Genomic DNA, 65,927 nt, shown 5'->3' with positions numbered 1-65,927 from the left:
ATACTCAGGTGCAGAAATACCTGTGAAAGGAAAATGCATGGTTAAAGTGACACACAAAGACAAGGAGCACACGCTAACATTCATTGTGGTGCCGAAGACTGTGCAGCCTATACTAGGGTTACATGCCTGTGAGAGTCTGAACCTAGTGAAAAGAGTGCTCGTTGTGGAAACTGATGATGACATGGACTATAATGAGTTGATGAAGGAATATGGTGACCTATTTCAGGGACTTGGTTGCCTTGCTGGAGAACACACAATCAGAGTCGATGAAAGTGTAACACCAGTCATTCATCCATGCCGCAAAGTACCATTTGCTCTACAAAAGCCACTGAAAGCCGAGTTGGACAGGATGGAAAACCTGGAAGTGATTGAATAGATCGATGAGCCAACGGAGTGGGTGAGTTCTCTTGTTATTGTGGAGAAAAAGACTGGAAAGCTCAGAGTTTGCATGGATCCTAGAGATCTGAATAGAGCAATAAAGAGAGAACATTTCAAACTACCTACAAGAGAAGAGATAATGTCACAGTTTGCAAAAGCGAAGTACTTTAGCAAGCTAGACGCTTCATCAGGATTTTGGCAACTGAAGCTGGACGAAGCAAATTCAAAACTGTGCACGTTCAACAGCCCATTTGGCAGGTACAGATTCCGGCGACTGCCGTTTGGCATTGCTTCAGCACCTGAGGTGTATCACAAGACAATACACATGATCTATGAACACCTGGAAGGAGTCGACACGTCAATGGATGACATCATTGTGTGGGGTAGCACAAAAGCTGAACATGACATGAGACTGAGAAATGTTCTTGAAGCAACCAGAAAAGCCAATCTGAAGCTGAACAAAGAGAAATGTCAGCTTGGGGCGAAGGAACTGACATTCGTTGGAGATATCCTGAGCAGTGAAGGCATCAGACCAGATCCTCAAAAGGTGTCTGCAATTGAAAACATGCCGAGGCCGCAATGCAAGAAAGATGTGCAGAGATTTAATGGCATGATAAACTACATGGGAAAATTCATACCCAATCTCTCAGAAAAAATGGCGCCACTGAGACAGCTAACTGAAAAGAGAATCGAATGGGAGTGGAATCATGAATATGAGAAAGCATGGCGTGACTTGAAAGATCTGCTTACAAAGGAACCAGTTCTGAAGTTTTATGATCCAATGAGACCTATTAAGATCTCATCAGATGCATCACAGAGTGGGCTTGGAGCTGTTCTTCTGCAGAAGTATGATGAGTGGCAGCCTGTTGCATATGCATCACGATCCATGACAGACGCAGAGACAAGATATGCACAGATTGAAAAAGAACTGCTCAGCATAACGTACGCCTGTGAGAGATTTCACCAGTTTGTGTCTGGGCAGGCCATCAGTGTTGAAACTGACCACAAGCCACTGATAGCGTTGTTCCAAAAACCACTAAATGACTGTCCACTGAGAATCCAAAAAATGATGATCCGGCTGCAACGTTACACGCTTAACGTGATGTACACACCTGGCAAGCTGATGTACACAGCTGACACATTATCCCGAGCTGTTGATCCGAATGAGCCAGCGAACACCAAGATGGATGATGATGTAAGAGCATATGTGAGCATGGTCACAAGTGCACTTCCTGTCGCAGAAGGGAAGATGGAGCTCATCAGAACGGAGACAAGCAAAGATGGAACGTTACAAGCACTGCGCAAAACCATCATAGATGGATGGCCCAGCTGTAAGCAACACTGCTCACCTGTTATTCATGAGTACTGGAACTGCAGAGCAGAACTGTCTGTAGTGGATGATGTGGTGTTCAAGGGAAGTAAAATTGTCATCCCAAAGAGCCTGTGAGGAGAGATGCTCAAAAAGATACACGCAGGGCATCTAGGCATGGAAAAATGTAAAAGGAGAGCACGTGAGGTGATGTACTGGCCACGGATTAATCAGGATGTGACAAATGAAGTGTCAAACTGTTCAACATGTCTGACATATCAAGCAAGCAATCCTGCCGAGCCACTAAAGCCGCACCCAGTGCCAGACCGACCATATCAGAAAGTGGGGGCTGACCTCTTTGTGTCTGGAGGAAAGGACTATATTGCAGTCACAGACTACTACTCTTTGTATCCGGAAGTATGTAGACTGCAAACGACAACAGCAGAGGCTGTAATCACCTCTATGAAAGCTGTATTTGCACGACACGGTGTGCCAAGTGAAGTGTTCACAGACAATGGACCACAATTCTCCAATATTAGGTTTGGACAGTTTGCCAAGGAATGGGACTTTGTTCACACAACATCAAGCCCGCACTACCCACAATCTAATGGACTAGTGGAAAAGTCCGTCCAAACAGTGACGAGGCTGATGAGTAAGGCGAGAGACAGTGGTGCTGACTTCTACCAAAGCCTGCTAGTATACCGCACAACACCACTTGAGTGTGGTATGTCACCAGCACAGCTTCTTATGGGACGACGCCTGAGATCAAACCTGCCCATTCAGGATAATCTGCTTAAAACAAAAGAGGGAAACAGCGTGAAGAAGTTTAAGGAGCAACAAAAAGCAAAGCAGAAGTTCTATTATGACAGAGGAACAAAAAACCTACCTGAACTGCATGCTGGGGATCAAGTGAGATTCAAAGACAAAACCAACACATGGGCACAGAAAGCAACTGTTCTAAGGAAAGATCAACCACGATCATACATCATTCAGAGAGAAGATGGAGCTATGCTGAGAAGAAATCGCCGAGATCTTCTTAAGGGACCAGTAGTAGTGGAGCAGAGGTTGGAGGCTGCTGAACAACTCCAACACACACATGAGACACTATCACCTGAAACACCTACACATACACAAGAACAAACACTGAGAAGATCTGTAAGACAAGTAAAGCCACCTATGAGACTGATTGAACAGATGTAATGTGTTGACATGTTGTTTGGAAGATGATGTCATAGTATCTATGCAAGTTTCACTATGTTTGGTTACTAGTGTTGAATGGACCATAATTGTTGAAAACTAGTTGTGTTGTTAACGTTACTTTGATAAAGCCTGGTTTAACAAGTAAAAAACAAATAGAGACTGTTTATGTTTGTGAAAGTAGGTATGTTATTTTATTGTTGAAAAAAAAGGAAGATGTAATGATAACAGCAAATCCTTATTTGCCTAGTATCATGTTTTATGTTGTTAATACTCCTAGACTGCAGGGGGAGCTAGAGAGCAGAGGGAGTTACCTCTGAGTAGACTGTGATGGCGAAGCTTTGTTTACATGTGAACCACAGTTCGATAAAATACCTTCTCTTCAAGTAATGGTGTCATTCTTAAGAACCCATAACAACATAAAGAAACAAGACAATGATCAACAGACGTGTCTGCGTCTCATTATTTCAGCTGTTTAATCGTTTGGAGTTGAGCGCACCAGGTTGTCTTTTCTCCTTTTTCTCCAATTTCTTTCTTGTGCCTATAATCTCTAACCCATGATCTATAATCTATAATCTGTAATGACAGGGCTCCAGTCCTGCAGGTTTTAGATGTGTCCTTGATCCCACACAGCTGATTTCCTCCTGATTGGAAACCTGAGCCTGCTGGGCCTGAACACCTCCCTCTGCAGCTGGATCCTGGACTTTCTGACGGAGAGGCCTCAGACAGTCTGGCTCGGTAGCAGCACCTCCAACACCACCAAACTGAGCCCTGGAGCCCCACAGGGCTGTGCGCCCACTGCTGTTCACTCTGCTGACCCACGACTGTGCAGCGATGCACAGTTTGAACCACATCATCAAATTCGCCTGTGGCGGGGGCGTGGCCCCGGGCGCAGCTGCCGGGGAGGAGTGGAGCAGAAGGCTCAACAGGGCGGCGCTGCGAGGCCGGTAAGAACAGCTGATGGTGTTTATGTACTGATGATGGTCTCCCTCCGCTGTGTTTATAGGGAGACGGGGAGGAGCGGCGAGGGGAGATCAGCTGGGCTCGTGAGCTGTCAGGCTGTGCGACTGAGTCAGCTGTCAAAACAAACAAACCAATAAATGTGGAAATTGGCAGTACATACCTGCGTGTGCGTGTATTTGTGCCTGGTGTATTCCACATCGCCGATGACGCGACTGTGGTGGATCTCATCAGCAAGAGAGTTCACTGCCCACTGAACATCATGGATCCTCTGTGGAGGTCGTCAAGAGCTCCAGATTCCTTGGTGTCCACCTGGTCCCTCAACACCAGCTCCATAACTAAGAAGACCCAGCAGCGTCTCTACTTCCTATGGAAGCTGAGGAAAGCCCATCTCCCTCCATCCATTCTCACCACCATCTACAGAGAGACTATCGAGAGCATCCTGAGCAGCTGCATCACTGTCTGGATGGTAACGGCACCGTATCGGATCACAATGCTCTACAACTGTTAGTGAGAGCAGCTGAGAGGATCATTGGAGCCTCTCTTCCCTCCATCAGACACCCGTCACACCTGCTGCATCGGCAAAGCCACCAGCATCGTGGGGGACCCCACACACCCCTCACACACTCTCTTCAACCCCCTGAGCTACAGGCGACCGTAGTGCATCTGTAACCGGAAGGTCGCCAGTTCGATCCCCGGGCTCTCCGTCCTGGTCGTTGTGTCCTTGGGCAAGACACTTTACCTACCGCCTACTGGTGTTGGCCAGAGGGGCCGATGGTGCGATATGGCAGCCTCGCTTCTGTCAGTCTGCCCCAGGGCAGCTGTGGCTACAACTGTAGCTGCTCCACCAGTGTGTGGATGTGAGAGTGAATGAACAGTGGCATTGTAAAGCTCTACATAAATGCAATCCATTATTATCATTCTTCACCCTGCTGCCTTCTGGAAAGGTACCAGAGGCCTCACTGCCAGACTGTGGACCAGCCTCTTGGTTGGAAGGACAATAAACCCGATGCACAGTCCAGGCCCGGCGCTGTAATCATCAGGATTGGGTAACGACCTCATTACCTTTGAATTAGCACGGTACTACCGACAACACATGATGGTGGCCTTAACCAAAAACAGTGAAGACTTTGAGTGTTTGACCATCTGCAGTACAAACGATTGAGAGAATCAGGATTGGACGTCTGTGATCTCCCAGCGTTAAAAACAGACACGTCAGTGAACTGTGATCACGCCTGATCAAACACAGAGTACACCTGGAAACAATCAGCTAACTTTTAACACGTCTGTCGCTAACGTAAAGGAAGTTTCCGTCACCGATGATGGCGGTGACTCTTTTAGCGAGACATCAGAGGCTTCGGTAACCGTTTGGTCGGATAACGCTGACACCATCACACAGCGACCAGAGCAGCTAAAGTTAATTAAAGGTTTCAGAAGTTCAGATTTATTTCATAAGGGAGAATTCTGAGGTGCTGTTCAGCATGAACGATGGTCAGCCTGCTGATCGTGTGAGCCATTAAGGCTCGCATGGATTGAGGAGAACTGAGGGTTGAAGTTTCTGGGAAGGAATCTCATCTACAGGTGGTTGAAAGCTGATGTCGTAGGCCTCCACCTCTGTGATAGTCCTTCACCGTGGACGTGGACGGCCTCTCCACGCCTCGCAGACCCTCAGAACGTGAAGTTCCTCAGAGAGTGTCCGTCCTCCGTCAGGTGGAGCGGTGTCGCTGAGTCTGAGCAGTCAGAGCAGTCCTCACGCTGAACGCATGACGCTGTGCCGTGCTGGCTCACGATTAACGGGTCAGTAACTACAGTCCAAGAAGCACAGACAGATCTTGTGGTAGGAGATCAAACTGGTTAATGTGGAAGCATCTGCAGAATCTCCTCCCACAGCGATAAAATGACGTCTGAACTATGAAGCCGTTTAGCATGGAGACATTCCCTTCACTGACTCGCTGTCCATCGCCATCATCAGCTAATGACAGAAAGGACTAGCTGTGAAAACAAGTCCCTACTTTCTCTGCACAGACACACAAATGAAGAACTCTGGATATTTTCTTTATTTGATCTTTGATGAAGGACAGATATGTGGAGACAAATCAAGCAGAGTTACACACAACATATATTAGTGTTAGACCGAGCCAGAGGCTCTTATCCTCCTCTTCCTCCTCTACTCCTTCTTCTGAGGGAATGAGGCGATGAGGAGCCAGTACAGAGAGTAACAGGTTCCTGCGGACAGAACACAAACCAACACTTTACTTCTCACCGTGGCACGCTCGCATCTTTCAGCCCTTCTTCATCTGCACCTCCTCTTTAAACTTTATTACCTTCACACTCTTCACCTTCCTCAGCCAGAGCATTTGACCCACCTGCTCTCATATCAGCTACAACCGTCTTACTATCTTTTAGTATCCTTGTTGGTGATCGTGTGCTGTGATGTGACCCTGAATGCTGTCTGATGCTCATGTTGCACCCTGCTAACACTCACAGACGAAACATCCGTAAAGGTCTGAGCTGTTTCCACACATGCTTTGTTTCTGTCACTAATGCGAGCTTTGTCCTCCTGCACCACAGAAATGCACCTGCTGCAGCGTTCCTCACCTGCGATGGTTAGTGTCATGGTTGCCCGGTAGAGCAGAACATCGCCGGTTCCTCCTTTGATGTGGACCGGCAGCCCGTTGTCCTCCTGTAAGTGCAGGAAACACACGTGCTCGGGTTACACGTATGAAACACCTGAGGCCGGCTGGACGGGTGACGATCGTTCTTACCTGGAAGATTTTCTGGGATTCGGGGACCTTGTTCTTCAGCTGTCTGGCTGAGCTGCTGAAGGCTCGGCTGGCCAGACGTGGAAGTTTCTGGAAACACAGAAAAGCAGCAGAGTGAAGGAAAGATCGCCCGCCTGTCAGGCTGCTGTACTGTGCATGTACAGCAGCCGTCTCATTGGTCCAGTTCATTTAACTGTGAAGCCCAGCGGACAGCTGGCAGCGTCAGCCACCTGTGTCACCGTCCACCTGTCAGTCAAAGAGGCCACGCCCCTAATTTAATCCTTAATGAAGTCAAAGTGGTTATAAAACGCTATAAAAAGTTGTTACCAAGGGGGGCGTTATCCATGGAGGTTTTGTATCACCTGCTTTAAATTTTTAATAACACCTGAGTCCTGAACCTGGAGGCGGGGCTCAGGGCCTAACCCTAACCCTGAGGCCTCTGGCTGACCTGACAGAGCCGTGAAGCACCTGTCTGTGCTTCCTGTGGTCCAGGAAGGAGCCACCTGGAAGCCACTTAGCACAAAGCTGCTGTGCAAGAACAGAGAAAATGAAAGCAAAGCTTTACATGGCAAAGCCAAACCCTGTTTTCTTAATACGTTCTTAAAAATCATTGATTATCCTGGATTTTTCTGTGAGGACTGAAACTGTGCTGAAAATATTCCCACACAAACAGTTATTTTATTCACTGTGAAAGTCGGGGTGTCTCCAGGGTTTTTAAATCCAGAATATTTGGCCTGAAATAAATCCAGCACACATGTGACCCCCTGTCCTCACACAGAGGGACTCCAAGACAAGCAGCTCCACGCTCATTGCTTCACTCAATTTCATTAAAATCCTAATCAAGCAAAAGTCCAGACAGACCTCACCCCGTGTAAAAGTCACGTCCTCAGCTTTTGGGCTCATTTCAGAATCGCTCTGTTTCCCAGGCCGTGAGCACCAGCTGCATCTGAGACAAGCTGGCCACTTATATGACGTGAAGAAACATAATGCAGTTTATTTTGTGTTAGGGAGGATTAGGTTTTGTATACTTTATTACTCCCCTGTAGGGAAATTACTCTCTGCATTTAACGCATGCACTCAGCGAAGCGACAGGCGGACGGTGCCTTGCTCACGGGTACTTTAGGGTAGCCGTTCGGTAGATTTGAACCCCCAAGCCTCTGATCATGGGGGCAAAGGCTCTACCTGCTGAGCTATCTCCTCCCACCAAGGAGGGCAATGTTAAAATAAGTTCTTTAAAGGATTTAATATGAAGGCAAAACTAAACATGCTGTGTTAGTGACACACGTGTCTGCATGTGTGCACAGAGAGGACCCGTGTGTTCATTTGGCAGTTCAATGAAAGGCTTCAGTTAGTTAAGAGAGAGAGAGGGAAAATAGTCTTCTTATACAATATTTGAAATTCAAAAACAAAACAAACACTACATTTTAGGAAATAACTGAGTGTTTTCTTGTTTATATGTTTGTTTTGTAATAACTGAACATTGAAGTTTCTCACTAAAATGTCTCCTTACAGCTTTTGTTTGTCTGGAATTAAAAACGCTCGATCATCCAGGCCAGTAAATCCCAGAAGGTTGATTCTGTTCATCTGGACGTTTCAGAAACGTTTCATCATCATCAGGTGACGTCTTCAGTCTCAGCTGACTGCGGGTTATAAACAGGACAATGTCTGAAACCAGCAGCACAGGATGAGCTGAATGAGGCTCGTTTCTGCGTCTGACTGCAGGTGTTGGCAGGTCGTTCACGCCTCGTTTGTTTTTATATCTTAAATCTGACATTTGAAAGCAATCGCTTCCTTGTTCCTCACGCAGAGACAGACGCGGCCCTCACGGTCGCTCGTCCATCAGCAGCAGCCAGACCCAGTTTGTCTGGGGTCAGGTTAATGGTCTGACGTGGCTAAAACACGCGGCCTCTCGTCCTCGTGTCGCTTGAACGCGTCTTTCAGCTTTAACAACTTTAAAGAAGAAGAAGAAGAAGTTGTCTTTTTGTGTTTCTTGGTGTGTGAGAGGGTGGGGGGGATTTTATTTTGAAAACAACTTCCTGTCTGTCATTTCGTCTGACTGTGCAGCAGCAGCGGTGTCTCTTTAAGAACGCTGCATGACTTTTTAATCGCCCACTAAGGTCACCTCGGGTAGCTGAGGGGCGTGACTGACAGCGCTGAGAGCCAATCACAGAGCCTGGAACTGATGCTTAGACCTATCCAGAGTCAGAGGCAGTGTGTGTGTATGTGTGTGTCTGTGTTTGTGTGTGTGTCTGTGTGTGTGTGTGTGTGTGCGTGTGTGTGTGTGCGTGTGTGTGTGCGTGTGTGTGTGTGTGTGTTTGTGTGTGTTTGTGTGCGTGTGTGTGTGATGAGAGAAAAAAATGTGTGTGCAGTCCTAACACAACATGCAAGAACATCCAGAGGTTCAGAGGTTAAAGGTCAGATACAGCTCATACAGGAGTGGTTAATGTAACTTGAGAGTGAGGTTGTTTTACGCCTCACAGGTAAAGGTGAAGACACGACGGCTTCAGGAACATGGCCGCTCTCCTGAACACGTCCGCAGGGTTAAACTGAGGAAACTTGGATCTTTAAGGGCGATCGTGGCCCAAGAGGTGGGAGTTCACCTTGTACTTGGAAGGTTGCCGGTTCGAGCCCCGGCTCGGACAGCCTTGGTCGTTGTGTCCTTGGGCGAAACCTTGTGTAAAGCGCTATACAAATACAGGCCATTTACCATTTTAAGCTCGAATTAGTTTGTGTTAACGAGCTGCGTCCTACAGAAGCTGACCTCTGCTGAGTCTCATCCTCCAACACAAACGTGCGCAGCTGGATGTGTGAGCGGTTGTTCCTACTTCTACACCTGCGTGACGTAGATGGACGAAGCCGCTCGCTCGGCATCTGACGGTGATGTTGGCGTCGCTGGGACCCGAGCGTACTCGCATATGTGGAAAGTGAAATCTCTGCTTTACAGTTTTCCCGCTTATTTCTTTTTTCGATAAATTAGACGGATGAAGCTCCACGTGAAGAGGAAGATGAATGACAGTGAAACCCTGAGCAGGTCAGCGGCGCCCTGCTGGATGTCGGGGGACGAACACGGGAAAAGATTTCACGAAGACTGCAGTGATTTCACCGAGAGCCGACTTTGTTTGGCTAACCTGAGACTCTGATCAGTGCAGCGGGAGAGTGTTTCAGGCTGAGGATGTTTATCCTGCACTGAGTCCAGCTCACTGAAACCAGCTGCTGTGACATTTAGCATCTGTCACCCATGAGGGAGAGTGTCCCTAACCGACCAATCAGCACGCAGTATCGGCTTCGCTGTGAGAAAATCTGAAGGACGTTTGTGCGGTTTTCTTTCAGGTCATCGATGTGCATCATAGATAGGAATAGTGACAGTTTCTTTCTTTCTGTGTAAACAGTGCTCCAAGGACTCGACTCCTTTCTTGAAGAAGTTATTTTATCCTTTTCACTCCCTCCCTGTGATTCATTGCAGTTTTTGGAAGAAAAGGATTTTGACAGGAAGTGGACGTGCCAGCGGATCAGCTCCAGCAGGATGTTCAGAAAGAAACTGTGTCAGAATATCTGTGGCTGTGATTGGTCCTCGTGGCTTGGAGTGACCCGTCCAGCGTCTCCTTGACTGCTTGGACTCTGCTACAGCAGCTTTGCATGATTCAGAGTTCAAAATAATCCTTCTTTGTCTCACTTTGGATCTCAGCAGCTGCTCAGTCTGAAACAAGCTGTTTTAGCCCCGCCCCTTCTAAGGCCATCATGAGATATCGAAGCTCAACAGCAGGTCTCTTCTGATAGAAACGCTGCTGACTGTCCTGTGAATGTGACCCACTGTGGACCCACTGTATGTAAAGAACTGGTTTCCATAACATCCCTCTGGTGACGTATGGTTGGCGGTTCAGGTCTTTATCAGGAACAAAGCCCCCCTTCACATTTTCCTAAACTCGATCTGTGCTGGGCCAACTGCAGGTCCCGGGCCTTATGTTGGACACCCCTGCTTTGTGCCAGCTGTCTGCTGACGGTCACGCGGCCACATTAAGAGCGTCGTGCAGGTGTTTGGCTCACAGAGGTCACTGCTGCGTAAACTGGTGACCTTCGATCTGATCCTCAGAGCTCTCACCAGCACTTCTCACGAGCCTTTAAAATCATGACACATGTTGTACACACACACACACACACACACACACACACACACAGGTGCTATAACACCAAACAATGCAACAGCTCTAGCCCCTGTGTTAGTGCGGTGGACAGAATATTAGGAACGTTTGAAGCAAACAGCCTCTCTCTCTCTCTGCTGTGTGTGCGTCATTGTGGACGTGCTGCTGCACTGTGTGACTAACAGGTGAGCAACAGGTGTGTGCGAGAGAAACGAGGTGGAAACAGCTGCAGCCCGTCAACAGATCCTCTATTGTTAAAAACTGATAATGCAGACGGAGTAAACCTGAGCTGCTGATCCAAAGGTCAGGCCTGATCGCGGCGCCCTGCGCGCTGTCTGCCCTTCAGCTCGTCTAACTCACATTAGATATGCCGAAGCTTCACACACACACACGCACGCACACACACACACACACACACACACACACAGAAGTGTGAGAAAAAGAAGAAAAAGAAGAGCTGTAGTTACCACGAGGTGATTCATGTCGAGCTGTGCTGCCTCTCTTCAACCTCACAAGGACATGCGCACACACACACACACACAGAGTCTCAGTGTTTCTGACACGCTGCCAAACTACGATCTGCTGCAGAGGCCAAACTGTCTGCGCTCGGCAGGAAGTAAACACGACACTGCAACTTTGCATTGTGTAAAAGTCTTGAGCCACCCAAGCAGTCGGGCTTTGGCGTAATGCTTAAGTGCTCTTGAGCAACATTTCTCCCACTTTGTGGAACTCTGTTTTTCTCTCATGAATCATTCAAACATTAAAGGCTTCAAGGGATGAAGCAGTGTGTCTGTGCGTCACAGCTTCCTTTACGCTCTTTTTTCTGTCAGTAACAAAGAACATTGTTTTAGTTGAAACACAAAAAAGGAAGTGGAGGAGAAAAGAGGAAGTGTCAGACCTACAAAATAAACTATCTACAGCATCTGAAAGTCATGCTCTTATGGTCCAGATATCAAGAGGAATCTATTAACGTGTCCCTTAAGACAAAAACGTTCAGACGTGAACTCACATACAAGGTCTTAAATAATCAGGCCCCATCTTATCTTAATGACCTTGTAGTACCATATCACCCTATTAGAGCACTTCGCTCTCGCTCTGCAGGCCTACTTGTTGTTCCTAGAGTATTTAAAGTAGAATGGGAGGCAGAGCCTTCAGTTTTCAGGCCCCTCTTCTGTGGAACCAGCTTCCAGTTTGGATTCAGGAGACAGACACTATCTCTACTTTCAAGATTAGGCTTCAAACTTTCCTTTTTGCTAAAGCATATAGTTAGGGCTGGACCAGGTGACCCTGAATCCTCCCTTAGTTATGCTGCAATAGACGTAGGCTGCTGGGGATTCCCATGATGCACTGGGTGTTTCTTCTTCACTCACTATGTGTTAACAGACCTCTCTGCATTTAATCATTACTTATTATTATCTCTGTCTCTCTTCCACAGCATGTCTTTATCCTGTCTTCCTTCTCTCACCCCAACCAATCACAGCTGATGGCCCCGCCCCTCCCTGAGCCTGGTTCTGCCGGAGGTTTCTTCCTGTTAAAAGGGAGTTTTTCCTTCCCAGGTGATCATCTGGCTGCTGGGTTTCTCTGTATGTATTATTGTAGGGTCTATCTTCCAATATAAAGCACTTTGAGGTGACTGTTGTAATTTGGCGCCGTGTAAATAAAACTAAATTGAATTACCAGGACAAACAGAGGGAACGACTCTGGGCTAAAAGGCACTCAGTAAGAAGAGTCTGATGAGGCCGAGCACACAGAAGGGAGCCTTCCTCTCAGGCCGCCGTGCCGAGTCCTGCAGCCGGCTCGGCTGACCTGCTTCCATCACTCATGGGATCTCATGGCAGAGGGATCTGTACTTCTACTTAATTACAGATACTTGTGTTAAAAATACTCCAGTATAACCTGAAGTACTCATTCAACTTCTTTACTCAAGTAGAGGTGAAAAAGTACCGAGTGTGAAATGTACTCAGAGTAAGGAAGTAAGAAGCAGCACCACGTTGCTAGCACCTATTTTAATGCACAGCTAAATATAATATGAGTGCATGAGAATACAAATGATCCTTAATCTAAATTCTGATTGTCATGAATGTACTCGAGTACATTAGAAGAGAATAGAAACATCTGTGTTGCATGATGGAGGGTGACCTGGCCTCCACAGCTAAACAGAAACATGAGGCGAGTCGAGGGTTACAGTGAGAGGCAGCAGGAACATGAAGACCTGCTGAGTGAAAGCAGAAGTCCTCGGAGGCTGTACAGCCACCCAGGGTTTAAACTGCTCCACCTCTGTCAGGTGGAGGGAAGTGAAGCACAGCCCGTGCTTCCCCTGAGCACTCAGAGCTTGTTTAATCTCAGAAACACTGAGCTGAGTTTCACTTCTTGCTTTTTGAGAAATATCTGAGTGAAACTGTCAGAGCTGCTCAGTGCAGCAGCTGCAGCCGCCCAGCTCCACCTCAGAGCCTCCATCACCACACACAGGTAAGGAGACAGCGCCGTGATGTTTGGTAAAGTGCTGCAGGAGGGAGAGCGATCGCCTCCGGTCTGGTCTGATCCTGAAGTCTTGTGTTTTCTTCAGCAGCTTTGCAAACTTAAGCCGTGCTGCAAACCTCCCAAACAGCCTCACTAATCACACTGCTGTGAACTTTAACCTTTCACCTGCTAACTCACAGTCTGAGAAGGAGCTTGTGGTTTTGATGCTTTGACTTCGAGGTGAGTTTCCTGCTTGTGAATAATCTCTCGCTGCAGAAACGGTTCCCAGACTGATGGAGCAACAGTCTCGCCTCCTAAAGCTGCCAAATCCTCTGCTTTTGCCGCTCACACGGATGATGATCAGCACCACCTGATTCCAGTGCAGCGGTGTAGGGCGTAGTTGGTCTCAGGAGAGTAATTGGAAAATACATTTCTACTTCAGCTCTGTTTTGTGTTGCAGTCTGGAGGAGATGCACCGCTCACTGCTGCCCCTGCTGGTCAGCCTGAGTCCTGCTATTCTGTTCCTGTTGCCTGGCATCATTGTGACACAGGAAGGACTCTGGGAGGACTACAAATATGGCCACGGTGACCTGGACAACCACAATTTCTGCACCTGGAAGTGCCTCATGTTCACGCTGCAATGGCCGGGCACGTTTTGTCAGGTGAGCATTGGGCTGTGCATCAGGAAATGGTGGTGTTCCCCTTCACAGTAAAAGCTGCGACTTCTGAAACATCTGCAGCGGTCAAATTTAAGAAGAGCTAAAGACATAAATACACACACTGAAAATATCCTTTAAACAATGACGTGTTTGTGTCCTTTAAGAAGGGAAACCAGGAAGAGGCAAAGTAAAAGAAATGAGGCTGAAAAGGAAACGAGCCATAAGAGAGTAGGAATGGAGAGGGTAGGGAAAAAGAAGGCAGGAAGGTGGCGAGTTCTTCTTCTGTGGTGTCTAACATGCTGTCTGTCCCTCAGTCTCTGAACAACGTGAGTCTCTGCAGGATTCCTCCAACCGTCAACAACTGGACCATCCACGGCCTTTGGTAACCCCACCCTGCTGCAGCAGCTGAGATTACTCCCAGTGTTCAGACTGATCAGTGTTATTGATCCTGGGTTGTCCTGTTGATTTCATTGGCTGTTTGCGTTTGTGCCTGCAGGCCCCTCCACGCTAAGAACCGCTGCGACTGCTGGCCGATGTTCCCCTCTGACGTCCAGGTGAGTCCTGGTTATGCAGCACTGTGCAAAGGTCTTCAGGAAGCCCTCATTTCTTTCCAAACAAACGTGGAAATAACTTAAATGGGAAAACATGCACAGAGGCCGACAGTGATCACTGACTGTTTTTAGGGCCTGGTTCAGATTAAACGGAACAAGATACAAAGCATTAAAACATGTGAAAAACCCAGAGGCAGGATTCATCACTTAGAGACCGGATAGACTCTGCCTCTATAAATGCAAATGCATCAGGAGGCTCCTGTTGCAGTGATCATCAAACACTGACGTTCTTGTTTTTCAGGAGCTGAAGGCGGAGCTGACTGAACTCTGGCCGTCATTTGTGAGATTCAAGTCCAACTTCCACTTCTGGTACTCACCTTCATCGACACACAATGTCCAGCAGGGGGCGACGCCTCTAACATCTCATTATATGACAGTCTATCAGAAATACGAGCCTACTTTTAACTCAATCTATGACCTCTGCAAACACATCCATTGTCAGTTTGAGCTTTTAGTTGTTAGTCTCAAGACTTCAGGAAGGAAAGGAAACAATCATTCATGTGAGGAAATAAGATGAGAAATGAAAGCAGGCAGTTCAAGGAAAAGAGGAGGTCACAAACAAAAAGACCTGAACTCTTTCATGGCATGCATTTTTAATTTCTCTTTGTGAAATGTTTTCAATATTGTGATCGATCCAATCATGGGCAGGACCTGCAACGGCCGCTGTGGAGTCCAGTATGCTGATGACCAATCTGCAACCGACTTGCTGTTAGCAGATGACAGCGCCATCTTTGCGGAAAATGATGCAGAGGCTACACATATTCTACACGACATCACCCAATTTGCTCAACCACATGGTCTCAACACCAAAGTCCTTACTACTGCCGGGTCGCCAGCCACCGTGCATCTCAAAGGTGTGCAAATCGAACAAGTGCGGGAATTCAAATACCTCGGCTCTCTGGTCCAAGAAAAGAAAGTGGCATCAAGAGCGGAAATAGATTCAAGAATTGGTCAAACGGCGGCGGCTTTCGCCTCCCTCCGATGGTGCGTCTGGAAGAAGACAAACGTCACCCTCACCACCAAAATCTGCCTGTACCGTACACTGGTGTTGCCCATTCTTCTCTATGGGTCGGAGACCTGGGTCATCCTCAAACACGACCTCTTCCAGATGCGCTGTTTGAGTCAGATTCTCCGAGCGTCCGTGATCGTCTCAGCAACAGCGTGATACGTAGTCAACGTCACCAGCAGCCGTCAGTGGAAGAGCTGATTAGGAAGCGACGTCTGCAATGGTTTGGCCACATGTGCCGCATGAGCAACCGTCGCCTGTCATATCGCCTTTTGATGCAGCAGACTCTCCGCCGTCTGGAGAGTCAAGCGTGATGCGCCCAAGAAGACGTCATCAAGCAAATTGAAGATGACCTTAAACAACGACATCTAACCCTCGAGCAAGCAAAGGTGAAAGCAAGAGACCACAAGGCCTGGAAGGCACCCACAGCGACGTAGTGGCTTTGTGGACAACCTCCCCGCTGAGCACCAGCGAGGGACAAAAGAAGAAGAAAGAATGTAAAAACAAACGTGACTTTGTTTCTGGGAAAATGAGATCCACTTCGCTTTAAATTTCGATAGAACAGCGGCAGTATAACGTCCCCGTAAGTGGACATCAGGCCCATGCAAAATTTAGTATTTTGGTCTAGACAACCCAAAATGTGATGTCCACATATGTGGACGCCAGGTCCTAGGAGGTTAAGGAAGGAAACAAGGGGGGTGGCAAGGAAAGGTTTGTTAAAGGCAGGAAAAATGTTCCTAGAGAGAGAGTGAGAGTGAAGGAAGTAAAGAGTAAGTGTGAGGAAGGAAATTAGGGGAGAACCAAAGAAATAAAGGAAGGAATTAAGGTTATAGAAAAGGAAGAAAAATTATGGTGTACAAAGGTTAGAGGAGGAAATGAGGAAATAAGGGGACAAGAGAGAGGAAAAGAAAGGAAGGATAAAGAAGGAAAGGAAGCAAATGACATCTTGAGGAAATGAAGGTACAGGGAGGTGAGTAAAAGGGTTTAGGAAATGAGGGGAAGCAGAACGTGACCCTGTAAACTCACTCGGGTTGTGATTCTCTTCCTAAAGCGTGTTTCTGTGCGTCAGGAGGGACGAGTGGAGGAAACACGGAGCGAGCGCGGCGTGCGTGGAAGGAATGAACTCTCCGCTCAGATACTTCCAGGTCTGCGTCAAACTGCGAGCACGGTTCGACATCCACAGGTGAGTTCAGCTCTTCTTCAAACTGAGACCCCGAGGTCGATCCTCACGTTCCCATCTGTGCGCCGTGGAAACGCCAGTTACGCCACACAGCTGCTCAGGTGAGCTCTGAAACGAACAGTGATGTTTTATTTGTGTCTGCAGCCTGCTGGAGGACGCCGGCATCACTCCGTCCTGTGAGCGACCCTACAAGGTAACAGTCGACAAATCCAACTCTGACCTGGGGAAGGGTTTTTCAAGCCTCTCATGAGCCAAACTCAACTTCCGACTTTTTCTAAAAGGTTAAAAAACCGGAACCTTTTATTAACTCTGCTGATCATTTGTCAGAAACACCTTAAAGCTGTTCTCGGGTCTTACAGCTCCTGTTCCACGGTTAGAGGTTCAGATTAAACCAAAGTTTCTGATAATGAGCTCATCAGTTAAAGCTCAGGCTGCAGACTGTGTCACCCACCTGCTGTCCAAATATGTTGCTTACGAGGAGCAGCCAATCAGAATAACAGCTGACTTTAAGGGGGAGGAGCCGACATATCTCGTTTCATATGAAGTGAAGCCCAGTATGAGCTAAAGTAGGATTATTCTGAACACAGAATCATGCAAAGCCATCAATAAAACCACAGAACTGGAAATTAGCAGGTCGGCTTTGAAATATTATCCATGTGTTATTTAAACTAGAAGTCTAAAATTATCACGTGGAGGCTCATCATGGTGATCGTTTTAAGCCAGCTCACCTCCTGCAACCACTTTTCCGAGAATACGTGCTTCTTTTGCAGTTCGGGCTCCTCCTGACATTTCTTTGGAGGTGGAGGAACACCAGAGTAATTGCTAAAAGGAGCTTCTTCACCATTTGTTCTAAACAAATGTCTGTCCTCCTCCAGAAAATCTTATGTACGCAAACGCACATTGCAACTTCATCGTGTTGGGTCTTTTATTTTGACAGCGAATGCGCACCTGCGAACCACTTATGTGCACCCCTGATTATATCAATGAGATGTCCCCACAAGGATATAAATGTGTGTGTGTGTGTGTGTGTGTGTGTGTGTGTGTGTGTGTGTGTGTGTGTGTGTGTGTGTGTGTGTGTGTGTGTGTGTTTTTAGGTGGAGGAGGTGCAAAGCGTCCTGGCTCCACACGTGGGGGACAAACTGGAGATCCAGTGCATCACGGATGAGCAGGTCCGATGGCGCCGGTTTCTTCCTTCAGAGTAAATGTGCTGCACTGTCTCCGCTTCAGCTTCTCATGTTAGCACGTTTCTTCTTCTTTGCTGTTGACTGAAACATTCAAACACTCCTGGTCCGATATTTTCCAGTTTCTGCAGCACAAACTAACAGTCCAGGTCTCGCGGTTGATCTGATATCCTCGTGTTGGTGTTGTTCCCAGATCATCATACTAAATGTTGTTCCAGGATCAACATTGCAAGTGACCAATCAGAATGTTGTGACGTCATACTTTTGCGACTTCGGGAAAAACCGGCGTAAAACAAAAAACTGTACTTAAGCTGCATGAAACCGCCTCTGTCCGCCGATCAACGGACCCTGACCCTAACCCTAACCCTAACCGTAACCCTTTAATAAACAGTAAGCAGAATTGATATTGTCCTTGCAACATTGGAATTTCATAAATGCACGAATGGCTTGGTGCGCAGAAGAATAACGTCACAACAATGTGATTGGTCACTTGCAATGTTGAACCTGGAACAACATTTTCATGATGGTCTGGGAACAACACCAACACGAGGATATCAGCTCATCCCAGGTCTCGCATCCTAACTAGTGATGGTAAATTTGATTCTTTTTACTGAATCGAGTTTTAATGAGTCACTCACCAAAGTGAATCGGGTTTTTTGAGTCATTTGATTCACTGAGTCAGTCGACCAGAGAGTGCAAAAAATGTACATTTTCACTCAAACTTAATTTGTTTCTCTTTTCATGTAAATCCTACTGCTAAGATGAATGATTCTATTTTATAGAGCAAAAAAGAGCAAAAACATTTCTAAAATTAAGCAATTTTCTATCAAAATTGCTTAATAAACATTTATTTATTTTTATTTTATTTTAATATATTTTTATTTTATTAGTATTTTCCTTAAATGTGTTAAATATATATTTTCTCATCTAAATGTCCACTGAGCTGTGAGCCAGGGGGCGGGGGTGAGTGAGTGATTCGTTCGCTCCATGATTCAGCACAGGAGGGAGGGGGTGAGTAGCTCAAATGTGCTGTTAGCATGTTAGCAGAGCGATGCTACTGTGAACTGAGGAGCTATTTTCTTGATGTGAGCTTCTACTCAGGATTTTGTCTTCCAGTTCAGAGCAGAAATTTTTTTGTTACGATACTGGATGTTGTGTTTTTCTCCAAAATTTTAATTATAAGCAAGATACATTGCTGCTAACAGCAACAGGGATGAGTCAGTGAGTCAGTTGGGCTTGTGAATCATGATTCATGAGTCAGTAAAGTGATTCTCGAGTATTGAACGATTCGTTCATGATTCGCACATCACTAATCCTAGCACCCTGACAGCACTAACACTGATCAGAGCTTTGATCAATTCAGTCTGTGTGGAATTAAAATCACCAATGACTCCGACAGACCGCAGATTTAAAGCAGAGCTTGAACAACAGATTTGTGGTAATTTACGAGCAAAGACTGGATTATAAAATTAATGAACAGCAGTAAAACCAAAGCAGTACCACAAACACTTGTGAGCTATGATCATAAAGACCTCGAGGAAACAAAGCAAACACAGTGATTCTGTTTATCAGCCTTTATTGCTGCTGCGGCTGCAAACTCCTGACATGGATCACAGCAGACGTGTCTGTGACAGTCATCCAGGTCATCGACGTCTAAGGAACTTGGAAAGAAACACGTCTGGACTTCTTCAAGGTTCTTCAGTTCTAAAACCAAACGGTGCAGAGTCCCAGGAAAGCCCTAGTGGTGGCTGACCCTCTATTGATCATCTGCCTCATACATGAGCTCCAAACACGGCCCAGAGGTCCAGTTCAGGGACTCCAGTTAGCTGCAGCTAGCAGCTACAGCTGCCTTAATAATGCAAACTTTAAGCCTTAATACAATTTAAACAGGTGAATTATAGAAAGCTCCTCCCCCTGTGCAGGTGGATTTATTTTCACCTGATTAGAGAAAACGTTTGATGCAGACAGGCCGGTTGGGCAGCTGTGCTTTTATGCTAAGCTATGCTGAGCACATTGTGGCTCCATCTCTGGCTCCTGAGAGGTTCCCATCATTTCTCCTGAACATGTCGTTCTGCTGCTGAACTTCACTTCACTTTAGCTAGCACTGTTTTCTTCTGTGGTCACATGATGACATCAAAAAGCTCCAAACACAAAGAGGCTCTGTGGTCGATCTGAGCGTGGGAGAAGAATTCACTCTGTAAGCTCTCCCCGGTGTTAGATGGTTACCAACAATCACAACTCTCACAAACACAGCTACCACCAATCAGACGGCTCGTGAGGTTGGTCGTGTCCTCAGAGTTCCTCCAGCCGCTGACCGCGGAGTTCTCTTAGTTTGCGCTCTGGCTGACACCACAAGGCCTCCATCCATTAAAGTTTGAGTGAAACTGGTCAGATCTGGATCATGCTGCTCAGTTCAGATCTTTCCTTCCAACAAATATCATTTGCAGCCTGCCCTCCACCAAGGAGAGCTTGTGTTTTATACACAGTGTGCAGCCAGGATCACAGCTGAGATGGTGCCAGTTATTTTGAAAGCCTTTCATATTTCATACAGTCACCTCATAAAGGACTCATCCAGGCTGGAGAAACTGATCAGGAGGGCTAGCTCTGTGGTCGGCATGAAGCTGGACACTCTGGTGACAGTGGCAGAGAAAAGGACATTAAAGAAACTGATGGACATTATGGACAATGCTGGGCATCCTCTGCACACGGCCATTAACAACCAGAAGAGTCTGTTCAGTGACAGGTTGCTTCTCCCCAAGACAAGAACTAACAGACTTAAAAACTCCTTTGTCCCACACGCCATCAGACTGTTTAACTCCTCTCTGGAGGGGAGAGGGAGGGGAAACAGGAGGACAAAGGAGGGAACAACTAAGCTGTAGTGCCTCTGCACCTCACTGTACAATACCTTGTGCAATACTTTTTGTAAATAGTCAACGGTGCAATAGACTCAATACTTGAAATGTGCAATTCACTTGTATTTTTATTCCTATTTATTCTATTTATCCCCTTTGTATATTTTATTTATATTGTCTCTGTATTTATATATGTGTGTGTGTGTGTGTGTGTGTGTGTGTGTGTGTGTGTGTGTGTGTGTGTGTGTATTTTAAAAAAAACACCCAGCACGCCCCTGCGGGCGGTTTATCCTTCAAGCTCGGGTCCTCTACCAGAGGCCTGGGAGCTTGAGGGTCCTGCGCAGTATCTTAGCTGTTCCCAGGACTGCGCTCTTCTGGACAGAGATCTCCGATGTTATTCCCGGGATCTGCTGGAGCCACTCGCCTAGCTTGGGAGTCACCGCACCTAGTGCTCCGATTACCACGGGGACCACCGTTACCTTCACCCTCCACATCCTCTCGAGCTCTTCTCTGAGCCCTTGGTATTTCTCCAGCTTCTCGTGTTCCTTCTTCCTGATATTGCTGTCATTCGGAACTGCTACATCGATCACTACGGCCGTCTTCTTCTGTTTGTCTACCACCACTATGTCCGGTTGGTTAGCCACCACCATTTTGTCCGTCTGTATCTGGAAGTCCCACAGGATCTTAGCTCGGTCATTCTCCACCACCCTTGGGGGCATCTCCCATTTTGACCTCGGGACTTCTAGGTTATACTCGGCACAGATGTTCCTGTACACTATGCCGGCCACTTGGTTATGGCGTTCCATGTATGCCTTGCCTGCTAGCATCTTGCACCCTGCTGTTATGTGCTGGATTGTCTCTGGGGCATCTTTACATAGCCTGCACCTGGGGTCTTGCCTGGTGTGATAGACCCCAGCCTCTATGGATCTTGTACTCAGAGCTTGTTCTTGTGCTGCCATGATTAGTGCCTCTGTGCTGTCTTTCAGTCCAGCTTTGTCCAGCCACTGGTAGGATTTCTGGATATCAGCCACCTCCTCTATCTGCCGGTGGTACATACCGTGCAGGGGCCTGTCCTTCCATGATGGTTCCTCGTCTCCCTCCTCTTTCTTGGGTTTCTGCTGCCTGAGGTATTCACTGAGCACTCGGTCAGTTGGGGCCATCTTCCCAATGTATTCTTGGATGTTCCTTGTCTCATCCTGGACTGTGGTGCTGACACTCACCAGTCCCCGGCCCCCTTCCTTCCGCTTAGCGTACAGCCTCAGGGTGCTGGACTTGGGGTGAAACCCTCCATGCATGGTCAGGAGCTTTCTTGTCTTTATGTCAGTGGCTTCTATCTCCTCCTTTGGCCAGCTTATAACCCCAGCAGGGTACCTGATCACGGGCAGGGCGTATGTGTTGATGGCCCGGATCTTGTTCTTACCATTCAGCTGACTCCTCAGGACTTGCCTGACCCTCTGCAGGTACTTGGTGGTTGCAGCCTTTCTAGCGGCCTCTTCATGGTTCCCATTTGCCTGCGGGATCCCCAGGTACTTGTAACTGTCCTCTATGTCTGCAATGTTGCCTTCTGGTAGTTCAATCCCCTCAGTTCTGACTACCTTCCCTCTCTTTGTTACCATCCGACTACACTTCTCCAGTCCGAACGACATTCCAATGTCATTGCTGTATAGCCTGGTAGTGTGGATCAGTGAATCGATGTCTCGTTCACTCTTGGCATACAGCTTGATGTCATCCATGTACAGGAGGTGGCTGACAACTGCTCCGTTCCGTAGTCGGTATCCGTAGCCAGTCTTGTTAATGATCTCACTGAGGGGGTTCAGGCCTATGCAGAACAGCAGTGGGGACAGAGCATCTCCTTGGTAGATCCCGCACTTGATGGTAACTTGTGCTATGGGCTTGGAGTTGGCCTCTAGTGTTGTACGCCACATCCCCATTGAGTTCCTGATGAAGGCTCTTAGGGTCCCATTGATCTTGTACAATTCTAGGCATTCCAGTATCCAGCTGTGGGGCATTGAGTCATAGGCCTTCTTGTAATCAATCCAGGCAGTGCACAGGTTGGTCAGTCTGGTCTTGCAGTCTCGGCTGATTGTTCTGTCTACCAGTAGCTGGTGTTTTGCACCTCTGGTATTCTTGCCAATTCCTTTCTGTGTCCCGCTCATGTATTGACCCATGTGCCTGTTCATCTTAGCCGATATGATGCCTGACAGGAGCTTCCATGTGGTACTGAGGCAGGTTATTGGTCGGTAGTTGGAGGGGACCGGTCCCTTCTTGGGGTCCTTGGGGATCAGGACCGTCCGGCCTTCAGTTAGCCATTCCGGGTGTCTTTCGTTAACTAGCAGCTGGTTCATTTGTGCTGCCAGACGCTCGTGGAGTGCAGTCAGCTTCTTCAGCCAGTAGGCGTGAACCATGTCGGGCCCTGGTGCTGTCCAACTCTTCATACTGGAGACCCTTTCTTGGATATCTGCCACTGTGATGGTTACTGGACCCTGTTCAGGGAGGTCGCTGTGGTCTGCCCTCAGATCCTCTAGCCACTGAGCATTGCCGTTATGGGTTGCATCCTTCTCCCATATGCTCTTCCAGTATTGCTCCGTCTCCAGCCTTGGTGGTGCTGTTCTCTTATTGTTCCCTTGCCACTGAGAGTACACCTTTGCTGGTTCTGTGGAGAACAGCTGGTTTATTCTCCTGCCTTCTATCTCTCTGGTGTACCTCCTCAAGCGGCTGGCCAAGGCTGTGAGTCTTTGCTTGGCAGTTTCCAAGGCCTCAGGTATGGACAACTTGCTGTATTTCTTAGGCACCTTCTTTGTCGCACCTTTCTGCAACTCCGTTAGTTGGCTAACCTCCCTCCGTGCTACTTTGATCTTGCCCTCTAGCCTCCTTCTCCATGGAGGGTACTGCCCCTTGTGGCTGTTCAACTTGTAGCCAAGCATCTCACTGATCACTGTTGCCGTATTGTAGATCAGCTTGTTAGTGTCGGTAATCGTGGTTGTAGGTATTGCCCGTAGTGCTGCATTAACATCATCTAGCAGACCTTCTGAGGGTACTTCACGTAATCTTGGTAACCAGCTACGGGGGATCCAGGTTTCAAGCTTGGCCATGATCCTATTTTTCAGGTCAGTTCCTCTCGCACTCAACGATCCTTCTCCTATCGCACTTGGGGCACTCGCTATGTACCCAATCTCGGGTGGGGGTGATGATATCTCCCCCCTGACCTGGCGTCCTGACTCCTCCTTGCCGTAGCATTTGTGTTGTACCTCGTCAATCTCTAGCTGTGAGAGCAGTCCCTTCTTTCGAATGTTGGAACACTGAGCTACTAGTTGTTTCGCCGTCATTGTGGATGTTGGGTATCGAAGAATCCATAGGTCCCTCATCCTATTCATGTAGCCCCTTCCGCCGGGGTTACTTGCGTAGTAGCATTCCAACAACCCCCTGTTTTCGTCCCTTGCCCACCGATGCCTTCTTGTTCCAGTAGCCCACTTATATATATATATATATATATATATATATATATATATATATAATATTCTGTAACTCTGTAACTTCTGTCGGTGCTGTGCTTTTTTGGAAATCGAATTTCCCAGAGGAACCCACCCGAGGGATTAATAAAGTTCTATCTAATCTAATCTAATCTAAACACGTTAGACCCAATCACATGTTCAAGCAGGAGTGTTTACAGATGCAGAACAGACAAATAATTTATTGCGTTCTTGACTGCACGACTGTCTTTGCTGGAATTTCGAGTTTAGAGTTGCTGCTGTGTTTGATGTAAGATTTCACCGCATCTGGTTTTCTCTATGTGAGACTGCAGGAGTTTCTGAAGAACTTTGGGGAAATCAGAGGCACTTAGACCAAAATCTGAAAGATGAGGGCATAAAGCATGTGATGTCACCCATTTGATTTGCATTTTAAAGCCTCAGTGTTAATGCTTTCACAGTCACTGAAACACTAACAGTCTTTCAGATAATCGTGGAAAATGGTCATTTTACAGATTTTGGTCGGTAAACCAGCCAGAAGCTGATGTAACTTTTATTACATTTACAGTCCAATCAGCAAACGTCCAGCGCTAACGCTGGGCCGAGTGTCTGCTGTGCATAAAACAGTTTACTGCGGACTCTGATTAAAACAAAACCTTCATCCAACTTTGGGGCCTGTTTCAGTCCGTTCTTATTAACTAGCTGGGCGAGAAACCCCTTTACCCTGATGACACACGTTGTTTACACTCATGTCCACTCTTTGGCTCACTGTTAGCTCCTGCACTGCACCTTTGCTAATTGCAAACTGCTTTCATGCTTCTCAAATGCTCGCTTCAGCATTTTTCCATCTGCTGCTCGTCCTGTGCTGCAGTCAGGAGCTGAAATGTGGAGATTACTGTTGTTGTTTCAGGACAAACTGCCATGTTTGACAAAATGCCTTGTTGAAACACACCGATCATCAGTCTCCATTACAGCATACACTATTATATACTGTACATATATTTATTAGTTTCAGATGTAGCCATTCTTGTATTTTGCTTGTTTACATTATTGTATTTTGCACAACTCTGTTGCTTGTGAAGCTCGCACACAAGAATTTCACTCATGTGCTGTACCAATGTACCTGCACATGTGATGTGACAAGAAAAGTGATTTGATTTGCACGAGGCTGTAACCATCAATAACCACCGATAACCACCAATAACCTGGCATCTGTCCGTACAAACGTGTCCAACTCTTCCACTTCTTCTTTCATCTCTGTGTTTGAGCTGAAAGAAATCATTGTACCTGAAACTGATTTTGCAGTATGACAAATGTAATCTGCACATTTCCACATTAATCTCCAAATTTTTAATTTGTTCTCAAAATGATGAATATGTTCTTAACGTGGCCCATCGTAGTTTCTTTTAGAAAACTCAGGACCAGCTGCGTCGACGTCGGTCACATGTTTTTTTTCAAGCGCGATGCTTCTGTGTGTGAACTTCATGACTTCACGTCCCAAAATGTGTAATTTCATGTTGTCTTTTTGCAATGCGAGCCGCTGCCTCGATCCACAGAGACGAGTGTAACTTTGAGTGCTGAGGTGAGGAGCAGCTGTCAGTAGCTCAGTGTGCCGTCTCTCCTCCAGGACAGAGAGCTGTGGTTTCAGCTGAAGATCCGCCTGAATCGGAACCTCACCGTAGGCTGCGATCTTTGCACCGATGCTGAAGACGCCGACTCACGGCCGGTACCCTCCCCAGGGCACCCCTGTCCTGACCGGGTGCCCTTCTACTATTTCCCCATAAACCACGAGCGGCCACAGCGGCCCTGCGGCTAACGCCACCGCCATCACAGGTGGAGCCTGAGTAGCAGCAGGTTTACCCCAGATACTGCAAGAAGTGTCTGAAGAGCTTAAATGTGAAAAATAAAAACCATCAATAAAGTGATTTTTACAGATTCTCTTGTCATTTCTTTAGTGCTGGTCACTTCCTGTCAATCATGTCATCCAGAAAACAGCAGAAACATGTCTGCTGGGATTCTCCTCTATTTGTGCTTAAAAAGATCAAAAGGTTTTCACGCTCGGGGAGGTGGAACACGTAGAAAGTGACCACTCGTCTTAAAACCTGGATATCGCTGTCACACAGGTACCTGCTAATAAGCTCCGCCTTCATGGACGGTCTGTTACTACAGTAACCTCAGCAACCACGTTATTGGTCACATGATGTCATCAGAAAAAATAAAAAAATAAAAAAGCTCCAACAGCACAAACAGACCAGCTCAGGTGAAGCCTAGCAACACGTAGCAGCTACAGCCACCTGTCAGTCAAAGAGGCCACGCCCCTAATAAGGCAAACTTTAAGCCTTAATATGATTTAAACAGCAGAGTTATAAAAGTGTTCTTGTTAAAGAGGAAATCATCCAGAGACCAAACAGTGTGTCTGTGGGGACTCACTGCTGCCTCTGCTGGATGTTGCAGGAACTGCAGCGTTTGGTAGCTGCACAATGGCGGAGGCCCAAGGTCAGAGCCGCTAAAATAACTGTCCTGTCAGAATCTGATCAGCTGACTGCATTGATTATCCGGTGCTATGACAACCCAGCCAGTGACAGCGGCTGGTGGCTTTGACACAACATACAGAAATGTCACTGAATCAGTTTATTGACATGTTACACATTATTTTCATCCTGCTGCATCAAGAAAACCAAAGTCACAGACAGAACATGAAGGAAAAGCACTAAAAGCAGATTCAGACCACTAATAAGAAAAGAAGAAAATAAAAATGCCAAAAACAGAGAGACCCGCTGAACTGCACACACAGAGCCACATGTGGTTTTTGGATCTTTAGGTAATAAAAACCAGACGTTTGTGTGGGAGCTCTGCGAGGCTCAGTGCTCGAGGCGGCCCAGGAACCGCAGGTTGAGAATCTTGAGCTGGTCGTCCAGCTCCATGCGCACGATGCCGTCGTCTCCGTCGATGCTCAGAAGGATCCCCGTGGCCTCGCGGTCCTCTCCGAGAATCACCTTCACCTGAAACGGGGCACAGCGAACGCAGCGTTGAGCCTCACACGCGCTCTAAACGAACGATCTGCAGACAGCTGGACGCCAGAAACCGCGACTGTGGTTCTTACCTTGTTGTTTTTGGTGGGCGTGACCGGCTCCAGGTGATCGCTGCTGACGCTCACCACCTTCTCAGACTCCTGCATGAACACCGAGCACATCCCTCCCTGCACGTGCACACGCGCACACGCGCACACACACACACACACACACACACACAAATGAAAAATATTCAAAGGAGCTGCTTTAAAATCAATTTCAGACCTAAACAAAGACACTGAATCCGTTTCATCTCCACCGCCACTCACGAAGCTGCGCTCGGCTGTAATGGTTACTGCACGCCGGCCAATCAGAAGCCTCAGACGGCCTGACATCACAAAGGAGCTAAAGGTGCACATGTCTGTGCTCCTGTCCACACGTAAGCAGAGTTTGAGGCCAAAGCTGTCTGTGCGCTAAACGGTGAAATCCGTCAAACGCTTGAATGTTTCTGACTTTCGACAGTAACGGAGGCGTGTTCCTAAACACCGTGGGCGGGAGGCCAGAGGAACATCGCTGTCAGAGTTACTCAGAAATGATTCAGCTCCGCCTGTTGTGACAAACACGACTTCCTGAGTCAGGACTCGATATGGAACAGATTAACGCCTCCTGTGAAGAAACGCTTTCTTTTGTGTTTATAAAGGAGCATTTATGTTGATCCAGCGAGCCGCCATCCAACAGCAGCAGGAAGCAGGAAGCAGAACCAGATGGCTCTGAAGCTCTCGGCGAATTTGGAGACATTTCACAACTGTGATGCGGTTCTAAGCAGCAACATCTGCACGTCCCTAATAACACCTCAGATCGTTGTGTGCGAGAGCTGCGTCTCCGACTCCCAGAATAACATTTTTCACACATTTCACAACATTTTATGCTCGAGCGCAGCCAGATCTCCCAAAAAACATTTCTCAGTAATATCAGAGACTCGCAGGGAGCGAGGACGCCATCAGCGCTGCTGCGCGCCAAGTGTTCAGACTCACCGTGACGCTGCGGATGACCCCGGTCTGCCCCATCAGGTCCATGAACGAGTCCTTCACTCGGACCAGGATGTCTGTGGTCACCCAGTCGCTGCCGCCCTGCTCTATGTTGGAGCCTGGGGTGTGAGGGTTGTAGCCTCCAGGAGAGGGCGCTCCGGGCGTCATGGGACTGTAGCCCACGGGACTCGGACTGGGACTCGCCTGTGCAGATGACATGACGCAGACTGAGAACAAATTTCAGAAATATCTAGACCTCCACAAACAGAAAGGTCCTAAAGCAGGAGTGGGCAACTCCAGGCCTCGAGGGCCGGTGTCCTGCAGGTTTTAGGTCTCACCCTGAGTCAACACACCTGAATCACATGATTAGTTCATTACCAGGCCTCTGGAGAACGTTTAAAATCAGCTGTGTTGGATCGAGGACACATCTAAAACCTGTAGGACACCAGCCCTGAGGCCTGGAGTTGCCCGCCCTTCATCCAAACTCTGATTAACAAAAGAAATCTTAAAAAACATACAAAAAAAACCCAGAACACAAATATTCAGGGAAAGCCCGAGCAGCTCAGCGTCGTTGTCTACCTGGTAAGCCATGGGGGACGGCGTGGGGTGGTAGCTGGCTGGTGAGTGCGTATTCTGGTAGCCGACAGGTGAGGGCGCCACCTGGTGGTAGCTCTGAGGGCTGGGGCTGGGCTGGTAGGAGCCCTGAGGGGACGGGGCCGCATATGGAGAATACTGCTCTGTGTTATACCTGCACACAGAAACACAAATATACAAATCGAGAATCGAGGACCCAGATCAGCTATGTCGCTACGTCAGCTATGGAGGGGAGGGCGAGGGTGTGTTTCTGTGCCTTATACTCACATCGCGGGCGTGCCAGGTGTCTGAGGGTTGTACTGAGGGTTGACTTGTGGCGAGGGGACCTCGGGGTAACCCGGGGTCTGAGGGTTGGGGGTCGTCCCGTAGGCCTGAGGGGATGGAGAGGGTTCGTCATCGTAGCCGAAGTCGTAGTCTTCCTCATTTCTGAGAAGAAATAAATCACGTGTTAGACAGAAAGAAGAAAAAAAGAAGGGAACGCTGTGTTTACCGGTCACTGCGTCACCTGGACGGTGTGTTGGGGTTGCTGGGATCCCACGCTCCGCTCTGACCTGGAGTCCTGCTCCCATCATGCAGTGGGGTCTGAGATCCATAGTGGGGCGTACGGCTTCCTGTTAGGAGGCAAAAGATGCTGTGAGTTAGAGGCGAGAGCACTGTGCTGCTCACAGGTGAGGACAGTCACCTCTATGCTGATGACACAGTCATGACGCACGCCCACTCTACGGTCCAGTGTCAGCACCAGCTCCCCTTGTTTTAACGGGCACGTCGCATTTGGACGTAAGACGTACAAGTCGAAGCAACTTTATACGAGCACCAACAGTCAGCTGCGTTTAGCTTCAGACCCTCAGGTGACGAGTTAAAGGACCACCACCACCAGTTCAAACTAGAGGAGGTTACTGGTTAAACTTCAACTAAAGGCGGACCTCAGTTTAATCAGAGCCAGGCTCAGAGAAAAGTGAGGCGCTACTTTACAAACAATGAACTCATCCATTAATCATCAATATATTCACTGATGAACCAACAGCTCCGCCCACTGCTGTTCTTGCTCCCACCTGGTAACACAAACTGAATACTGATAACTAGGGATGGGTCCCGGTTCTGACATAAACAGTAGTAACCAGATCGAAAAGCAGCGCACATTTCGGTGCTTTTTTTCCTGAGCTGTGATACACTTCTAGCCAATCATTTTACGTTTCCGAGGATAGTAGGCGGGGCCAGGTACGTACGTTCTTTTAGAGCAGAGCTACAGATTAAAAATGTCCAAGGTGAAGCGGTCAAAAGTCTGGCTGTACTTCACAGCAAAAGATGCAAACTCAGCAGCAACAAGTGCTTTAAGCTGATACTGTGATACTGTCAAAGGAGGCAACACCTCGAATCTGATGAAACACCTGGCGACGCATAGTGTTTTTTTTAAAAGCCCAGATATGCGCCGTATTTGAGAGCTTGCTGCGAGACCTCACACCGAGCACATCTACTGCGGGTGTGGTGCCTGTTATTGGACCCGGAGTTAGCAACATCCCCCAAGAACCAGAAGAGGAGAGTCCTGGCCCCTAGCCCTGCCAGTGTAGCAGAAATGATGAGGATGATGATGCAGCAGCAGCCGTTCTTCTCTGCGTGAGTAGCTTAATGTTGTTCATGTGTAATTTACGTTGAGTAGGCTAACCACGTTATTACATTAATGCATGTAAGGTGAACTAGCAAACATCATCATAGCTACATGCGGCTGTCTTCTTGTTTGATGGCAGATACTCCCTGCACCCTGGCCAAAAAGGCTAAAATGACCAAAGAAAAAGTGGAAAACAGTTAAACATGAGAGGTTTTGGACAAAGTTTGTGTTTTTTCCATTGTTTAAGCACTGCTTCCAGCCAAGAGTGATGCCATATATGCCCCATAGCTGCAGAAAAGGCTAACATTGTTATCTTTTTACAAAAAACAGCTGAACATGAGAGGTTTTTGGACAAAGTTTGTGTTCTCCATTCTTTAAGCACCGGCACCGTTTCAAAAGTACCAGTTTGGCACCGGTATCAGATAAAACCTAAACGATACCCATCCCTAACGATAACACTGTAACACATCTGTTACAAAGAGAAGCAGAAATTCAATCAGAGGAACACAAACCCAAAAAACAAACACGTGCTTTTAGCCGATAGAGGACGACCAAACCGTGGCCTACCGTCGTGCAGCGGAGTCTGAGATCCATACATTGGTGTCCTGGAGCCGACGCCATACATGGGAGTCTGGGAGCCGTAAATGGGAGTACGTACATGGGTGGAGGTGAACCCACTGGGCCTCTTCGCTCCACCGCTGCAGAGAAGAAGGATCGGGGAGGGAATCATGAGCGTAAACAAACACAGCTGCTGTCAGCACGGAGAAAATGATTTCCTGTGTGTGTTAAGGACTCAGTGAAGATACGTACACGGTGGTTAATCGCTGTCGGTCCACAGAGATGGTCTGACAGGTGGAGTGCAGCTCCACTCTGGCCGTGGACTCGGTTGCATCCTTCACGACACCAATGTATCCTGGGGAAGGGAGGCAAAGCCATCAGCACCGACCCCCCCACCGGTCCCATCCTTCACACCGGTCCCCTCGGTCTTACCTTTGTAAGGACCCTGGGAGATACGGACCGTCTGACCAATCAGCTCGTTGTCTCTGCGTCCTCGGCCCCGCCCCATTCCTCCTCCGCCGCCTCCTCTCTGCTGAGCACCTGAAAGGCCACACCAGCACCTCCATCAGTCAGCGAATCATTTTGTTTCTTTCGCACCAGAGAAAGAAAAGCGCGCCGACTCGTCAGCATCAGTAACCTAATCACAGACAGTCGAACAGGTCGGTCTCTGCTTCCCTCAACATTTCTTCTAATCAGAGACAGAAAAAACAAAACGAACGGTCTCTGTTTTTGCACGTTCATCACAAAGACAAGTTTTAATTGCTTGTTTTCCTTCCATGACACTGATTGTACAGGAAGAATGAATCTGGCTAAGCTGAACTAAGAACCTCCAATCAATCGCTCGATCGATCGAAATCAGGGAATCTGGATGTCAGTGCGGCTGCGGTCGCAAACAAAGCCAGATATACGCTTTGTTCTCTCGAGTGAAAAACCTTTGGCTGACTTATTTTCATCCCCTCATCGTGTTTTCCAAAGAGCGGCACCCCCGTCGTTAAGCTGCTGTGTGTTTCCAGCACTCACCTCCTCCGCCGTGGTGCACGGGGCTGCTGATGCGAGGGCTCATCGGTGCGAATCCTCCCACTGTGAAGTTGGTCACGTCTCTGGGCTAAAACACACAAACAGTCAAATTGTTCAAGCTCGACATGCTACAAGAAATCTGACGAATCCTTTTCTCTGCTGCGCATGAAACGCTGGGCGAGTCGGTCCAGTGAAAGTGCGGCTCGCTCTGCAGAGGTCCAGGATGGCTCTGCTTTACACATTTGGAAGAGAACTGGCACCTCGAAGCCGTGTCGGCAGGCGCGCTCGGGGGATTGAATCGGTTTCATGAGGTGGGGAGACGGGTGCAGCGTCTCCGAGTGGCGTGAGGAAGCAAACCCGTCCACTACGACCCGACCCTCATCGTCAGAAAGAGGCCTGCTGCCACTGCTCTCATGCTGACAGACTCATTAAAGACAGGCTGAGCTTCCCAGCACATGGCAGTAATTCTTCCACATATTCACACGGAAAGCTTTTCCTGGGTTTGATATTGTTGATGAAGCCCCTCCACGTTTCACCCCCACAGCCCAAACACTTTTATACAACCCTGGACGCGCCTCAGAGCTGCTTCACACTCAAAACACATTTTTATTCAAGTTGCCAAGGACGACGCTGAGAAATGCTCTCAGTCCGGTTGCCCTGCAGCCACCGAGAGATCTCACACGGTTATGTGAGATATTAGAGGGCCTGGAAAAGCAGACGGTTTAATTTTCAGGCACAACAAAGAAGAAGCGAGCATGAGGTGCTGACCTTGGACCCGCCCGCCAGCACCAGGTGTCTGGTCTTGCAGACGAACATTCCTCCGTTCTCAACCAGCTTCTTACAGTGGAGGAAAGCGAAGCCTCGGAACAGGTGACGGATCTCGCCTTCCCGGCCCTGCAGGAGGAAACACGCGAGCGTTAAAGGCTTCTGCCCGCAGAGGAGTTCAGCTCTGACCCTCGAGCGGACAGCGACGCCGACAGCAGCCTCGCGTGAGTTCAAGTCTGCCATTAAACGTCACGTCGACAGAAATATTTAGCTGTGGGTGAAGTCGCGCTTACAGAATGCGGCCCGTCGATGACTTTGACGATGTCCTTCACGTGGATGCTGTTCTGCTCCGAGTCCAGCGCCACGGCGAAGCGGTTGTCCTTCCTGCGGTTCACCGCCTGGTGGCGCACGGTCATCACCTTCCCGTGCATGTTCAGCACCTGAAAGACAAAGAAGGCGTTTGTTAATCGTCGATCAACCGCCGCGCTTTCTGCGCTTCCCGGAGCGGACTATTACCTGGAATGTCTCCCTCTCCAGCCGAACAATAACGCCGACCGTCTGCGGGTCCAGCTGCACCAGCTCGCCCCATTCGTGCTGCCCGCCTACATCGACGCCGGACGCGGTCTCAGAGCAGAGCTGCAGGTCTCTGGGCAGCACTTTCAGCTGCAGACAGGAAGAGCGGATTTGTGATCACAGTCATGTTAGCATTTTATTAAAACGGTTTCATTCCCCACAGCGATAAGCCAGTGCTGGGCTGTCACCACACCACACCGTTATGACTACAGAGTCATTAAACGCCGTGTCATGACATCCAGCTTCAACTCGGCTCAACGCGCTTTTCCTTAGAAATCAGAGGACCGTGGGATCCAGGAGCTGGAGCCGGACTCCCAGCTGAAGGCTCTGCCTCCCATTCTCAGGAAGAACAAAGACGGGGTTGGATGGTTTAGTCTCTCCTTCGATTCAATGAGGAGACCAAAGAGATTTGGTACCAACTCAGCAGCACATAAAGCATTCAGGGACCAGCGTTAGTCTGAACCCCGAAAACGAGAATCTGAGGTTCGTCCTCCAGCGGGTGAGCAGCCTCTCAGACTCCTGTGCCGGCGAGCAGTTTAAGGACTTCATGAGACACGACACACATGAAGAGTTCAAAGACAAAACTGTCAAAGCATCAGAACAAAATGAATCTCAGGAGGCGAGAGAGAAAACAAACAGAGTTATGATATCAAGTATTCACTGAGATCTCTCCAAATCCTCCCCACAGGGACTTTCCATGTGTTCAAGCTGTCAGTCGCAGGCTTGTTGCTTCCATAAAGAGACGCCTCTTCCAGTAAATCAGTGGGAGCTGCCAAACTGTTCTGTAGCAGCACGGAGCTGTCCCACTCTGCGCCTCAACTTTTCAAATCAAGCCCGAACCCTCATTTAACAACATCTGATTTTCCACTAGAGGACTCGAATGACCCGAGGCTTGGCAGAGGGGGACGGTGGAGGGTGAGGAACGGTGGGTGGAGACACTGCAAACCTCTTACCTCGTGCATGGTGAGGTCGGAGAACAGGATGACAAAGTTCTCCTCCACTCTGACGATGAGGCCGGTGTCGCCCTCGTATCGCCCGGCGATCACCTTCACGTGGTCGCCCATCCGGAAATATTTTCTCACCTCGTGAGCCGGGAACTCCAGAGGGTCCTGCACGGAGCACACACAGGACAGAGGGCAGGGCAACGGGAATATGTACAGTTACACCAGATAATGCTGCGTTACAGTAAGTCCCGCCCCCTCTACTCCTGTGCAATGAGGAGGCGTGGCTCTGGACGAATAACCAATCAAAAGGTTAAAGTTATGACTCCTGTGTCCTGTGTGCAGGATTGTGTGCGTACCTTCAGGTCCTCGTGCTTGGGCATGATGGTGATCTTGTTGCCGTCCACGCTGAGGATCTTTCCCTGCAGGTTGATCAGCTCGCCCTCACACACCTCCACGTTGTCGCCGGCCTGCAGGTTGTGCTCACGCTCCTTACCTGAGCGCACACACAGATTCAAACTGAAGCTTCGTCGTAAACACGAGTTCATGTTCTCCACGTAGCGGGTTATAAACCAACTGTTTAAGTTGAAAGAACAGGTGTCACCAACAGTAACAGTTCTGTTTAAATCCATGAAAACTGAACAACTGCAAGTAAAACTGGGACCCAGACATGAATTAATGACAGAGCTGATTAAAAACATCACGATTCGTTGTGCTGTAAAAACTGAGCTGCTGCTGGCTCAGCGGGCAGGAGAACGTCGTTTAGCAGCAGCGATTGTTTCTGTAACTTTATCCGTCTCGCTGTGCTTACGACAGGATCGGCCGACTGCGGTGAATTCGCCACAGCGGCTCCTTTTCAGCTGTGCTGCCGCGCTCAGGATCATCGTCCCGCTTTGGGACGTCCCACGCTGTAACCGTGGGCCCGACGGCCTCGCAGACAGCAGGTTTCACAGGACTGCAGATTTACAGAAAGACTCGTACCCGACTCTGTGACCACCTCCAGGTCGATTCCTTCCGGCTGGTCTTCAAACTTCTCCAGCTCTGACAGCGTGGGCTTCACTCCGTCTGTGATCTACAACAAACACGCCAAAATGACGTCACGATCGTTTTAACTTTGGATCAAAATCGGGGCATAAACTGTGGTAAAGAGCGAACATTAGCTTCTCCTCAGTTTAATTTTCATTTATTATCTTGGCCAAAAATAAACCTCTCTAAGAAACGGCAGCTGTTTGTGTGAGGTTCAAAGAGCTCAGCTGTGCAGTGGTTAGGGGTTTGGCGGTCTTAAACAAACATGCTGCTGCCTCACACTGAGCTTCACAGAGGGAAAAATCACACATAACAGAGTGCTTCATGTAGACTTTGTGAGGACGAGGAGTGAGATCTGCAGTGAGCATGTTTCAAGCTGTTTGCATATAAAGTTTGGACTGTGCATCACTGCAGCAGGCGGACTGGCCCGTTTCCTCTGCAACTCTCACTCTCTCATTTAAACGAGCTCCAGGTTCACAGTAACAGTGAGTCTGTGAAGAGTCTTCCTCACCACAGCGGACATGGCGAAGCTCTTGAAGAGGAATCCTTTGCGGCTGTAACGGTTTCCCTCAAAGATCATGAAGTCTCCGTCATGGCTGACCTCTCCTCCCAGAGACCTGAGGAGTGAAAACCACAGAGTGTCATCACGCTGCTGCCTCAGCGAGGAACCCCAGCATGCTCGAGGCCGGACAGGCCGTTACCTGATCTTCTCAGCATCAAACAGCCTCTGTGGAGGCCTCTTGAACTTCTTCCTCTTGGCAAACCAGTCTTTCTGTAACACACACACACACACACACACACAGTTACGCATCAGAGCAGCGACTCGAGTGGAGAAAAGACCTTCGAGTTTGACCTACCAGGCTCATCTTGGCCTTTATGCGGTCCAGGTCTATCCGAGGGATCATCTTCAGGGAGATGGTGTTCTGGCTCGGCTCCACGTAGTCCACCTGGAGAACAGAGACGTGACGTTTACGCTCACGGAGCAGCTTACGTTCCTCCGCTCTCGAGCTTAAACTTTAGCTTTTGTTTCTCAGGAAGTGGGGAAGAGGTGCTGGTTAGCCACGTGACCGTAAGCAGCTGTTTACCAGCTTCAGCCACACATGGCTCCGAGTTCACACAGCGATCATTTTACGGCTGAACGAAGTGGAATTTTATCAGAGGACGTGTTTGTGAGAGGAATCGGGAGGTGAAGGGAAGCAGACTGGAAAACGGCTGGAGGGTAAAGCCTTGTTTGCTTGGCACAGCGGAGCAGCTGTAACTGTGGTGATGGGGAACAGTAAACAGCTCCGCCCTTTCTCAATTCTCAAGTACGGACTCGTGATTTGTACACATCCGGGAATTTTTCGCGTTCTCGGCTTGATGCGTACTTTGAATTGGAACAGTACTTTGTCTCCGACTGATGACGTATCACGAGTACACGAGAATGCACAAGTATGCGTATTGAGACAGGCCCCTCCTCTTGCTGGGCTGAAGCTGGCACCCTGGAACATGTGACCTTTAACCCCCAGGAGAGCGCTCGGACTACGTAAACATCGGTAAACATGATTTGAAATCTGACGAGTGAAAACGCCCCCCCCCCTCTGAGCACCTGAGCGATGTCGTCCTTGTACAGGCCCCGCTTCAGCCTGACCCACGACTTGGGCTTCAGGTTGGTGACCTCCTTGACGACCTTCAGCACGTCCGTCATCTCCTTGATGGGGACCATCTGCTGGTTCCAGAAGCCCATCCTCAGGTTGCCGATGCCCTCGATGGCGGCCTTGACGTGCGTCTGCTTGTACGACTCCACGTAGATGTAGCCCTTCACGTGATCCGGGGCCACCACGGACTTGATCTGCAGAGGCTGCGGGTGGAGGAGAGGAAGATCAGCAGGTCAAAACCCAAACTAGGAAAATCAGCTGCGACCTTTGACCTCAGAAACTTTGTGTCATTGGTTATTTCTCTCTAAGCGAGGATCCATTCAGGTCACCGGTTCTTTTTGTTGTAGATGTAATAAAAACTTGGGCCTGTATCAGGTTAAAACCCTTCGTCCTGCTGTCCTGCATCAGCAGCGCAGAGAAAACTTCCAGCCAATCAGAGGCGAGTTCTTACCGTGTCAGTGAACTGGTAGGCGATGAACTTCCTCATCAGTGCGATGGCGGTCGCCCTCTCCTCTCCGATCTGCAGGGACAGGAAGCATCATAAAGGTGTGCATCCTCCCGGTGTGTGTGTGTGTGTGTGTGTGTGTGTGTGTGTGTGTGTGTGTGTGTGTGTGTGTGTGTGTGTGTGTGTACCTTGCACTTGACTGTCCACAGGTTGGGGTCCCTGATGGGGACAAACACACATTAAACCACTGTAATAATGTCAGCGAAGTCTGGAAGCTGATTGGTGGATCAGTGTTTACATACTTGACTCCAGGAAGAAGCTGCTGCTGGGTGATGTCATCGGAAAGCTCCTCGGACCCTCCAGAGTAACTGCGCACCATAGAAGAAGAAAAAGCAACAGTTTTGGTGGTCTGTCACAGTCTGTGTGGGAAACAGTTCGTCCAGCTCGCCATCGCGCGACTAAGAATCATGTGACGTCATTAAAGTAACCGACGCTGGCAGCTCAGCGTGTCGTGGTGTCTGAGGCAGAGGAGCCCAACCTGCAGGAGGAAGGACAAAGGTACTCACTGCTCCCCTCCGGACGACTTGGCGTACTTCCTCATGTAGTACTCGCCCAGCGCCTCCTCCCTGGAGTCTCTGCAACACAAAGACAAACTCAATGTTCACGTGTGAGCTGTGAAGTGTGCCGTCAAACTGAAGCTGAGAATCTCAGTGACACGTTATTCTGTTTAAAAACGCAGGCCGGGAAAAATTCCTCTTTTGTGTTTTCAGCTGGTCTGGTTGGACGGCGCTTTTAAATAATAGCTAGCTTTTATTTTACTTGAAAGGATAAAGGTTTCAGCTGAATGGAGCTGTGCAGGGTAAATCATTCCCTGTATGAAGACGGGGCTCAGTACAAAGTAAACCACAGAGTCTGCGTGTTACCTGCAGTGAATGGCGGACGGCCACGCCCCCAATCAGACCGAACAGGGGAGTGACCTCTCCCACAGGCTGAGAGTTTCCCATCAGCAGATGGTAAATGGTAAATGGCCTGTATTTCTATAGCGCTTTACTAGTCCCTAAGGACCCCAAAGCGCTTTACACAACCAGTCCTCCACCCATTCACACACACATTCACACACTGGTGATGGCAAGCTACATTGTAGCCACAGCCACCCTGGGGCGCACTGACAGAGGCGAGGCTGCCGTACACTGGCGCCACCGGGCCCTCTGACCACCACCAGTAGGCAACGGGTGAAGTGTCTTGCCCAAGGACACAACGACCGAGACTGTCCAAGCCGGGGTTCGAACCGGCAACCTTCCGATTACAAGGCGAACTCCCAACTCTTGAGCCACAATCGCCCCAGATCAAACTGTGGCTTTCAGTCCATTCCTAATAAAAACCCTCCGACTTTTATTTTGGCGGTCAAAAACAAAAGCTTTACCTCCAGAGGTTCTGCAGCCGCCGGGATCCAGAGTGATCCTCATCCAGAACCACGTGGTCGATGTTTGACACTGAAGGCGAGAAGAGACGGTTTGTTTCCAGTCCAGTGAACTGAAGCGTATTCGACAGTTATGACATGAAAAACTTACCTTCAGCCTCCTCTGCTCAGGACCGCCCGGAGAGGAAGAGGAGTGAAAAAGGAGACGGAGGGGGAGGAAGGACAGGAGACAAACCCAAAAGGAAGGGAGAAAGTGTAAGGAGCCAAAAGACAGTGAGTCAGGCAACAGCAACACAAAGCATGATGGGAAAAATACACAAACAACAACACTGTGATTATCGGTGACGTGCAGCACGGGGGAGCATGGAGACGTGATGTGGTTCAGGGGGAAGTACAGCAGAAACACAGCGCTGCTGTCAGCCAATCACATCAGGCGCGAAGGTACCCGCTCACCCAGTCTCGTTTAAATAAAGTTAGAAACAAGCAGCGGGGTCGACTCGAGCATCGGCGGTGAAGTGACGTCACCTCGCTCAGATCAGAGAGGCGAGCGCACGGTACGACCCGTTTAAGCTAGCCGTGGTGCTCACTGCCGCTAACCGCAGGGTTGGGCCCAAAACACGGGTTTACGGCCGACTCTGAGACGTCAGCGTCACCGAAGGAGCTCACAGATCAGAGTCGTTGGTTGTGATGATGTCACAGCTGGGTCACGTGTCAGCCAATGCAGTGGCGCTAAGCTAAGGTCAACACGACGGCGTAAACATCCTGCATCTACATATCGGTTACCCGGGCAACCGGCACAACGGCTTTGCTTTAGACGCAGCTTTTTGCTTCGATTCTGTTTCTACTGTACATCCACCTTCAGCAAAGCTACACCACCATTATCATCATCAGCATCATCACAAAAGCTCCACCCACATTGGTTAGTGTGTAAACTGAAATCATGGCAGCTCCGTCAGGTAGCAGGTTCAGGCAAATGGTCACACTTGGTTCTCTGAGAGCCGTCTTAGGTTCAAACATCAATTTAAAGAGTTTCTACTTTCTTTAATCTGCTGTTTGGCGTTTTTTGCTCAACGAGCCAGTCATGGATTTGCCCTCGGTGCTTCCTCGCGTTACGCCACACACTCACGAATGCAGCAATGCTGAGATGAGGTGTGGGGGTGGGGTTAATACACTCAGGGACGTGGATTTAATCAAATGGATGGGGCTGGAATCCTATTTACAGCATGGGCATCGATGGAAAACATCAGAGCGTCGGGAGCAGATTTACCGTTAACTGGAGGCCGCATGCACGACAGAGGAGCCGGCAAGACAGAGAGAGCAGAGTCAGAAAACAGCCTGCACACATGGACATCACACTGTAAGAGCGCCACTTCCTACTGACACATGTGAGGGTCCTGCCCGTGGTTCGGTTCGTGTTGACGCGAGTACTGACAAAGTTCTGGACGGATCTGCGCCCCGAATAAGAAGCGGCTCAATGTTTCCCACCGCATCCTCACAGACACAGTAATCAGGAAACGTTTTGATGTCATCGGCGTTCTTCCAGGTTCTACACATCCAGGGCCCTTCATCAACACTGGATCAATCTGACTTTCCTTCTCCTTCACTCAGCACACGGCTGCTGTGACGACGGACGTCTGACGTGAAACAGCGAGTGTGAGGAAAAAGCTGCTCGTTAGCGACGAGCCATTTCGGCAGCCGATAGCTGGAAAAAAACGATTAACGACCTCGGCGGCCAGCAGCCGACCGGCACGACTGGTCCGCCTCAGCTTTGGTGATTCGAACTCTGGTATAAAAAGTCATGCGGATTGGACCACACGTGGCGGGTCGAGTGCGGCCCGCAGCGCTCTGTAAGCCCTGAAAAATCTGATCAAACATCCAGCTGCTCCTGGGTCTGTTCCTCTGCATCGCACACATTAAACTGAAATGATGACACGTCACATGATCCGAGGCTGACAGCTGATTGGAGAACAAACACAGATTTGGTCTTTGGGCGTACATTTGGTTTGGTTGCTGTTTTTAAACAAGCTTAAAGGACTTTTCCAGTAAAACAGTGATGGTCGAGAAATATGGAGCCAATTTTCAGCGAGCGTCTCTCTGGTGAACAGACCAGGATAAATATTTAAGGAGTTGATTGTGGTGTTTCTGCACATTTCAGCTCATTAACTGCAGATCACACGCTCGCTGTTTTCCTGCTGAGTGTTGCCACATGTTTGGCTTTCTTCATCCAGCTAATGTGCAACTTTGTTTCTCTCCTGCTGGTTACTGCAAACTGCCCAGGAGTCACACTGTGGGCCTGACGTGACTGTTGTCACTAGAAGCCTTAATTTGTGTTGAACTGGGGGGGGGCCTGGGGCTGCAGGCCCGAGCGTTCGCAGCTCCTCGGTTAAAACTTCGGTCGACGGGGAAGAAGGACTCACACTAACTTAACCCAGAGCTTCACGGGAGAGCGGACAATCACCGCAAACAACCGCTGCCAGCAGCTTGCAATGATCCGAGTCGGCGACACGAATGTTGGCAGTGGGCACTGCTTCTATTCTGCTTCTACTCCTGGATCGGGTGAGGGCTGCTCAGCACCTCCGTCTTGGTGCAGCTAAACTGTCGTCCTGCACCGACCACGCTGTGGAGCAATTTCTGAATCTGCTCCACGTCTCGGAGGCTCGGGCTGGAGTTAATTTGATGTTCTGTGTAGACGGCAACAGATTTGTGATTTTCAGCTATTTGCTCGTGGAGGTTCACGTAACTGCCAACCTGTTCCGCTCAGTCACAAACACACCGCAGCTCACTGCCATTTTAGCGCCGCCCTGATGCACTGAAGTCGCTTTGAAGACGGGCTACGACTAACGCGGGCCTCGTCCCGCTCCTCAAAGCAGCGACATCACAATAGTTTTGGTTGTGAACACCGATCGGACTCTTTGAACGTCAGTGTGCGAAACACGGACTTTAATAAGACCCGGCAGAAAAACAAAAGCGATGCGTCCGGAGGCGGGATGGCGACGGCTCCCCGGCTCAATCACAAACGTGAAATGAGCTGAGGTTACACCTCAGCAGGTGTGCTGTCAGCAGACTGGGATCGTGTAGCACGTTCAGTAATCTGTTCACTAGTTTAATGGATGAAACCAGTTTGTGCAACGTGATTAAACAGACACGATCCGTCAGTCGGAGCCTCGGGATCGAGTCTGGAGTTTAGAATCAATCTCATGCTGCAGGATTCCTAACAGCTCTCATCTTCACTTTCTTACCTTTCTCCAAAATATCCATATCCTCGGCTCCGTCCTCCCACTGATCCTCGTCCTCGTACTCATCGTCCACATCTGGACAGACAAACACAGGGTCAGACGTGCATCATCATCACGAGGAGTCTGAGAGATCGTCGTCTGTTCACACCAGCTTCATCCAGGATGAACCCTCCGTGTCTCGGCTTCTTCCTCGGACGGTCGTCGTCGTCATCCTCCTCCTCTTCCTCGTCGTACTCCTCCTCATCCTCCAGGTCCTCCCCCTCCTCATCCGCTACCTTGTCACTGCCCACTGGGCTGCCCGTCTCCTCCTGGTGACACAACAACAAAAGCAGATGAAAATTAATCTCCTGCATCCCCTCTGGTCCCGCTGCGAGAGTCCGCTGCTTCTCCGCTTCTTCTGTTTTTCCAGGGATGGTTTATAAACACAGCCTCAGAGATCTGAGCCTCATCTGAGAACAGACCCTGCAAATTATTTTTTCACTCAGAAATTTGGTGCCATAAAGGCTGTTGGCCTATCGTCAGTCAAACGCATCTCTGATGAATAAATAAGTCAAATTTCCCGTCAGAGGGAGAAACTGCAATGACATTTGTATAGTAACATTTGCACATCCTTTACTTATCTGGGTAAAAAGTCTCATGAACGCTCAAGAGTTATATTCTAGAGTTTTGTCGAAGACGGCAGCTTTTACAGGAACATCACACACAAACGGGACATTTAATTTTACATTAAAATAAAAAGTCTTCGGTCATCAGTCTGACAGCATTTGCTTTTAAAGCAGTTGTACCGAAGTGTTCGAGCCCAAAGGCACAAACAGCAGGTAAGTATTTTAAAAAGCAGAATCAAAACACGGCGGTGGTGATGTCACTCAACTCCCTTTCCTGATGCTCTATAAAAACATTGCTTGTGGTAAGTCCAGTGTCTCCTTTATTTATCAGAAATGTTCTCTTTTAGTTCGAGTGGGTGTAAAGTACCTGTGGTCTGGTGCCACGCAGGGATTTTTCAAACCGTCACAGGTGTTACTTTCATTTTGAGTAAGAGCAGAGCCGTTACTGTGGGTGACACCACAGATGCCCGAGGGCAGAAAAACTTTATCAACAGTTATTTTACATTAAATATGAACATTTAATCCAAAGAATTCTACGTTTTTGGTCATTATTAACCCTCCTTTGGTCCGGTAGGAGGATCGTGACTCTTTGTGTCACTGGTGTTTTTGTGTGTTTCATATTTAACACCCTATTGTAGCAAAAACAGCTTCAAAAACATCACACGATCACACTTAACACACCAGCGTGAAAACAATAAAAGATCAGCTCCTGATTTGCTGCATTACATGTATTATTTTGCTGTGACTCAGGAAATAATAGTTCATAAAAGCCTTTAAAAATGCCACAGGAGTAACACCGGTGCCAAAAACACCAAAGCTCTTTAAGTCAATGTACAAAAAAGACTTTTTAAAAACATTAACCTCTGATTTATGTGAAGCCAACAAGTGACCACGTTATTAATACTCCATCTGTAGAATGAGCCCCAACATCTGAAGAGGACTGCGTGGATTATAACGTGGGCACAGAGGAGGTACAATAACTCACAGTCATAAAGTTACTTATAAAACTGGTTATTTACTCTATTTTATAGATAGTCCCGCCATAAATCCAGTCGACTGCAGCAAATTTACCGGATCAAATAAGACCAGTAGACAGAAGACACACATACACACACGACCGGGTTTGTTCCCATAAAGTTTCTTAGCTTTTTATTATAAATTGTGCCGTTTTTATGCAGGTCTGACTGCGTTCTTCCTCGGTATCCTGCCGCACATGTCGCAGCTGCGCTCTCCTCTCTGTTTACCTCCTGTTAGCACACGTAGCTTGCCGGCTAGCTCACCTCATTCTCCTCCACTTCCTCGGCCTCTCCATCGCTGCTGCGCTCGCTCTGGTTGTCGGAGAAGTCGCTGTCCTCGCTGTCGGACATCTCGTCTCTGCGGACAGAAGCACTTTCAGCAACGGAAAAATTCACAAAGCAGCTCGGTGAAGCTTGAATCGAAGTCCGGCTGCGCGGCCACAACAACCAGAAGGGCCCAGCAGGAGAGGCTAATGCATAGCACAGAGGCAGGGTCCAATAACCCCGTCAGCAGCTGCAGTCAGAGCTTAAATAACGAGCTCTGCGGGTCTTCCTTACCTGCTTCAACCAGAGGGAGCCGGTTTAATCCAGATCTTTGATGAATAAATATGAATATAAGCTTATTTCTGCCTCTCTGGTGATTCTTTGCGTATTCTCGGGGAACAGCGAGATTTCGGAAAGCTGCTCAAAAACTCTCGCGGGGTTTTGCACAATGGGTAGGTAAACGATGACGAGGTGCCACTCCGCCATGTTTTGAGAACACGTTTGTTTCTTCAATTTATCAAACGTCTAAAGTAAAAAACACACAGATAAATCATAAATATCAAAAAGTATACGTATATGTACATAAAAGTAAATTAACCAACACATATATCTTTAAGTTTTTCAGTTTAGAGACTAAGCTGTTTTATTAGAGAAAAGGCATAAAAAATATTTATTAAAAATAATTAAATAAATAAAAACTACAAAAAAGCAACACAAATTGTTAGAAATCATTTTGACAAATGAAGAGGACATGAATTTAAACTTGCTACAAAGAAAAACGGAAGAGGAAAAATACAACTACATACTATATATGATTGTTATTTGCCACAAATGATTATGGCAGCCTTAAAGGTACATTTTAGTAAATAGATCAACATTTAAAATATTTCCATTATTTAACTATGTATTTTTTAAAAACACTTCGGGTTCGTAATTTCTCCTCAGAGTGAATACCTCTTTTGTACAAATCTTTGTTACGTCCTCACGCAGGTACGCCGTTTTCTCCAAACCAGCCAATCACATGGCGCACTCCAAGGAGAGCCACAGTGCGCATGTCGTTGTCGCTGACCGGGTTGGAACGGCAGGTAGGTCCTCCAGGTTTCGCTCCTCTGTCGTTTCTGAGCCGAGCGGTGTTTTTTCCCGGAGATGAACAGCGTGGGGGAGGCCTGTACCGAGCTGAAGCGGGAGTACGACACCTGCTTCAACCGCTGGTTTGCCGAGAAGTTCCTGAAGGGCGACCGGAGCGGCGACCCGTGCACGGAGAGCTTCCGGAAGTACCAGCGCTGCGTGCAGGCGGCCATCAAGGAGAAGGAGATCCCCATCGACGGCGTGGACTTCATGGGGCCCAACAAGGACAAGCCTGAGAGCTGATGGAGGGCTGCTGGGGAAATCCTACAAATGTACGCCACACTGAGCGGGGTCCACGAGGCCCACCGAGCATGCGCAGGAGCGGACAAGCTGCTGTCTCTGGGGTTAGAGGGTGAAGCGGCCCCTGAAAGAGCCGTCTCGTTAATTTTAAGCTTTTCTCTTTTACTGCACAGCTCTGTTCGGACTTCGTTTCTCAGCAGAGACACTTACCGCCCAGTTTTCCTCCAGAGGGCCCAGAGAGCTGCTGTCAGCCCTGAAACTGAGCTAAAACTGTCTGAATCCAATTACTAACCAGCTAAAGCTCCTCCATGACGGCCTGTGTGCGCGTTATGAAGCGGTGGCAGCCTGTAGCTATAAATAGCTCTAAATAAGATGTGATGCTGAAAACTCTTCCGACTGATGTCATGTGTGCAAAACTCAATCTTGCATTGTACGAATGAATTAAAGGGAGCTCGGTGTTGGAGCAGGACACGTGCACATGGTGTGTTTTTACTCTCTCACGGGTCGACGTCTCTCTTTATGTTTCTGCAGGTTTTTCTTGATCATTCGGAGTATTTTCAGTGTTGAGAGCAGTTCTGTCTCATATTCTTGCATTTCAGCGACAGACGTTCAGGTTAAACACGACCAGAGTTCTGAATCGGCTCCTGCTTTGCACTGAAAGCGCTTCGTTCGCTCACATCCCGGTGGAGCTTAGACGTATCAAACCCCTGCCTGGTCCTGGGCTCGGTTTGTGAGGGGTGTACGACGGAGGGAGCTTAATGAGCTCATGAGGCAGAGTCAATGTTTTCAGTGCCCTGAAGGTGGCGCTATTTTCACCATGACAAATGCTTAGAGTTTGAGCTTAAAGTCAGCTGGGAGCACCACACCGACTGCATGCATCCAGCCAGTAACACCAGTAAATGAATGCAGCTGTCCAAACAGGTCATCTGCTGCCAAGATTCAGACTGATGCTACTAGAACACAAGAAAATGAATCAGTTTCATCTGCAGGCTGTTAATCAAGAAGAAGACTCGCTCATTAATTTCACTTTGGCTCGTCGGGCAACAAACTAGAATAGTTTACGTTGAGGCCGCGGGACAGAGAGCGTTAATGTTTAAATGTTTCCCAGCTGGAATGTTAGAGATAAACAGCAGCACTGAGTGCGCTCAGAGGTTCCATAAATGTAGTTATTGTAGTTCCTGCAGTGTGTCTGGTTATTACACCAGGATTTTCTGCACTATTACTCTGTGTGTGGTATTTCACTATAATGTTTGAGCATCTTTATACAACCCAAGTACAAAATAGTTAGCTGTTGTGTAAAATGGACATAAAAGCAGTGCAGTGACTTCAAGTCTCAAACTGTATTTCATTCACAGTAGAACACAGAAACATATCAAACTGTGAACATGAACCATGGTGATAAAAATAGGAGCTCCTTGGGAACATGATGCAGCGACACGTCCGTAAAAGTAGGACAGGTCCATGTTTGCTCTCTAACACCAGTCTGATGGAGGATTCCAGCTGCTCAGCAGTCCTGGCTCTGCTTCGTCCTCTTGTTGCTTTCGTGATGCTCCAGATGTTGTCAGCTGGTCAGAGGTCTGGACTGCAGGCTCCTCTGCTCCGAAGCCGTGAGGCTGGAATAGAAGCAGTCTGCGGTTCAGCATCGTCCTGCTCAAACACAAAGGCCTTCCTGAGAAACATCAGCATGGAGCAGATGTTGCTCTTAAACCTGTTTATACCTTTCAGCACTGATTTTTTCACAACCTTTCCAGATGTGCCGGCTCTGAAAGTGTTCCACAGTTAACACAGTTTGTGTAGATTGGCGATTTTTCTGCTCATGAGTTGCAATATGATGCTTCCAGCTGTTTCTTCTTAACTGTCAGGTTCAGTCTGTCCAAGTGACACAGCATGTCGACCAAAAAGGCCAGATCCATAATCCACTTGAGGTCTGAGAGCTCGGGATAGTCCTTCTCTTCCATAAACAGTTTCACGGCATCCAAAAGCTCAAAGAAGCGAGAGAGTACCCGGCCTTTTGACAGCCACCTCACAGTGCAGCGGCAGGTCACCTGGAAGCCCTTGGTCCAGCTCAGCGATGAGATTCTTGAATTGCCTGTGGTTAAGCGCATGTGTGCGGATATAGTTGACGATTTCCATCACAGGCTTCGTGACGTTATCTAAATTCAATGATTTAGACACGAGTTGCTCCATGTGGATGATGCAGTGGAAATTCCAAAAGTCAGGAATAGTTCGGTCAGCTTTGCACAGCCCCACAAGCCCGTTCACAGATCCCATCGTGGCTGGTGCTCCATCCGTGGCGGTGCAGTTAATTTCGTTATGGGCAGATTTGCTTTTTCAAATGCAGCCATCATGGTTTCTTTCACATCTATGCCACGGGTTCTGTCTTTTAATGGCACAATATCCAGGAGCTCTTCTTTGATCACACAATCGTTTGACACAGACCCTAAAATATTGCCAACTGAGGCTTGTCTTCTATATCACAACTCTCATCCAATGCGACACTAAAATACTCACATGCTTGAAGGTCAGAGTGCAACTGTGATTTAATAGCCGTGTTAATGTCCGATATTCTGTGTTCAACAGTGTGGCGGGACAGTTGGACGTCTGATACCACGCGTTTTAATTTGTTGTTTTCAGGAGACAAGATTTCAACAAGGTCACTGAGGCATTTTTTAACGAACTCCCCTTCATTGTGTGGCTTTTTAGCCCGTGCAATGTTCCAAGCCAGCTGATAGGATGCGAGCGTTATGGTCTCTAACCCCACCTCCGAAGTGGCCCGAGCGAGCCCCAGGCTCCAGGCCCCGATAAGCGGCCGCCAAGGAGTGAGCCGGTGTGTACCTGGACGCCCACCCCCGGACACAAAGAACCACCAACGCACCGATGTCTGAGGGAGTCCGCCACTGGCAGGGGAAGTGGTGGTAGGGGGAGATAGGCCTCCAAACCTTGGAGGGCCTGAGATGTCCCCAGAGAGGTGGCGTCTGACACCCAACCTGACATATAGACACAGACATACAGGCACAGACACAAACATCCATTCCCACCCTCATGCTCTCATATGCACTCACTCCACACTCAACCGACGTGGAGACAGACATAAAGAGACGCTGTACACACGATCACACTCCCCAAGCGTACTCTACGAACCGGGTCTAGGTACTGCCCCCTGGGGGGGGAAACTGCACCCAGACCCAGGTGGTGTTACCCTTTTCCCTGCGGTGGGGAGAGGCAGACCACCCCGACTCCACAGCAGCAGGGAGGCGCCACACTCCAGACCGCAGTCGGACGGCCAACTCCTCCTCCCAGCACCCCCGCCCCAACAGGCAACAGAGAACGGGGGGTGTGAAGACTGCAAACCTCCCTCCACCCGCTCATATGTAGCGTTGATTCATGTGTGTTCATGTGTGTTGGACAGCATTTTTAGCCCCCCAGACACCCACCATACCCTCACCTCGGTGTCACACTCTGAAACGATGTCTAACACTTTGATTAGCTCTTTAAAGGAGTTTAGAGGAGCCAGCTGAGTTTGGCTGCAAAAGGACGCTCACCCACCGGAACCTGAACACGAGTAGAAGGTATCCACGAAAACAGACTTGAAAACAGGCCGTATCTTCTCTCAAACATTTAGTTTGTTAGCATCTGGTTTAAATAAGACTGAAGATAAAAACAAACCCGACGGTCTGTCAGTCTCAGGGGGTAGATGGTTTCCAGCTGTTCATACTAAAGTGCCTAAACTCCCAAATAGTGGAGTCGATCCAGTTAATGTACAATGGGATTATACTGACATCTGTCAGTGCGCCCCAGGGCGGCTGTGGCTACAACGTAGCTGCCATCACCAGTGTATGAATGGGTGGATGACTGGATGTGTGAAGCGCTTTGGGGTCCTAGTAAAGCGCTATACAAATACAGGCCATTTACCATTAATGGGAAGTGAACGGTTCTTCTAGACTAGCTCACAGCAGGCTCCCAAAAGTTCTCCAATTAGGAGAGAGTGGGCCATTAGAGTCAATGCTGATTGAGGATGAACTGAGGGGCTTCGTAGATATGATGCCAAGCTACACTAGAACACTCCAAGCTCTAAAAATATGACGGTGGGACTTTCTCATTTGAAGCTCACTTACCTGGAAATAATTCATTTTTACCATCTAACTTTACATGAACGTTTATCTAACCAAGCTGTACAAAAAGACAGAAGGGGGTCATTTTATTCTGAAGGTGCAAGAAATAAGAGTGAACAGCGTGTATCAGTTTACATTCAAAATGAAGTTCATTGTACTGAACTAAATACAGGAGCATCAGATCAAAGCAGGGAGAGAATGAGCTTATTAGACAAGTGGAAAAAGCTTTATATGTTTCTGAGGTTTACATCAGAGCTGTATAGGAGCATATTTTGGCCACAGTAGGCGTAAGCAGTGCTGTCCTTGCAGCTGTCCATTGCCTTATAATGTCTGATGCATGAATAATGTGGCAGTGGCTTTCGACCGATCCTCAGGAAGTCCCACGTCCTCAGAAACCGTCGCACATTTCTGTGATGGTGTCTATGGTTGTGAAATATGTAGGCAGTAGGGGTGCAACGATATTCGTATCGATATTGAACCGTTCGATACAGTGCTTTCGGTTCGGTACGCATATGTATCGAACAATACAAAATTTGTAATTTATTTTATCAACTTTCCTTCTGACGATGCTGTCTGTGTTGAGCGCTCAGTGAATCTGCGTTCGACTACTCCGCCTAGGGTCGACAGTGCAACCTAGGCGGAGTAGTCGAACGCAGATTCACTGAGCGCTCAACACAGACAGCATCGTCAGAAGGAAGAGCGCAGGGCAAGCTAGCGAGACAGAAGTTAAGCTCTCCTTACAACATGGACCTCCCCCACTCTCATTCAGATCTGGCGTTTGGAATTATTTTGGTTTTCATGTGACGTATGACCCTGAAGGTAAGCAGTCATGGACTAAAGTAAAACAGTATGTTGGATGTGCCATGCAATGCTCGATTACATTGGTGTGAACTAGTGTGTTAGCGCAGTTAGCTCGTTAACGTGTTGGCCGTCTAGCCCCATGCACGGGGCGATCGGCGGTAGCTCGTTAACGGAGATTTGCCGTGTTGTGGCGTTAAGGTCATTTCAACGAGATTAACCTGAAAGCACTAGTGGGAACACAACGAATATGACTGCACATTTACTCCGACATCATCCTAGTGCAAAGACAAGTGGAAGCAGACAAAAACAACAAGCATGCTACTAACTTTAGCCGAGTCATTTAGACAGCTGTTTAATATGCTGCTGAGAATATAGCCCAGAAGAAGCGGATAGTATAGCTTTTATTTTGGAAAGAGACATTTCTCTGTAATAAACTCTCTTTTCCAAAGATGAGTGATTCCTCAATCAGATACAGGGCTCGCAATATCGCTAGCCCGACGTCCCGGAGCTAGCGATTTTTTTTCAGTCGGGCTACCAAAATCTATCTCTGCCCTGCCCGTCGGGCTATTGTAGGAAAAATATATGTCAATGCTTTTGCATTCTTTCAGAAATGTAGCTGGGTAATTATGTCATTGGCATCGGTGAGCCACTGTCAATATGTGACATATTGAAGTCGCGTTTGAATTTGCGCTTGTTTTTTTGCTTTCACTTTGCAATCGTGCGAACTGTGTATAGAGAGCGACAGCACTGATCTGTGAGTGATGAAAATTTGTGCACCAATTCCTCTGACATCGTCTTATTAATCGTTAGCTTACTATGCAAACATGACAAGTGAAATCTCCCGCAGCTTAAACATGTGAGAGGTTGATCGCGCAGAGAATCGCTGAGCTTATGTGAGTACGTGTGTAAAAGCAGCAGGATTTATATTTGACTACGATGACCTGGATGACTGAGAACCTTCACAGACAGATATATATTTTAGTTCTGCTGAGCCAAATAAGACAGGTCAGGGTGAAGAAGTGACAGCCAAAGAAAAGCTTACCACAAAACGGAGAAGTTATGACAAATCAGACTATAAGGCAAAAAGAAAGTGCAGCTTTATGGTTTCATGGACAAAATAATTTCTGTGGCTGCAATATGACGAGCTAAATAACCAGGGCTGCACATAAGTGGTCCGCAGGTGTGCATTCGCTGTCAAAATAAAAAACACGCACAAGGGTTAGGGTTAAATTTAAAAACTGTACTTTTGAGTTAAAATATATATTTATAATTTTAATAAATGACAAATTAAAAAGGCATGAACATTTTTTTGTATCGAAAAAATATCGAACCGTGACACCAAAGTATCGAACCGAACCGAACCGTGAATTTTGTGTATCGTTGCACCCCTAGTAGGCAGGTCTGTTTCCTGCCATCCTTGGTGTTCTTCCATCAGTTTACCAAGGCCAATAAACACACTGACCCAACACCCCCTTTTCACCCACTGTCCAACTGCTTGGTAGAAGCCTTATTAATATAATAATACTCATTATTAGCAGATACAAATACACAGATATTTAAAGCACATTAAAGTGACCAGTGTGCTCTCAGCAATTGACTGCAGCTTAGTTGGGACCTGACTGTGTCTTCTTTATGACGTCATCAGTGAGACGTTTATGTTAGCTGATATGAGACTACAAGCAAGCTTTTTCCACCCAGAACTCTGCGTTAGCCTCTAGCTGCACCTCAAATACCACCGAGCTGCATCATGCATTCTGCACTTTATTTGTGTGCAGGTGGTTTAATAGAAAGTTAACGAAAAGAAAGTCATGCCATGTAGTCTCTTCTGAAAGTCCTAACAGTAGTCACTGTTAGATTTCTCAACAGTCCACAGAAGATTTTCAAGAAAGGTCGTTGCATTTTCCTCCTTCATGACCTCACAACGACGACACTTTGACGCTGTCTGCGGAGAAGAAACAGAAATACCTGTTATTGTCTGGAAGAAGATTGGAACACAACCAAGACTTGAAGGGCAGTTGGAGCATTCAAGGTTTTCACCAGAAACTTCCTACAACCCATAAGTCTTTGGGACATGGTGTAACCAGCCTTTAATGTAATGTTGGAGTACCCCAGGGCTCTATGCTAGGTCCTCTTCAGCTTCTACTCGAATGTTCTGCCTTGATGTTCAAATCAGTGCAGATGGTACAGTAATAGATTGTACAGTGCTGTTAACCAGTAACTGAAACAAAACTTACATCACAGTGTTGAAGTAAATATAGTTGGGACAAAAAGCAACACTGATATCTCTCCACGTGACACAGAAGTCAAAGCTGGATTCCCACCAGAAAACAAAAATTGTTGGGAGGGTAACGTAATCTACCAGCAATGCTCCTCACTGTGGGCTTTAATCCTGTAATGGTTACATTATCATTACAATTCTCACTTCTAAGTACCAAATGTGAACTTGTGCTTAAATAAACGAGCAGTTCCTCCTCTGAAGGAGTCAGTGAGGTGCCTTAAAAATCCCAGACACTAACTTTAAAATTGCATAATCCAATACAGGTGCAGGGGGGCTGAAGCCTATCCCAGCTACCACAGGGCATGAGGCTGGGTACATCCCAGACTGGTCACCAGTCTGTCGCAACCCTACCAGCGGCATGGGTTTGGACTGTGGGAGGAAGCCGGAGGGAACCACGCAGACACACAGAGAACAGAAAAGTCAGAGGGTGGAGTCAAACTCACGACCTCGTTGCTGTTAGGAAACAGCGCTAACAACTGCCAACGTGTTGGCGTACATGTCATCGTCATCAAATTAAAATAAATCTTCCCGGTCCATCACATAAATGTTTCAGAGGAAAGACAAACTTCTTGTTGTTAAGCGTTTAAGTTTTTATTAGTTGTTGTTTTTATTCGTACAGTGACTGAAAAACAACAGAGCGCTTTACATCAAGGCAAATATGTTATAATCCAAGTAGAAAGAAAATGAACACACAACTAAAAGAGAAACAACGTAACTGAAAATGACAGACATGCTAAAAACGTGATAAATATTAAAATAATAAGTCAAATAAAAATAAATATTTGGAGGAAATTGGACTCCATCAGGTTTCTGTGTGGAGTTTGCATGTTCTCTTCGTGTCTGTGTGGGTTCTATGTGTGGGTTCTATGTGCGAGTTCTATGCGTGGGTTCTGTGTCCGGGTTCTATGTGTGGGTTCTATGTGTGGGTTCTGTGTGTGGGTTCTATGTGTGGGTTCTGTGTGTGGGTTCTATGCGTGGGTTCTATGTGCGAGTTCTATGCGTGGGTTCTATGTGTGAGTTCTATGTGTGGGTTCTGTGCGTGGGTTCTGTGTCCGGGTTCTATGCGTGGGTTCTATGTGTGGGTTCTATGTGTCGGTTCTATGTGTGAGTTCTATGTGTGAGTTCTATGTGTGGGTTCTCTGTGTGGGTTCTGTGTGTGGGTTCTGTGTCCGGGTTCTATGCGTGGGTTCTATGCGTGAGTTCTATGTGTGGGTTCTATGTGTGAGTTCTATGCGTGGGTTCTATGTGTGGGTTCTATGCGTGGGTTCTATGTGTGGGTTCTATGTGTGAGTTCTATGTGTGGGTTCTACGCGTGGGTTCTATGCGTGGGTTCTATGTGTGGGTTCTATGTGTGGGTTCTATGTGTGAGTTCTCATCAGGTCCTTTTTTTTGGGAAAGAGCAGCAGCTGTGGCATATCAGCTGATCCAGGCTGTTCCCAATCTTTCTTTGAAAGCAGGGGCAGAAGGTCATCTGTGGGAATATGTTCCAGGTTTGTGATTCTCAGTTTTGCTCTCACAGAATCACACGTGCAGGAAACCCAGTCACAGCAGCTAAACCCTCCTAAAGTCCAGACAAGCTCTGAGCTCGCCGTGACATTCATGAGTGACGTGAGAAGGTCAAAAGCACACGCAAAGAAAATATCTCATCTGTTCCACTGAGCTTCATAAAGTTTTCCGTTTCCAAATAGGAGCTCATTTTAACAAATGGCTTTAATCATAGTTGGTCTACTTAATAAACGACCACAGTATTACTTCATCAGTCCTTCCTTCAGTGGTTACTGTGCTTTACACAGGAAACAACTCTGTATGGCCACAACCTGAGCAGCTCCTGATCTTATAACAGTCATCTCATTAATTAGATATTTTTAACTCCTCACCCGTCCATCCATTCTCTGCCACATGCCTCTCCTCAGCCACCCCCTACATCTTCCGGGGCGACCCTGAGATATTTCCAAGCCAACTGTGAGAGCTCATCACTCTGGGGTATCCTGGCTCTCCTCTGGGCCTGTCGTGTTGGGGTCATGGATTCTCCAGTGCAGCAGATGTTGATTGTAACACCAACCTGTCTAATTGTTTTTAGTCTTTCCAGACCACAACTTTGTCGCGCCTCTCTTTGTTGCACTATGGGACTCCACCACAGCCTCCTTATCATAGGCCACTGACACACAGCTCAGATAGAAAGGAGTACTGGCTCTCTCTCTCCCTCCTAAATGACCCCAGAGGTACTTAAACGTGGCTCTGACCTGGAGTTGGCACTTCACTCTTGTCCAGCTAACAACTGCGGTCTCAGACTTGGACGTGCTACTTCTCGTCTCATACGTAATGCAAACCTCCACAATCGGAGCTGGAGGTCATTGTTCGATGAAGCCATCAGACCACCAAAGCCAACACCCTACATCTCAAGTCTTTCCATGAAATTTCCTTCAAAGTCAGCAGGATGATCAGGGCCTCAGTTTTGAATGCACAGTTTAAAAGAACTCTTACATTAGAAGTAATGTGAATTCCTCTTTTAGCTGTTTCTCATACCTGGTTTATCCTGGACGCCAGTCTACTCAGCAATCTATTCAATTTCTTCCACTTGGGCTCGAGCTCCCACTCATGCGTGAGGACAATAATTTCAGAAGCAAAACATTGCATCGTGGTCCTGGGACAAATCTGCTGGAGGGAGAGAAAGGAGAGAGAGCAAAGGAATGATGCCATGAAGGAAAAAATCACAGCAGTCACAGTCATGCGCAGCTTCAGAAAGCAGCTTTGCATGATTGGCGGTTCAAAATAATCCTTCTTTATCGGACACGTGGCCGCGGTGAACCCCCTCAGTTCATTCTCTGTCTAAAACATGCTGTTTTAGCTCCTCCCTCTTAAAGACCACTGTCCTCTGATTGGCTGCTCCTGACAAAAAGAGGGTTTAAACATCAAGTGGGTGGAGCTTCTGTGCACGAGATGACCATATTAGGGATAAACAGCAGCCTGTAGCCCGAGCTATACTGAACGCACACTGAGCTCATTTATCTGTCAGGGGTGGCTGGAGCTCAGGTGGCAGAGCAGACCAGCCGCTAACGAGAAGGTCGGTGGTTCGATCCCATGCAGCCTGCATGCCAAATATCCTCGGGCAAGATACGAACCCAATGTTGCTCTGAGTGTGAATGTGTATGAGTGTTAGATACTCAGTCAGTACCTGTGTGAATGGGTGAATGAATTAGTTGTATATAAGAACCAGTCCATTTACCATTCATGTGGCAGGAAATGTCATACAACTGAGATGATGGGAAAATACCAAAGACTGAGGAGACCTGTTATTGTGTCGGACCCTGTGGGTCTCTGCAGCTTTCATCATCTGAAGAATTCCCAAAACGAGTTGGGCGACAAGCTCGAAGAAACCAAACGTGTCCATTTTATGTTGAAAAAGCTTTAAAAATGAAAATGTAATTTTGTCACGGTCGTAAAAATGACATCAATATTATATTTTAACTTTTATTTCCTTTTTTAATGATACGAGGATAAAAACGTCCACAAGCCGCGGTGCACAGCGCTGAGGGTGACTGCGTGCACGTGGAGGCCACAGGAAGCCGCTGCAGCAGAGCCACCAACACGGAGCTGCTGCAGACATGACATTTGCTCTGCCTCATGTAGAAAACGTTCTCCTCACCCTGAAGGACTGGACACTGATATTTATGCCAGAGTCTTGAAGGAACCCTGCAGTGTTCCCGACACAGCCAATGTCCCTGTTAATGAAGCTATTCTGTAACTTGACCCCTGACCCCGGCGTCACAGCTGTGCTTGTCTGCTTCCTGAAGCTGCGTTCACTCTCACTCACTGCATCCATCTGTTGCACTGTTACACATGAAATGTTTAAACAGCGGCTCCAGCAGAACATTAAGATCACTGAACACGGAGCACAAAGTGCTTGACCTTTAACCTGAATGTGCACAAGCTGAAGCGATTAGTCAGCGGAGGATCTTTGCCTCTGTGTGTTGTAGTTATTAGTCTCAGGCATTTTTAGCTGCGGGCTGAAACGTGAGTCAGTGCTTTGTGCAGGCACATACCTCGTAGTCTTCCATGATGGGTGTGTACAGGCTGCAGTTCAGCGACAACTGAAGGGAAAGAGAAAGTTAGCTGCACATGTGCGTAACCACCGAGAAGCGGAACATTTTCCAGGTACAAGAGCTCACTGTGTGCTGCAGACTGTGTGCACGATGAAACCCTCTGAGACCAGAAGCCCCCGAAGCCAAGAGCTCTTCAAGTGCGCTTGCAGGCTCAGCTTTCAGCTGCATGCTTAGTGCTAATTAGCAAACAACACTACGGAGCTACAACCACATCCACCCAGCTCGCAGCGCAAATACTTTTAGAGCGGACTCATTTTTCCCGGGACACTGACATCTGCTTACGTCATGTAAAAGAGAGGGTTTTTTTTCCAGGGAAAAAAACTCCTGTGGATTAATTTTGCATGAGTCACAACTGAAAACGATCTGCATGTCTGGGACTCAGAGACGATGCTCATTCTGCCGAAGCAGCTTTCCACAACTCTCAGTGAAAACAACCCTTCCTCCCCTCAGCTCGTCCTCTGTGTGACAAACTTGTTCTTTCTACGCAGAAGTCACTCTGCAGCTTAGGTGTGCGTTAGGTGTGTGCTGTACTTATTTTACATGACTCATCCTCCTCAACAATAAACGCATGCTTACATATCTTCAAGATAAGGCACCGAAGATACTGTTGCAGTTCACAGTTCACACACCTGAGTTCTGTGAAGTGCAGCAGTATGGATTGTAAAGCTGAGCAGGGTGAGGTACGAATCTCAAAGCCTAAAGCTGCTTTTGACCTTCGAGCATTAAAAAGCGTTCACGTCGCGTGATGTTGCGTGATGAAGTGCGTGTGTTTCTAAGTGAGCCATAAAGGCTTGCAGTCATACCTTTTTGGAGATGTTGGAGACTTTCTCCTTCAGGCTCTCGACCTGCACGTAGAGGTCCCTGCTGCATGGTCTTTGGGTGATGGCGATGATGTTGACAGAACACAGAAACACAAACACACTCACGAGAGCTGGCCTCTCCCTCTGCATGGCACAGGCGGCAAAACCATCATCTGCGTCACATTATCCTCTGCTGTCTGCTGCCCCGGCTATCCAAGGAAAAGAGAAATTAATTAAAAGAGGAATGAACATCCAGAAGGACAAGTGTGGTGGAGTTTTGGCAGGTGATGGTTCACTTCGGGGGGAAAAGGTGCGTTATCTGGAGCTGCTGGTCTACACGTGGTTGGAGAGCATGGACTCCCTCTCTTCTGTCCCTTCTCACCCTCCAGTTTTCACTTTCTCACTCCTCCCCCTCTTCCTCCTCCTCTGGATTATTTGCATTTTACTTTCAAGATCCCACCTCTTTTCTCCAGCTGTTTCCTTTGCTCCCAGCGATCCCGAGTGCAGTGTTTCTTCCTCTAAACCCTGCAGGGAACAAAATCTACTCAACACACATCCTGGAGCTTCTCTGTGTTTGCCAACAGTCTGACTGACTAATCATCAAAACCTGCGAGGGCTGCAATTACCTGAGATAAAACATTTTCACTGAAAGTAAAGAGATGGAACCAGTGCCAAAGAACATGTTATATGGAAACAACAATGGAGCGAACGCAGTGAAAGTCATGGCAGGACTTGTGAGGGCGTCAGAGTTTGGTACTGGGACTTGAGCGGTTGGTCGTACTTTGGACCAAGACATGCTTACATCACGAGCTAGAAGTGAGATTATCAGTGTTATGACAACTTCAACACTGACTTCAAATCAAAGCAGCACAGTGCTGAAAGTTAATGAGGTAAATACATGTAAAGGCATTGTGAAATTTATCAAATATTTCCAAACTCTGCTGCAGGCAGCACACGTGGTAATATCAGCAGAAGATCAGCAGCCTTCTCACAGCGTGAAGGAAAAGGTTCAAACGTGCGATACTGTGAACTTAATCTGTGTGTGATTAGGAGCTCCGACCCCCTGATATCAGTGAGCAACAGTTTGATTTTTGTTTGATTTGGATCAGAGCTGGTATGCACATCGAGGAGGCAGTGCGGCGCTGCTGCCAAAAAACTACATAAAGTACACAAACGAATACTCTGTTGGACTTAACAGTAATGGGAGCAGTTTCCGCAATCAGGCTAATGATAAAAACAACAATGATCTCTCAGAGACGGGCGATGAAAGCTTCTGTGAGCTAAGCCCTGGCACATGTCTCGGTGAGGAATTTCTCAGGTCAGTATTGGGAGGAAAGGCTCTGGGAAGTAAAAGCAACATAATTTATGGTGAAAGTTGTGTCTCCTTCAACATAAATGATGATACCTAATAACGTGCCGTGGAACAGCCTGGAACAAGAGCTCCAATTTCTTGGATGCGGAGGATCTGCGTGTAAAGCAGCTGGAATGGCACAACGTTCCTCGTCTCTCCCAGAAGTCTAGTGCTGCTTTTTGCAGATGTTTGCTGTTTGTCATTTAAAGGCTTCATGTTTTAAACTGACACATTTGTGAATCACTGGTTTCGGTTTTGTTCTTAGGGGCTAAGGGACGGTGTCAGCTGAGGGAACATCTGCAAAATCAGCCTGAGACCAGACAGATGTTCCTCGCTCTTCCACCAGTATCTCATACCCCCCCTCATAACATCTGTACAGTTACAACTCACCTGTGTAAGTTTATATTAGTAGGGGTGTGGCCTCTGACTGCCAGATGGATGGTGATACAGGCAGCTCTGCCGGCTGCGGTCTGTTACGCTTCGCCTCAGCTAAATGAGTCCCTGAAGGCTTCAAAATGCTGCTTAGAAGCTGATGAGTAATAAAGACATGTTCCAGGAAACACAGCAATGCCGTGGAGCACATATAGCACATGGACAATGTCCAGCTATATGTAGCGTGTGCTCTGGCTGTCACGGTCCTGGGACGTTGACCCAGTGTTTTTTGTTTGTAGTGTCTGTGCTCCTGCTGTCGTTTCTCTGGTGAAGGTTTAGTTCTTGTTCTCCTTCTTTGTTTCCGTGATCGTTCCTCTGCTCACGCTCGTCTCTGAACACCTCGAGTTCACTCGGCTCACCTCATCAGTAAACACTAGTGTCCCAACGCCACAGGCCGCCATCACACTGCCTCCGCCGTGTCTTACAGATGATGTGTGTGCTTTGGGTCATGAGTTGTTCTGCGCCTGCTCCATTCTTATTCTCGCCATCATTCTGGTAGAGCTTGATTTTGGTCTCATTTGTCCAACGAATGTTGGGGTTTCTGTTCACCATGGAGACGATTCTGCCATCATACCCCTGTTACGTTTCGGTGTTGTCAGTGTTTTGTTTTTTGCGTGACTGTCATGTATTTCCTGCTTTACTTTGAAAGTCTGTGTTATCTTAGTGTGTTCAGTTTACGTTTCCTTGTCTCGTCAGGTCTAATTTGCCCCAGCTGTGTTTCCCTCCTGTGGTCCATTCCCTGATTGCTCCTTCTATGTATTTAAGCCTTGTGTTTCAGTTTGTCATGATCGCGATCTCCCCCCGTGTTGTAAATAAATAGTTTGTTGTAAATAGCTGTAAATGGGTTTTGTCAATACTTTCGTTTTGAGACACTTCCGTTTTGGGAATTTGGTGGAGAGCCTTAGTGGGGGTTTTTTTGTCGTGTGTTTTTTCCTTATTTTTATTTTCCTGCGTTGCACGCCGGTTGCCTAGGCCGGGGTGTAACACCCCACTGGTGTCTTCTGTGGACGTCCTGGTCTTTTTGCGTTGCTGTCTCTCCAGTGCATTTGTTCTTTCTCAGGATGTACAAAGCTGTAGATATCACCCTTCCTAATATTACAGCATTTCTCAAATGTTTTTTCCTGTTTTCACAGTTTAAGGATTTCTTGTTTCACCTACATGGAGAGCTCCTTTGACCTCATGTTGTCTGTTCACAGCAAAATCATCCAAATTCAAGCACCACAACACAAATCAGCTCCAGGCTTTTATCGGCTGAATTGATAAAGACACAACAAAGGATCTGCCCACACCTGAACATGAAGCAGCCTTTGAGTCATTGTCCAGTTACTTTTGGTCCGTTTAAAAAGAGGGTGGCACGTGTTAAGGAGCTGCAACTCTTAACGCCTTCATCCAGTTTGAATTTGGAAACCCTCAAATGAAAGCTGAGAGTCTGCACATCACGTCCATGTCCGTTTTCTAACTATAATTGGAATATGTTTCAACAAACGGGTAAAAACCCAAACTTGTGTCAGTCCAAATATAAACATATATGAGCCTAACTGTATGTTTAGACAGAGAAATGCTAACTTCTTCCTTTTTCATAAATATGATTTTGAAATGCTGCCACTGTAAATACTGACTGAAGACAGAAGTTCTGGATGTACTGTGGAGGGTTCAGATAGTCACGTTCCCTCAGCCTTCCAATGTTTCCTATACTTCACTCTATGATTTAACCTCCTCCAACCGTACATATACTCCTAACTGCCATCATGACCCTACTGTGAAAATGCTTCATCTTATATTTAGTTATATCTGCCACCAGCATTAATTCTTTAACATGTACACAGAAGTTAAAACCAGCTGGATTTCTCATTAAATCTTAGAAATAAAACGAGCTCTTACCAACAGTCCGGTTGTGAGGACGGCTAATGATGAACTGCAGATCAACAAAGAATGCGTGAGAAGGCATGCGGAAACTAAAGGTTAAAGTCGAATAGAAGCAAAACTGAAACTGCACAAATACTTAAAGGAGTAGTGTGCATATCACAGGAGTTCTGTCAGCAGCAGCTCTTTGGCAATCTGCTTTAACAAGCAGGTTCAGGACTGCATCAGGTTTAACTGGCTCCTGTAATCCAAGCTTAATATCAGAAAATGTGACGGCGCTGATGGTGTTGGCATGTGTTAGAGATTTTCTACATTATACATTATAACCAAATCTCTATAATACAATATAATCAAGTAAGCCTTATATTCTAACCAAGTAAACCTTATATTTTAACCAAGTATGCCTTATATTTAGTGTGTTCATATATTTTCACCTAACCAAGTCTATTGTTAAAGGAAAACTGATGCATTCCTTACCTCAGTGTCTGAGGTGTTTGACAGCATGATATAATGATGCATTCTTTTCCTTTAGTGTCTGTGATGTCAGATAAAGCATGATATACTTCTGTATTCTTATCCCAGTGTGTGAAAGATCAGATAAGTTGATTTAATGTTTAACCTCTTCCCTGACAGTTAAAAGAGGAAGTACTATGTAACCCATTTATGCCTTATAAATAAAGCAAGCGAGCCTGTGCTCGGTGTGTGTGTCTTCTCAGAGAGACATTCACCCGTGCGCACGTTTTCTAATTACACTCTGAGTCGGTCTGCAGTTGTCTCATTTCTCTTACTTGTGTTTGAACAAATGTCTACCCCTGACAGCATGTAACCTGGTGTGTGGCAAGATGGGGACTCACAGGTAAGGCAGGTAAAGATGTCACAGATGCCAGAGGCAGGAGGTCGGGCTTTAAAACTCACACTTTTATTTCCTGTATTTCTCAAACTGTCTCAGGTTTACTGGAAGAAGATTTAGTTGAAGTTCCCTTTTTTACCTGTTACCAGTAAGATTCTGGTCCCTGCAGATTGCCACCAGTGCCCTGCAGAAACCTCACAACTCATTCAGCGTTTTATTATGTTTTTAAACATGCATTAGTTTCATATTTTTGATTCTTTTAATAACCAATCTTTCAAGATACAATAATGTAACTGTAAAAGAAAAAACCTTCAACTCCAAGCATCACCAGGGAAGTACATCAGCTAAGGCTTTGTGTTCTCTGACCAGCTGGCAGGTGGCTGTGGGCGGTTGCTGGCAGCTGGTATCGTGAAATTGAGCCACACCAAAACCCCCTTTTGCTATTGCAAGTTGTGTCAGTTGCAAGTAGGTGACAAGGAGGATGCCAACCTGTCTGCAAACATTTGCCAACTGGTAATGAAACTGTGTGTGACACAAAAACTGGAAGTGGAGAATATCTGCCATTAGAAAAGTGTTGGTTTTAGAGGTAAGGCACGTTTTAAAGTTCAACTCCAGTTCGGCGAGTTTCTGCAGATGAGTCGGTGTCTTCCACGCAATCTGTAGGAGATCTGCTAGCAACAGTCGAGCTCTCACAAAGAGGCTTTTGATGCAGAAATCAGTGTGAATGATTCCAGCAATACACATTTTACCTAACAACACGAGATGCTTGTGGGTCGTTCAGTGGCCTTAAAGTCTTTCACACTGTTGCTATGGACGATTTTGAGATAGCAATCATATTTCTTTCCTGCCTGTTCTTTGAAGTATTGACTAAGCTGCAAAACTCGAACAGTGTGTTTTGCTTTAACAGGAGGAAAATTTTAATTCTCCCTTAGATATGCGGATGTAGGCTGCTGGCCGTGCCTCCCTGAGCCTGGTTTTGCTGGATGTTTCTTCCTGTTAAAAGATTAAATTTTAGTCATATGACACCAAATCACAGCAACAGTGGCCTCGAGGTGCTTTATATTGTAAGGTAGACCCTACAATAATACATACAGAGAAAAAGTGTGATTCAATGCAGAGAGGTCTGTTAACACATAGTGAGTGAGAAAGGTGACTGGAAAGGAAAAACCCAGTGCATCATGGGAATCCCCGGCAGCCTACATCTATTGCAGCATAACTAAGGGAGGATTCAGGGTCACCTGGTCCAGCCCTAACTATATGCTTTAGCAAAAAGGAAAGTTTGAAGCCTAATCTTGAAAGTAGAGATAGTGTCTGTCTCCTGAATCCAAACTGGAAGCTGGTTCCACAGAAGAGGGGCCTGAAAACTGAAGGCTCTGCCTCCCATTCTACTTTTAAATACTCTAGGAACAACAAGTAGGCCTGCAGAGCGAGAGCCAAGTGCTCTAATAGGGTGATATGGTACTACAAGGTCATTGAGATAAGATGGGGCCTGATTATTTAAGACCTTGTATGTGAGGAGCAGGATTTTGAATTCTGGATTTAACAGGAAGCCAAAACAGGAGAAATCTGCTCTCTTTCTAGTCCCTGTCAGGACTCTTGCTGCAGCATTTTGGATCAGCTGAAGGCTTTTCAGGGAGTTTTTAGGACTTCCGACTGCTACTCATATGGGGTTGTCTGATTGTTAGGCTTTCTTTATAATACTGTATGGTTTTTACCCTACAATATGAAGCAGTTTGAAGCAACTGTTTTCGTGTCTTGGGATTATATAAATAAAAGTGTAGTGAAAAAAAAATCTCAGTGAAAATATGTGTCCAAACTGAGGAGTGACCCAAGTCTGCTAATGCTCCAGTATCCATCTTGGCAACCTCTGGAGTTCACGAGTTTTCCGGAGGAGGTTTCTGGACGGCGCTGGTATCAGCAGAGTGAGTACCAAGTTCAGCAAAAACACAGATATCAGCTTGGTCTGAAGTTAAAAGTAAAACTTTACCAGACACGTCATGTCAAACGTACACACGCATACACACACTCATGCATGCACCCAAGAGCTGAAGACACTGTGCAAAAATACCAAAATTACTTTAAGGATATTAAGTGCCAAAGAAAATAAGACTAACTTCATAAATAAACAATAAGATAAAAAAGAAGGAAAAAGGATTAAAAAAAGAGATGGATCATTAACCACAGTTAACAAGTTTTAACACTGGCCTCACACTGGCCTCAGACAGCCGCATATGGATGTTTGTCCAACACAATATATATATATATATATATATATATATATATATATATATATATATATATATATATATATATTTAAAAAAAGAGAAAAGATCACAAAAATAATACACATGATTGGATACAGCATAGTTGGACCTTCAAAACATCTGTTTGCAGGGTTGGGATGTAGTCCAGCTCAATAAATGCTAAAAGTTTGAAAGTCTTTTCCAAAAAAAAGTCTCAAACGCATCCACAGGTAGTCCAGAACTGATCAAAGCAATCTTCCAACCTTTAGCTGGTCATAATCCATCACATCCAGCTGTGGACGGGGAGATCACATAGGAACAGTGTTACTTACAAAGTCCTTTCTTCTGCGCCATATTCTGACCTTTCTGCAAACACTTCCGTCAGCATGCATTCAGAGTCAGATAAAAACGCGAGGCCCGTATAAACAATGGGCTCAATTTCCTGATGAACCTTCAGTTATGAGTTGTGGAAATTTTGGTCCCATCAGAGTCAGGAAAGGAGGATAAAGATGACAGTGCTTCGTGGTGGGTTAACGTTTTGACTGAGGGCTGTTTCAGGCCCACCCCTCGCTCACCACTTCCTGTTTCGTAACCAACCTGTGACGTCACTGTGGCTACGTCCATCTTTTATAACAGACAGTGAAAAACTTGTTTTGTTTGTTGCGACATGTGAAGACTGCACATATAAAACATCTATCTTACACGGCGAGGTGAGGGCGGGACCATTCGTGAGAAACAAAACCACGTCCGCTGTGTTCTTTGCACATATTTTCCCTTCTGGCTCCATGAATGAAAGACTAGTCTCACTGCTTTATATCCTGTTACAGTTCTGAGGAAGAGCTGAAGGAAGCTGTGAGAGTCCGTTGATGCTTACTCTCCTCACCATCTGCCCCTGTGCTGCTACTCCAGCTCCTGCTCCACCCTGCAGGGTTTGGGTTAGGCTAACTTGGGCCGTGCTGAAGGAGGTTATTCTGCCACTTCCAGCAATTTGTAGGTTGACTGTGGTGGCATAACTGGCCTTGTGGTTGCCCTGTTTGGGTAGTGGTGATGCTCTTGAGGGCAGGGGAGAAGAGACTGGGGACACAGGAGGTGCTGTGGTATAGATTTGAACCTGAGGCGGTGGTTTGATGTGGAATTGGTGGTGTTGGTAGGGGGCAGGTGGAGGAGAGGTCATTCCTGAGGTGGACAGAGTCAGACTTGAGGAGGTGAGGTTTTGCTCACTGGAGGGTCGGCTAAGGTAGGCGCAGATCAGCTGGCTCCGACAGTTTCCCTCCTGTAACTCGGGATCTTCCCAGTCTATCTGCCTGTCTGATGAAGCGGTGGAGGACACAGGGGGAGGAGACGAGGCACTGATGGTGCAAGTATCGCCTGTATCCGGGATATCCGTTCCATTGTATTTGTTTGAAAGCTCTCGCACATCTGGCCAGGGCACGCTGGTAAAATGCTGCCCACCCCCGGTGCCGTTCCCTGGGGAAAACTTGCTGGATGAGGGTGGGGACTGAAGCCCATTTTCAGGGCTGAGGCATGCGGGTGAGCTGCTGTAAGAGGACCATCCACTCCTTGGACTGACCGGACAGGACTCGTGTTGGTCAAAAGAAGGATGGGCATTTCCACTGAAACCTAGGGACCTTCGGCTGCTGTCTGCCCAGGAACGTCGCTGGGCAGCAGCGTTGAGCCGGGCTGGGCTGGAAGGTCTGTCGGCCAGGCTGGAGGAGAAAGACCTGCGGAGGCTTAGGGAGGTGGTAGGGCAGGGTCCAGAAGGGAAAGATCCTTTGAAACCACTCTGTGGGACAAAGGAGGACGAAGAAGAAGTTGGGAAAGAT

General features: G+C 47.4%; 6 protein-coding genes across 8 annotated transcripts in view; 2 read left to right on the top strand and 4 right to left on the bottom strand.

The window, feature by feature from the left end:
- Positions 1 to 5,886: 5,886 nt before the first annotated feature.
- On the bottom strand, positions 5,887 to 11,319 carry cox7a1 (cytochrome c oxidase subunit 7A1). The gene is made up of 4 exons (XM_085431008.1): positions 11,213 to 11,319; positions 6,610 to 6,696; positions 6,443 to 6,527; positions 5,887 to 6,070 (listed from the first exon to the last, which is right to left on the bottom strand). The coding sequence occupies exons 1-4, from the start codon at positions 11,225 to 11,227 to the stop codon at positions 6,012 to 6,014; spliced, it is 246 nt and encodes an 81-aa protein (XP_085287134.1). The 5' UTR covers positions 11,228 to 11,319; the 3' UTR covers positions 5,887 to 6,011.
- A 1,759-nt stretch (positions 11,320 to 13,078) lies between these two features.
- Positions 13,079 to 26,096, top strand: rnaset2l (ribonuclease T2, like). The gene is made up of 9 exons (XM_085431004.1): positions 13,079 to 13,214; positions 13,666 to 13,867; positions 14,179 to 14,246; positions 14,361 to 14,418; positions 14,717 to 14,784; positions 16,551 to 16,664; positions 16,806 to 16,854; positions 17,756 to 17,830; positions 25,789 to 26,096. Exons 2-9 carry the CDS (start codon positions 13,676 to 13,678, stop codon positions 25,975 to 25,977), a joined length of 813 nt encoding a protein of 270 aa, XP_085287130.1. The 5' UTR covers positions 13,079 to 13,214; positions 13,666 to 13,675; the 3' UTR covers positions 25,978 to 26,096.
- Positions 26,097 to 26,777: 681 nt separating this feature from the next.
- supt5h (SPT5 homolog, DSIF elongation factor subunit) lies at positions 26,778 to 44,343 on the bottom strand. Its single transcript, XM_085431006.1, has 30 exons — positions 44,198 to 44,343; positions 43,904 to 43,997; positions 42,167 to 42,326; positions 42,014 to 42,093; positions 38,934 to 38,943; positions 38,786 to 38,855; positions 37,929 to 37,997; positions 37,665 to 37,730; positions 37,551 to 37,581; positions 37,369 to 37,437; positions 36,869 to 37,120; positions 36,138 to 36,227; positions 35,982 to 36,052; positions 35,792 to 35,897; positions 35,236 to 35,326; positions 34,614 to 34,750; positions 34,267 to 34,422; positions 33,257 to 33,403; positions 33,034 to 33,180; positions 32,744 to 32,869; positions 31,979 to 32,063; positions 31,391 to 31,498; positions 31,211 to 31,313; positions 30,968 to 31,098; positions 29,300 to 29,405; positions 29,062 to 29,220; positions 28,780 to 28,948; positions 28,207 to 28,404; positions 27,265 to 27,360; positions 26,778 to 27,163 (listed from the first exon to the last, which is right to left on the bottom strand). The coding sequence occupies exons 2-30, from the start codon at positions 43,988 to 43,990 to the stop codon at positions 27,023 to 27,025; spliced, it is 3,261 nt and encodes a 1,086-aa protein (XP_085287132.1). The 5' UTR covers positions 43,991 to 43,997; positions 44,198 to 44,343; the 3' UTR covers positions 26,778 to 27,022.
- A 584-nt stretch (positions 44,344 to 44,927) lies between these two features.
- On the top strand, positions 44,928 to 45,748 carry triap1 (TP53 regulated inhibitor of apoptosis 1). Its single transcript, XM_085431005.1, has one exon. The coding sequence runs from the start codon at positions 45,050 to 45,052 to the stop codon at positions 45,272 to 45,274; it is 225 nt and encodes a 74-aa protein (XP_085287131.1). The 5' UTR covers positions 44,928 to 45,049; the 3' UTR covers positions 45,275 to 45,748.
- Positions 45,749 to 50,488: 4,740 nt separating this feature from the next.
- il15l (interleukin 15, like) lies at positions 50,489 to 61,065 on the bottom strand. Of its 3 annotated transcripts, XM_085431002.1 has the most exons (5): positions 61,030 to 61,065; positions 57,369 to 57,574; positions 56,506 to 56,553; positions 54,989 to 55,120; positions 50,489 to 52,126 (listed from the first exon to the last, which is right to left on the bottom strand). In XM_085431002.1, the coding sequence occupies exons 2-5, from the start codon at positions 57,513 to 57,515 to the stop codon at positions 52,019 to 52,021; spliced, it is 435 nt and encodes a 144-aa protein (XP_085287128.1). In that variant the 5' UTR covers positions 57,516 to 57,574; positions 61,030 to 61,065; the 3' UTR covers positions 50,489 to 52,018. The 3 variants fall into 3 exon arrangements, with proteins under 3 accessions (XP_085287128.1, XP_085287127.1, XP_085287129.1); XM_085431001.1 differs by lacking the exon at positions 61,030 to 61,065 and having other exon boundaries at positions 57,369 to 58,003; XM_085431003.1 differs by lacking the exon at positions 61,030 to 61,065 and having other exon boundaries at positions 54,989 to 55,117; positions 57,369 to 58,001.
- A 3,109-nt stretch (positions 61,066 to 64,174) lies between these two features.
- Positions 64,175 to 65,927, bottom strand: part of plekhg2 (pleckstrin homology domain containing, family G (with RhoGef domain) member 2) — an 81,414-nt gene continuing 79,661 nt past the window's right edge. Inside the window, exon 22 of the mRNA XM_085431000.1 lies at positions 64,175 to 65,927. This exon is cut by the window's right edge and continues 1,347 nt beyond it. Within this exon, the coding sequence (XP_085287126.1) occupies positions 64,916 to 65,927 (1,012 nt within the window). The 3' untranslated portion in view covers positions 64,175 to 64,915.

This window comes from Copadichromis virginalis, linkage group LG14, assembly GCF_057382275.1.
Source record: "Copadichromis virginalis isolate Kocher_CV1m ecotype Utaka linkage group LG14, C_Virginalis_male_GT1.1, whole genome shotgun sequence".
Classification (NCBI taxonomy): domain Eukaryota; kingdom Metazoa; phylum Chordata; class Actinopteri; order Cichliformes; family Cichlidae; genus Copadichromis; species Copadichromis virginalis.
The sequence above is the reverse complement of the archived record's forward strand: the minus strand, read 5'-3'. Positions and strand labels throughout refer to the sequence as shown.

What these genes read in the sequence shown, in the direction of transcription:
- cox7a1 (XM_085431008.1), bottom strand. An exon ending in AATCCCAGAAAATCTTCCAG is followed by an intron (nt 6,528 to 6,609) that starts GTAAGAACGATC and finishes CTGCACTTACAG; the next exon opens with GAGGACAACGGGCTGCCGGT. An exon ending in CATGACACTAACCATCGCAG is followed by an intron (nt 6,071 to 6,442) that starts GTGAGGAACGCT and finishes TTCTGTCCGCAG; the next exon opens with GAACCTGTTACTCTCTGTAC.
- rnaset2l (XM_085431004.1), top strand. Translation starts at nt 13,676, where the DNA reads ATGCACCGCTCACTGCTGCCCCTGCTGGTCAGCCTGAGTCCTGCTATT. An exon ending in TGTTCCCCTCTGACGTCCAG is followed by an intron (nt 14,419 to 14,716) that starts GTGAGTCCTGGT and finishes CTTGTTTTTCAG; the next exon opens with GAGCTGAAGGCGGAGCTGAC. An exon ending in AAGTCCAACTTCCACTTCTG is followed by an intron (nt 14,785 to 16,550) that starts GTACTCACCTTC and finishes TCTGTGCGTCAG; the next exon opens with GAGGGACGAGTGGAGGAAAC.
- supt5h (XM_085431006.1), bottom strand. Translation starts at nt 43,990, where the DNA reads ATGTCCGACAGCGAGGACAGCGACTTCTCCGACAACCAGAGCGAGCGC. An exon ending in CGGCTGCAGAACCTCTGGAG is followed by an intron (nt 37,998 to 38,785) that starts GTAAAGCTTTTG and finishes TTTGTGTTGCAG; the next exon opens with AGACTCCAGGGAGGAGGCGC. An exon ending in TTTGATGCTGAGAAGATCAG is followed by an intron (nt 35,898 to 35,981) that starts GTAACGGCCTGT and finishes TTCACTCCTCAG; the next exon opens with GTCTCTGGGAGGAGAGGTCA.
- triap1 (XM_085431005.1), top strand. Translation starts at nt 45,050, where the DNA reads ATGAACAGCGTGGGGGAGGCCTGTACCGAGCTGAAGCGGGAGTACGAC.
- il15l (XM_085431002.1), bottom strand. Translation starts at nt 57,515, where the DNA reads ATGCAGAGGGAGAGGCCAGCTCTCGTGAGTGTGTTTGTGTTTCTGTGT. An exon ending in TCTCCAACATCTCCAAAAAG is followed by an intron (nt 56,554 to 57,368) that starts GTATGACTGCAA and finishes CTTTCCCTTCAG; the next exon opens with TTGTCGCTGAACTGCAGCCT. An exon ending in TGGCGTCCAGGATAAACCAG is followed by an intron (nt 52,127 to 54,988) that starts GTATGAGAAACA and finishes TCTTCTCCGCAG; the next exon opens with ACAGCGTCAAAGTGTCGTCG.